Source organism: Anastrepha obliqua, chromosome 2 (assembly GCF_027943255.1).
Source record: "Anastrepha obliqua isolate idAnaObli1 chromosome 2, idAnaObli1_1.0, whole genome shotgun sequence".
In the NCBI taxonomy this organism is placed as follows: domain Eukaryota; kingdom Metazoa; phylum Arthropoda; class Insecta; order Diptera; family Tephritidae; genus Anastrepha; species Anastrepha obliqua.
Window position 1 is genome coordinate 77,958,465 of NC_072893.1, and position 72,089 is coordinate 78,030,553.

Consider the following 72,089-nt stretch of genomic DNA (forward strand, 5'->3'; position numbering starts at 1 on the left):
TAAGACTGTGTTTATTTTGACTTAGCACAGATTCTGTCCGATTAGCATTGAGAATCGGCGACAATTGTCGACCGATTCTGGAGGTGATTTCATTACACTGCTCTTACAATTTTCTCAAAGATAAGTTGCTTGCATGTCTGTAAAGACGTACTCTTGTACTCTTTGTACTCTGTACTAATCAGTCAACTTGGTGCCAAGTCTGGCTAGTTCATCGAAGCTTTTTAACGAAGTTTAAAAGCAATCAAAAGCCTCTGTCAGTGAGGCTTTAGACTTTAAAGCCACTAAAAGCACCTCTAGTCCCACGGGTATCCTATAGGAATACCGTTTTGGTAATTACGCCTGGAGGTCGTCGTGAGCAATAAGCTCAATCGTCAGTTACGTTCGTCTGCTGTTCGTCTTGCTGTATTGTATCAGTCAGTTGTTGTTGCTGCCGCGTTCGTCTCACCTACAATCAATGTTGCGAAGTTCCAAGAAAGCTCGTGTTGCAAAAGCTTTTACCGCCATCCATTTTTCATTCAACTCAAACATTTTTGGAACTGGGTTATTGGGCGTCAGAAGCACACCAGTCTTTCTTGCTAGATCATCGCTTTTCTTAGCGAACCTGCTGCAATAAAAAGCCACCTGTTCGACCGTCTCATCTTCGTCCAAGCATTCTGGACAATAAGGACTACCAGCCAAGCCTAGACGATGCAGATATTATTGGAAGCATACGTGTCCGCTCAGGCCTGTGCGCACGGAGGAATTTGCAGGGTTCAATTAGTCTATTAAAAATTTTTTTTATAAATCTAAGCAGTTTATCGAGGGAAAGAGAATGTAACTTGTACATTCTCTACACACCCGACCCAAAAATATACCATCCACTCTGGTGAAAGCCGAACAGCGGCTAAGAAACTACTCTGTATTATATTCATCCTGCAAAAAAGATGCCCACCGTGGATCGTCGATGATTCCTTTGGTGGGCATGTGTACATAATTAGTATACGTAGCTTCTAACCCTTCCTCTGGCTTAGAAGAAATTTCGCTACCACCGCTAGAACATATCAGGTTAGACTTGATTATTGTGCAAGTGTCAGCACCAAGGGTCCTCATGGGATTTATTACTGAGGGTTTTTATGCACGTGACTGTTTCTGCCATACTTGATATTAAAGTTGGTTTCGGTTAAATTGGCCATTCCCAGGAATCGCAGTTTGCCATTTCTTTAATCAATTTATTGCCTTGAACACCACAGTGTCCCGGCATACAAATATGTTTAAGCTGATTCTGCTTGGCGCTTACACTCTGTTTGAGTGTTTGGGCGAGCTCCTCCTCCTCATTGTGGCGTGTATCTTGAAGTTTTTCTACAAATGGAGGGACCTGCAGTTATAAGCCGACTCCGAACGGCAAATGATTTTTTATGAGGAGCTTTTTCACTGCAGAAATACACTTCTTTAAGTTTCTGAAGTTACTATCCAAATGTTTTTCCGCTGCAGTACCATCTTCAGCCTTGAAGCTATCGGTTAGAGGGTAAAGGGTTAGGTTTAGTTATCCCACAATTACAGGGTGAACGATATGAAGCGTTACCTATTCAAAACACCATAACTTTTTTGTGTGAAATTAGTTTTTATTGATTTCTAAGACAAAATTGTTGAAAAATGATTACAATTTTAACATATATTCACTTTAGCTCGATATGACCACCTTTTGCCTTGGGAATTGGGAATTTTTTTTCATCAGAAAACACAATGTTACGAAATTCGCCACGATCGTGCAAGCCCAACAACTCTTTTGCTCTGTCGCACCGAACTTTTTTTTGCTGGGGTGAAAGATCGTGTGCGTTTTGGAACTTGTAAGCCTTGACCTTGAGCTCATTTTTCAATATGCGCCGTATGCTGCCTTGCGATATTTTCAGTTCTTTGGCCATTTTTCTTTCACTTCGACGTGGATTTCGTTCAAGTCGAGCCTTCACTTTCCGAACCATTTCTGGCTTTGTTGCTGTTTTTTTTGGTCCACCTCCATAGCGTTTTGCAATGCTACCAGTATCATTGTAACGTTTCATAGTGCGATACACAAACATTTTATTCACTGTGAGGTGACTGAGCTCACGAACAATGGCTGTTTGTGATTTTCCAGCCAAATATAACGCAATCACACTATTACGTTTGAGTTCCATTACAGAAAAAAAAATTCAACAAAACTGAGAGGCAAATGCTTTTGATGGCTTATAAACAATATATTGAACTGTCATTAGAACAATTTTGACGTTGATGTCATGAGCTGTTTTACAGATACAAGCAGTGTGAAGTTGGCAACACTTCATATCGTTCACCCTGTATACATAATATAAGAGTGTATATATATATAATAGTTTGGGGAAAATAAATTCAGTTTTTTCCCGGAAAATTTTTACGCAGATGTATTAATACTATTTTATGGTCGATTTGTAGCTCCTGGGCGATACTACGACTACTAAAATGCCGGTCAACTTTATCGGCATTATCGACATTTTCCTAACGACAAAACAAAATTGCAAGTATCGGCACCATTAACAGCATTCAAATTTCAGTGGCCTGGCTTGCATTTTCGCCTTTATCAAAGAGAAACTGTAAAATGTACCGAATTTTCTCTTTATCGGCTTCCATTGTTAACACCCTGCAACACATACCTGAATGCAACAAACAAAAAATAGCAAAACAACTTTTTTGGTGTGAAATGCCACCTTGACAACAAGCATAAACTTTAAATTATTTGATCGATACTTTGCAAGATATCGATCACTACAGCCATCTGCGAAGAAAATAATGGATTTATTTTTCCCTAATATTGGTTCTACTAATAGTAATGTTAAAATATTTCACAGTATTCTAAAAATAAACAATAATAATAATAAAATGTCTCATAGCTTTCAATTAGTGAGAATACTCACCTTTCTGGCAATGTTAGTTTATCCTCGGCAATATATTTTAACCCATGCAAGGTTGTATTTAGTAAATAAGATTTAAGACTTTTCTTTGCGGCCTCCTTGGAGCAGAGATTTTCAAAATCGTTTTCCTCGCTGGAACAGTCGCTGCTTTTATGTTTAGGACGAGCTAAACAAAATATTAAAGAACTGTAGAATGTAAAGAAAATTAGCACTTTCCATTTTTCTGTTACTTACCAAAAGGCTTAGGCTTTTCGGCTGTGAATTTTGGTTTGAGCTGCACTAAACGATCTTCAGAATAAACCTGCATGTTGCGCCAAAAGACACCACTTTCCAACTGTAATTAAGTGTTTTGCTGTTGTTATGTTTTAAGTGCTTTTCGCATGCGGATATGTTGCATTGCGTGAGGCATTGCAAAATTTGAAATATCCGCTAAAGCATCACAAATCATATTGACTAAGGCAAATACTAAATCAGATAAGTACAAAATGTTTACGGGCGTGCTATTGTACTCTTATACGGCTGAAATTCACGAATATATTCGCATACTCTTACATATACATATATAAGTATACAAATACATATTTATAAAAGTGTATGTGCCAATTGCAGTTAAAATTTGATGAAACTCCATTTGTTGGTTTCCCTGCGCGCCTCCGCCACTGCAATGTCAAGTGTAGTTTAAATATTTTTGCTTTGTAAATATTATAGTGTGACAAACAAACACGTTGATATCAATAAGAGGTCGCAGTTGCTGCAAATATCCATATGGGTGCATTTGTCAATTACTATGTGTTCGCTTTTCACTAAGTACATACTCGATATACCCTGTATTTGGCCGGGTACAAGGATACTCGTGCCATGATTAGTGCCGCTAAGTAATTACTGGTGAGTTAGTGCGGTAGTTATTACTCTAGTTAGTACTTAGATACATATCCCACTTTACTTCTACCACCTTTCCTCTTCCTTTCTGGCTGAAGCACCAACGCCCTTGTTGTACCACATCTTTTGTGGCCCCGTGAAATTTTTGTGTGATTTTAATGTGTGTGTTGGATTTTTATAAGGATTCACGAATCGTGCTTTTGATCGGTTGGCTAATCGGAGACATGGTTTCCGCGCAGAATTATCATTCTTCTCACTATAATTTAAGAATGTTGATCGCAAGGGTCGTATGCAGATGTAGTAGATAATTTCGACCAACGAAATAAAACTGAAACCGAAGAAAACGCTAATGAGGCCACCAATACTGGCTAGAAAGACAAAAATAAAACGAAAATTATAAGCATTGTGGCCGTACATTAATATGACGATTAATTGTAACTTCTTATTTTACATTACAACTAAAGATTTTCACCATCGATAAACTATTGATAGTATTGAGAAAAAAAAAGAAAGTGCTTGATGGACCAAAGAGATATATGTAGCGACTCAACCCGCTTTCAATAGTGTGATGATAACGTTAAAGTCTTCTCTCGACGAACAAAATTAACACTCTACAAGGCATGATGAGAGCCTAACGATGACAATATTCGATGAGACGTCAGTTGGAGTATTTAAGAGAAAGATTCTGTGGGAGATTTTTGAACCTTTGCACGCTGGCGACGACGAATATTGCAAGCGATGGAACGATGAACTGTATGAGCTTTACAACGGCATAGACATAGCGCAGCGAATAAAGGTCCAGCGGCTTCGTTGGCTGGGTCATGTCATCCGAATGGATACAAACGCTTCGGCTTTGAAAGTATTCGATTCCGTACCAGCTGGTGGTAGCAGAGGAAGAGGAAGGGCTCCTCCACGTTGAGAAGATCAGGTGGAGAAGAAACTGTTCAGTTGGCGCCGGTTAGCACGAGAAAGAAACGACTGGCGCGCAAATAGCTGTCGCTATGGCCACAAGAATGCGACTCCTCACTTGTTTTATACCCACGTATTAATTATAATTTTGATTGAATAACGGTATGTGACAACATAAGGGAATGAAAATGGCATATCAAGGGTCTTTAAAAAAACGCGCCTTGATGTTGTTTTAAAACAGAAAAATTTAAGTTCTTTCAAGTTTCAGAAATTTTTTAAATACGGCTCTTAATAAATATATGTGGAGAACTATATCATTTAAATGCCCACCATAAGCAGTCTACAGGTAAAATCCGCCAAACAGTCGATTCATGAATGTCTAATTGTTAAGGATGGCCAGATATCGATGTTGAAGTTTGTTCAGCAACACTTTGCACTACAACAGCAATATTCTCAACAGAACGTCAAGTTTTTAGTTTGCCTGCCAGTTCTTTTTCTATGCTCAACAGACCCAGTTTCTTGAAATCTTTTCACCAACCTCTGAATTGTCGACCCATTCGGACGATTATTTCCACAAAAAATCACGAATTTTGCGACACGTTTTTCTTAAAGATCAACCATTTTCATAATAAGTTGCAATAATTTTTCACGCATTGTTTTGGGGGATCATCAGGCCCCTTTTGGCTTATGGAGCTCTCGTGTGGTGGGAGATGGTGCTGACGCTATCCTACCTAAAGAATCTCATAAAAGTCCAACGATTGGCTTGCGTAAGAATAACAGGTGCGCTCCGATCGACGCCTCAGACTGCGCTGGAAGTGATCCTACATATTCCACCTATTGCTATAAAGTCTATGGGAAAGAGATAGCGGCCACATCTGAATTCAAATTTAAAGCAGCAGGTATGCTAAAAGGAAACACACATGGTCATGCACCAGTTCTACTATCTGTGGAACACTTGCGAAACGCATCGAAAACAGACTATCTGCTTCCCAAAGTAGATCTATGAAATACGAATACCCGACAGAAAGGATTGGCAGACCTGAGTCAAATCAGATGGTAGTGGTCACCATATTTATGCTGACGGTCAATGGTGGACAATGGCACTATTATCCTTAAATTGTTCCTTTTGGCTGCCAAATCGGTGTAACAGCAAAAACGATAAGACTAGCCTATGATAAAAAACCTCACCAGTTTTGTTGATTGTCAACCAGCGATCAGGGCATTGACCTCAGCACGCATCAATTGAAGATGTGTTAAAGAATGCAGGAAGTCGCTTTCGTTTATCCAACAACACAACACACACATTGTTGGATCCCGGGCTACTCTGGAGTGGAAGGAAATGAAAGAGCGGATGACTGTGAAAGAAACGGCTCTGAGCTTGACCTTCAGCAAGTGCTAGAGGATATAAGCATTCCTCTAAACAAACTGTATACTGCGATTGACTTGAGCGTAATCGGGAAAACCAATAGGATGTGGTCTTTGACTACTAACTGCGGGGTCTGCAAAGCGTTCTTTTCAAAACTGAACTTTAAAAGAACAAAATGTCTGCTAGGATTCAATACATCAACTACCAGCGTTCTCACAAGTATTATAACGGGTCACTGCATTATTCGCAGTAGAATGGGTGTACCTCACAATGACTTCTGCAGGAATTGTGGAGATGAAGAAGAAATTGAGTCGGTACAACAACAACACCTCTTTTGTGAATGTCCTGAATTTCAAAGAAGCCGTGCCAAATATCTTCCCGATTATTTTTGAAGGCTTGGGAAATTTGCAAAATGTCTCACTGGAGAGACTAGTCACGTTCCTAAAAAGGTCTAAGTGGTTTAAACAACTTAGTTAGGAGTGGAAATCAAATGCAGTTATCACAATGGTCCTTAGGGCTACCGATTGTTTTGCCTTAGACAAGCAACTGGATTAACCTAACGCATTATTCTATCGTGTGAAATTGTACATCTGTGAACTTGACAAGTGTCACAGATGATATATGGTAAAAAAATGTACCGTCCATGAATTTTTAACACTCACATTTTACTGGTATTGGGATTGCTCGACATAAAATAAAACAAACGCTTTCGTGCTGCTTGGGTCTTTTCGTACTCATTTAGAGAAAGCGCGGTTGCGCTGTTTGGGATTCTTCAACACTGTTTTTTTAAAACCCACTGTGACTCAAACGGCTAATTCTGGCTCAATTACTAATTGTAGTGTAATAAACAATAACTGTATTGTGATGAGTCTACTTGGGTCGAGTGAAACAAATTTTGTTAAGTGGAAAAGTGAGCACCCATAGCCTTCCTAGGTAAAATCAAATACTGATGAATACATAATATATATATATATATATATATATATGTTGTTATTGTTATTGATTAGTTGATTTGTGTACCACATATTATATAAAAAAATAATTCTTATAAATTTATTATTAATATATAATAATACAAGTATTAATTTTTGCTCCTCAGTGTGCATGTATTTTTTAATTCCACTTACACAAAGCATCGGTCGACCCGATATACGACGTCCGTAAAGTGCCCATATAGGTGTATTTGTTCAGATAAAACTTCACAATAGCAATATTATTTTCGACATAAGCCTCACTCATGTTACGAAATTTTGGTTTATTCATATCTACTCCTGTGTTGACGAGCTTTGCTGAAAATATATTCACTTTGTAACGTTTTATAAAGCATTCGGGCCAACATTGCTGCGAACAACCACGTTCACTATTTTCTAGTACACATTCTAATTTTTTTAAGCTACATGTTGTTAAATTCGTCCATCGTGAAGCGAGAAAAGCAGTTTCACAGTTACACCTTTTGCGTATCATTGTTGCTCTACAATCGTGCATACAATTAGCAAAGGAATAGTGGGAAAACGTTGTTAGGTTGTACTCATTTTCAAAAACACAATTTCTACTTTTCATATCCATATGTCGCAAACTTCTATCTGTCTCCGTTTTGCTCGGAGTGATGCGTACATAAGACTCATCACCTGGCGAAATGAGTAAACCAGTTTCGTGTACGCTCGGCTCTTCATTTGGATTATGTATTATCATTTTGAACCCAATACTATTTCCTGATGAGCAATAATACTCATCGGTCTCTGCATTTAAAACAAGATTCAAGCCAAGTGATTGTCCTGCACCCACGGCCTTAGCGGGTGAATAATACTTTGGTAAGGGAGACTGATAACCAGTTTCTATACTCCAATCGACTGGTTTTACGTTTGGCGGATATCTGCTACTGGAATTAAACACTGATGGGCTGTAAAAATGAAAACACAAATATTTATCTAGATCTGTTAAACAAAAAACGTAACCATTTATTACTGCAACACAACCATTGTTTTTCAATACTGAAATACGAGGGGTGCCTTTTATAAGTTGGGATTTGGCAACCCTGGTGTTGCAATCTGGCAACTGTCAGCTGTATCGCAAAGTTTGACATTTTTTGGCTTTTACGTACTCAGAACGTTTTGAAATACCAGTGCTATTTGTGTTGTTTACAGTAACTTAAAATATTCATCTCGGCGCAAAAATTGGATTAAATCGTGAACATTTTCGTGCGATTAGTTTTTACAACTTTCGACGTGGATTAACTCAGCAACATTGCATGGATGAACTTAATTCATTTTTTGGCGATGAAGCTCCATCAATGACCAGTGTTTATCGATGGTATGGTGAATTCAATCGTGGTCGTAGGTCACTCCAAGACGAATTTCGTGAAGGTCGTCCAAAATCAGTTGTTGTTCCGAAAACCATTGATACTGTGGGCGAACTTATATTGCAAGATCGTTATGTGACCTATCGTGAGGTTGAGACAATCTTAGGCATTAGTGGGACCAGCATACATTCAATATTGCATAAACATTTGACTGTCAAAAAAATTTGTTCGCGTTGGATCCCACACAATTTGTCAATCGCTCAAAAAAAGGCTCGTGTCGATTGGTCGAAGGAAATGCTAAAAAAATACGATCGAAACAGTCTATGAAATCGTGATAGGTGATGAATCATGGATTTATGCGTATGAGCCCGAAAGTAAACAGCAGTCGACTGTATGGGTGTTTCAAGATGAGCCAAATCCAACAAAAGTTGTTCGCGCACGAAGCACTTCCATGCAAATGGTCGCCTGTTTTTTCGGAAAACCTGGACATGTCGCAACCGTACCACTAGAACAACGCAGAACAGTACAGTACAGAACTGAGTGGTACACAACCATTTGTTTGCCAGTTGTCTTCCAAGAAATTAGGAAAACCAATCTCCAGGACAATGCGAGCTCTCACACATCGGCTCAAACAATTGACATTAACATTTTTGAGCACCCAAAACATCGAATTAATGGGTCAACGTTTTTCGACACCTGAAGAAGCGGTTGCGGCATTCAGAATGCATGTTTTGGAGATACCTCATTCAGAATGGCAAAAGTGCTTCGACAATTGGTTCAAACGCATGCAAAAGTGTATAGATCTTCATGGAGAATATTTTGATAAACAATAAAGTGATTTTCGCTGATTAAAACTTGTTTTTGTTCTCTATCCCGACATATAAAAGGCACCCCTCGTAGTAGAGTGTTATAACCATTAGCTGAACTCACCCGCTAATAAACTTAAAGGCTGGATCCAATGTATTGAATGCACAGCAAAGTCCTTCATCCGTTAGAAGGGGACGAAAAATATCATTACAATTGTGTTGAACGCCACCGAAAGTGCAATGGAGCAACATTCGTTCACATGGTTGAGAGATCTGTAAATATATTGCACTTTTTTGGTGGATAGTTGTAAGAAAATAACAATAGTTTACAGTGATTTTGGCCTGGGGCATTTGACTAACATTTTTGCGAGGACGCAATGATGGGTGATTTTTCTTGATTTCTCATTCAAGAAATAGATAATAAACAAAAAACAGAAAACCCAAAATTTGAGCCATAAGCGATCAAACACATCGTTAAAACAAGGTGGCGTAAAATTAATTATGGAATTATGTTTTTGGATAATTTTTTTACTAAATAAAAAAGAAATGATTTCGAGTGGTGGAACGTGCTTCATTGGTTGTATAGTCAGCTGTCTAGTTCCGACAAAATTAATATTTTTGTGCAAAAACTCAGTGTAAAATTCGGATAAAAGCACCGTAAAAATTGTATTTTGCATAATTTCAAAGCAATTTAAATCAAATTTGTATTTCTACACATTTTGTTTTGGCCTCCAAACAAACGCAAAACAAATAGGTTAGGTTAGTATAAATGGCTACCCTTGCGAGGACTCCACTTGGACAAATAATAAAAATTCGCCTTTGGGATATCATGCAGGGGTGGAAACAGAAGGAAAAGAACCAATCAGGTGGAAAAAGAAAGAAAGAGCTTTCATTTACAGATTGACAACAGTGGCTAATTTTCGTTCTAATTACGTTCGTAAAACCCCTCCAGCTACTGATGAATTTCACCAGATATTTGATATTTAAACCTGCTATATCCACAGCAGTAGCAAAGAAGTGAGAGCTCAGATATCTAAATATTTGCCCGACGAAGAGCAGGGCAGCTGAGAAGAAGTTGCTTCTTCAGAAAGGACTTGACACAATACCAAGTCTCACCACATGGACAGCTAATGAACAATTCCCGGTAAGGATACCTACCAAATTCGAGAGCTGCAGCTTTGATAGTCTTAGAAGTTGCCCTGAGCTCGCTCGATCTACCTGTGATCAGAAGAATCTCGCGACTTTGCAAATGATCTTAATATCGAAGTATTCGGATGCAATCGAGACAGAAGTCAGGCATTTCTCGACTCATTTTGACCTTACAAACAACGAGCTCAAGGCCTTAATTGCCGTTTGGCTGTCGAAGTAAATATTAACGTCCTTTACAGTCATTACAGAAGTAAGCAACTAGCTCACCACTTCCTTAATTGCGGCTACCTCCGGTAGCAAAACACTACAGTGGTCCGGAAGCGTAAATTTGAGTTTGATATGGAGCTTCTCACAGAACATTCTCCCACCAACTCTTCCGTCCAACTTCGAGTCATCCGTAGTCATGCTTCCCATGTCCTGTCTCCAAATGCTGCACCCCGGCCACTCCTCCATTGAGGGAATATAAATGGAAAAAGTACCGTTTGGACCCTGCGAGGCTTACAATGATCCAGCAGCATTGGAATGAACTCAAAGTTTTTAAGGGTTTTTTATTAATAGAGTGTCCGCTTAGCTTAAGTCTAGCTCATAGCCCGAACACTTCAATCTGACAGCGGCGCGAGCAGCAGTACTTTTACCGATGATGTCGACGGGTGCCACATTGAGCATAGCGTCAAGCGCTAAAGTAGGAGTGGTCCGAAGCACACCATGGATTCCAATGAGGGCAGATCTTTGGGCCCTCTCCAGCTTCTTAACTGATATCGTCGTTTACACTGAGTTTTACCAGACAACAAATTTGGCTTTATAATTGTGCTTTATAGCCAAAAGGTTACTTTAACCGAGAGGCTCCATATTTTTCTCAGGCCCCTCAATTGTCTTCTTATTATACTCATCATCATCATCATCATTAGCATTACAGTCTTGTGCAGACCATTGCTTCCCCAACTACGGTTCTCCACTCCGATCGATTCTCTACTACTCCTTTCCAGTTTGTGATACCCATTTTCTGCAGGTCGGCTGTGACCTCATCTACCCAGCGTTTGTTTGGTCTCCCTCGACATCTCCGTCCAATTGGTTGTCTATGGAACGCTATATTGGCAGCTCTCCATTTGGGCATTCGGTACATGTGCCCCAGCCATCTGATTCGTTGACTTTTTATAAAGCGTATTGCGTTTCCATTACGTATCAATGTGTCTAGCTCATGATTGTATCTTATCCGATACGTTCCGTCATCTCGCCGGGAAGGACCATATATTGTTCGCAGTATCTTTCTTTCAAACCTTAGTATTTGGTCCATGTCTTTTGTTTTAAGTACCCATACCTCACCTCTTATTATACTCAAGCCATCCAATTTTTAGAAGAATTGACGACCATGTCCAAAATACTTGACACACTTGTCATCGAATCACTTACGACTTGTAAACTTTACGTAAAAAATGATAGTCAAATGATGTAGGTTTAACTTTGTTTTATGCATTTGTTAATTTTTGTACCAGGTAATCGAGAAAGTACCCAATGCTCAAGTTTGAATTTCCATATTCTTAATGTCAAATAAGTTATGTTCTCTATGTTGGCCGCCACGCTGATGTACGGACAATGAAATGCAGACATCAGAAAGGAAAGCTTAGCATCCTCAGCGAGTAGTACCGTAAGTACTGGCAATTATAAAAACCGCTGAAACTTTCTCGGTTACCTGATACATTTTGGTTTAGCAGCTTACATTAAAAAAAAAGGTTTCGAAAATATTCCAATCCTCAATAGAATCAATTACTGTGCTATTAGCCTCTTGTTTGCAGAGTATCTGTAGCATTGCGTACTCTTTCGAATATCTGTCACAAAAAGTAAGAAAAGATATATATGTATATAGGTATGTACTTACAAATATTACTAATAGCCAACGAAGAAATTTTGTTCGAAAATGTCTTCAATGAAAATTATAGTCACCAAGTTTCTCAGTGTAATTTGGTGCACGCTAAAGCAGATTTTGTGTATTGTTTAAGAATAAGAGATGTGACTAGTAATCGCGATAATAAACTGAAGCAAGAGCCTTACAGTGGACTAAAGCAGGTTGTTCAACCCCAAAACAAATGAAGTCCAAACGATCTGCCAAAAAGGTTATGGCATCAGTTTTTTTGGGATGCAAAAGACATTTTGTGAAATAATTAATTGAGGTAGCTAAAACGATTAACTCTGAGTTCGATTCCAACTTTTTAGATTAGCTGAATGAAAAAATTCGTGAGAGAGGAAAGAATTTAAATTTATGTATCTTCAGTACAATGCAAGTGCTTTTAAGGTGCCTAAATTAATAGAATTACAGTACAGTTGCTTGATCAGCAGAGTGAAACTTGAACAATTTCTTTACGGGAACCGTTTTTCGTTGAATACAGCTTTTGCTGAGCTTCCGGAAAATAAAAAATGTCCCCTATTATATTTTTAATTTTAATACTTTTTAATTTTCGACTTATCGCACTAGACCTATGAAACTTGCTCCGCTAGCCAGTACCTACTCGACAGACGAGTCAATCAAGCTAAAGATTTCGGCGAAATGCGTGACCACAAAACATTTTTCGCTGAGAAGGCTACTAATTTTACTTAAAAAGGTTTAGTATTCTTATATCCTACAACTCATTCACAATACATACCAATAAGCATTTTTCAGGTTATAAACTTACTTAGAAAAGTGTGTCACTCTGCTCTTGAGCGCCTGGTTCATATTGCAAATAGTTAAGGCAGGAAATGGGTCATCGGTGATGGTGTGGGATCTGGGATTGATGCTTACCAAAGTCGGTGAACTCAACCATTTTTGAGTTACCAGTGTTACGAAATATATACTCGATACCACTACAATCACAAAAGCTACAATAAAGTACAACCTGAAAGTATTTAAATATTTATATAGTATATATATGTAGGTATATATGAAAGTATTGCAATTATTAAAATTGTTATATCAGTAGTAGTAGTAGTATAACAAAAGCTGAAAAGGAAGTACTGCAAACATTAAGTCTTATGCTGAATTGAAGTTTGTGAGCTAAAAAACTGTGTCTGGCTGTTTATCTGTTTAAACGCATTAATCCTCTGAACTAATGTACGAAATTTCACTGATAAGTGAATAAACCTTTTAGACAGGATATAGAATAACATTTTGCTTAAAGATTTACTCTCTGACATCCAAATATTTCTTAAGTTCCTTTTTATGGTCCGATTCAATTTATATTCAAAATATTGTATTGATTAAGGGAAGAAAACATCACCCATGAAACGACTTTTCGCCATTTTTGTCGTTCTCTTCTTACTCTGTCATTGGCCTCGACTGTTTTGCGTTTCGCACTCGTTTCTTTATACATACATTCTCCTTCTTTAGACAAATAGCCAACGTACCTATCATCTCCAAGTAAACTACGCTGAGTGATATACCATTATATTCTGAACCTGAACTAAAACATCATTTTCCGACCTGAAAGATCAACTATTGTCCAACTATTCAGCCTAAAAAAAGCAATAAAAAAATCGTATGGGTACAATATGGGTCTACACTTGCTATTTATTAATTTTAAATCTCCTACTTTTTTACCTCCTATTAAGTGATGGTGTTCCAGAAGAAATAACTAGACTGGTGATGATGATGTTGAAGAGATGTTGTGCTGAATTAATATCCAATATGAGACATCCGAAGAATTTGCAGTCAAGACGGTAGTGAAACAATGATATTTGCTGTCATTGAAACTGTTTGACCTAATATTGTGCAGTGTAGTAAGCGAGCTAGATATAAATTTTGTCTGCAGAAATCTACGACTACTGGAAGAGTGTCGTAATATTATTTACGCGGCTGCAACAAGATTAGTCCAAGAATTAATCAGCGGAAGACGAAATTCAGGGTACTATCAAGATCCGACAGCAGAAAACAAATAACCCGTTTTGACGACAACGACTTCGAGGTTGGTTGGTTGGTTGGTTGGTTGGTTAAAGTGGAGATTCTTCCAGAATCCAACTAGCGCTTCCGCACCATTTTGTTGCCACATCCTCGTTACCAACTTGTTTAACGGTTATTTACAGCATAACTATATCCAGTCTGTGCGGTTAAGGAACCTTATTAGATTGTTAACGTCTAAGCCAGATAGTTGTTCGAGATTACCGAACAGCGGTTGGCCCAGGGTTAACATTCTGTCCTTCCATAGGGCAGGGCATTCACAGAGGATATGGAAGATTGTCTCGTTTTTCTCCGGTTGTTTGCAACTGTGACAGTATGTATTGTGAGGGATACCCATTTTGGCTGCTTATTCTCCGATAGACCACAAGCCAGTTATGACTGCCGTTAGTCTCCGGGCGTCCCGTCGTTTCATTCTTATTAATGCTGACGATTACTTGAGGTTGTAGGTGGGCCATAACGTTCTGACTTCGAGGGAGTTGTGACTTTTATTATCTGAGAGTAACTTTATGTAAAGGGCGGTCACCGAATGAGTGGGTGTGTGACTATCATTGGAAAGTGCACAGATTCGAGACCTCGGGTACGAAACACCAATTGATTTAGAAAGATTTTCGGATAGCGGTCGTTCCTCGGCGGACAATGGCAAACCTCCAAGGGTAGTTCTCCAATGAAAAAGCTCCTCATAAAAAGAAAACCATCTGCGACGTAAAACTGTAGATCCCTCCATTTGGGGAAAACATCAAATTAGTTTTGCTTTCCACTCATTTTTTGCCTATGATTATTAAGCTCGTTAAGATGAGTCCGTTGCGTAAAAAAATAACGGAAGTTATTTAGCCTTAAAAACATCTATAACAAAACTTCCAAAATTTGCTTAAATTGTTTTCAAAATTTTTTCTCTTACTTCTTATATTCACCAAGTTCAAGCCAAGCCAAGTTTAAGTCAAATTAATTTTTCAAAGAACAGACGACAATGTTCAAATCTAAGAAAAATGGGATGAACGAGTTTGTGTTTATTAAGCATATCGTGAGTAACAGGAATATATCAAAAATCCATTCAATATGATAACGTCCTTTAAATACTCGGAGAGATCGCACATGAATAAGATTAAGGTCCGGTTCAGCGGAAGGGAACTCATGTTAGATTAAGTTAGTTTGACCTGGCTGAAAGGCATCATATGGACCTATTGGTCCTTAGTTGTACCAGATGGAGCTAGAGCTTTACGTTTATCTGTAGCAGATATTTTTTAATAGGTATGTGTCTTTTGCGAATCTAAGTAAACTCTGAAGCTCTAACCCCGAGCTCGAACCCCGAGAACTAGAAAAACGTTCATTTTAATTCACATATGAGTGATTTCTTCCGCATTGGATCAAGCTCTTTCCACACGGTTTTCTTTTCAAAAATGACAATGAAACGTTAAATTTTTTTAGAAAGAAAATATTTTGTCCAAAAAATTTAAAAATGTTAATAAACACTGGACACCAGCAGCTCCATCCGAATTGAGAAGGACCTCTCCGAACCGTTTGATACTAAACGAGATTTTAGACATTGTGACTCGCTGTCGTGTGTCTTCTTTAACATGATGTTGGAGAGGATCGTACGAGCCGCAGAATTTTCATCTCTCAGGCATAATTTTGTATAAGGGCGTCCAATTGTTGCCGTATGCTGGTGATATGACATCATCGGCCTTAACATCTTCTGTTATCAAACAAACAGTCGGCGCACTTGTGTATCGGCACCCACGTTATAATTTCGAGATTGTAGAAGAATTCGTGTATTTAGGAACCAGGATTAACACCGATAACAATGTCAGCCTTGAAATCCAACGAAGAATCTCTCTTGCCAACAAGTGCTACTTTGAACTAAGTAGGCCACTGAGTAAAAATGTTCTCTCTCTCGACGAACAAACCTAGCACTCTACAAGACTCTCATCATGCCCGTCCTAACGTAAGGCTCAGAAGCGTGGGCGATGACAACATCCGACGAAGCGATGCTTGGAGTGTTTGAGAGAAAGATTCTGTGGAAGATGTTTGGACTTTGCACGTTAGCGACGGCGAATATCGCAGACGATGGGACGATGAAATGTATAAGCTCTACGACGACATAGACATAGCGCAACTATTATATTAAAGATCCTGCGGTTACGTTAACTGGGTCATGTTGTCCGAATGGATAAAAACGCTCCGGCTCTGAAAGTATTGGATGCGGTACCAGCTAGTGATAGCAGAGGAAGAAAAAGGTCTCCTCTACGTTGGAAAGATTAGGGGAAGAATGACTTGGCTTGGAGTCGGTGTGTCGAACTGTCGCCGGTTAGCACGACAGAGAAACAACTGGCTCGCTTTGTTAAGTAAAAGCACTAAAAACATCACAGTATAAAAATTTTCAACATTGACTAAATCTCAAAGTTATTAAATTTTTTCAATTTTTATTTTTCAGTTTAATTTAATAATTGAATCACTTGACCAAAAATGATCACATTTATACAAAATGCTATCAAATGATCTTAAATTAAAGTTGATTAGTACGATTATTTTATAACTATAACAAAGACTTTTCACTAAAATATGCACCGGTTATATAAATACGGCTTTGTCCTTTGCCACTTTTCATTTGTCTCCACAGAATTTATTTTACTATTTTATTTTTATTGCCTTACCTTTCGCCCAAATTCAAATGCTGTTGATTGAAGTAGCGTAATCCATGAATCTCCGAATTTTCTAGAAATGCATTAATATTTTGCTTATAAGCTGCTTTTAATTTTTGAAAATATTTGTAAAACACCGCTAAAGAGTACTTCCGTTCCCTCAAAGCCATTTTAATAGTCTGCACGTTTTTGGTAATTCTCAGGAAATATTTTCTTGTATTAATGATGGAAGTTTAATAATACTCACTTACTGACTTTGTAGCGCTATTACTGTTGTTGTTGTAATAATACCGTTACAAACATACTTTGGACGGCGAAATTGCACTTTAATTGCTTAATATGAAATCAAGGCCGTGTGCTAATACGAGCACAAATAAGCACACCTACCCTTTATTGTTAAAAAGCAAATTACTTACTTATGGGCCTAAGCTGCCTCCAAAAAACAACTTTAGGTGCATAAGAAAATTAAACTTGAATCAATCCGGCAGTAAAAAGTTATGTAGATGTCACATGCTTGTACTTATATATAATAATACGTTTATGTGGTAGTTGATAATATTGGTCAAGTAAAAATTCTGAGTATTTTCGATTGTAGAAAGTTTTTGTTTCTACCGGTAAAAAAACTTCACCGTCTTATTTTCACAAGGCTCTATTGGGCCAGTGCAGTACCGTCAAGAAAGTTGGAAGAAACTTCAAAGGGTGATAATCGCTTTATGTGAAAAACGTTGGATTAAGGCGGTAAACTTAGTTGTGTTGATAATATTTTCTTCGATTTTCGGGATCCCGTTATTTCGTAAAGTTAAAGTCGAATTTAAAAATAATGCTCTATAAAAAGAGTTTTTTGCCTCCATTCCATATGGTTCGGGATTATTTTTCTACAATCGCCCGATCTTCTAATTCGAAGCCTACAAGCTGTTGCTGCGTACTCGATTAGTTATTTCACAAACCTATTGAATATTGAAGCCATTGTAAGTGGAAAACAAGGCTCGCTTAATATTAATTTTTTCTCAATTCTTGCCAGAATTATGGTATTAGAAAGATCCTTGGTAGATCAAACTATTTTCAATGAAATTAGTGTCCTAAGACTGTGTTTATTTTGACTTAGCAGAGATTCTGTATGTTTAGCTTTGAGAGATTGAGAGTCGTGTTATTCTGCAGGTGATTACATTACGCCATCTTTTATTCGTTGCTCTTACAATTTTCTCAAAGATAAGTAGCCTACACTTCTGTAAAGGTATGCCGTTATTGTCTCTGTATTCATCAATCAACTTGGTGACAAGTCTCGCTAGTTCATCGGCCCTGCAGTTACCCTCAAAGTCACAATAGTTACCCATGTTACCTTTAGGTGAAATGACTCAGCCATCTCGTTAAGAGATGTGCGGCAATTCATGGCTACCTTAAAGGTTGACGACTGTTCCCAACTGCCTGTCAGTGAAAATATAGATATCATCTCCCGGTATCGAATTACGCTGTACCAGTGTCACGGCTTTTATTTTACCATTAGACAAGACTGAAAAGTACTACGATAGTCGGGAAGCTGAAAACTAAAGGAGATCTCCAAATGTTTGGAATATACACCTCTGCTCACCGTGCCCTCGAACTTTGAGCAGTTTGTGTTTACATAAATGGGCTCGCCCTGTCTTGCATCGTCCCGTTCCCACTCTTTCCTTGTAGGTAAGTTAGGGTAGGTTATAATGGTTGCCCAGAAAGTTGACCCATTAGTTGTGGATTACGAACGGTGCCTAATTTTCGATTGCGTTATCCGCTTCATGCTGCTAATGAAGTTCACCAGATTTTTGATATTAAGGCGTGCTTTATCAGCAGGCGTAAGAAAGAAGTGAGAACCGCGAGAGATTCTCAGAATATCCCTTGAACGCTTCCGACCCACTCGTGGTCAGAGGGATTTTGCGACCTTACAAGTTTGTGTACTTGCACAGCACTCGCTGTGTTGACGCAAAGCCCATCTTTCCAGGAGTAGAGTGCAGGTTGTCAAAGGGATACCGATCCTCTCCTTTCGTGGCGACACTACCTCTCAGGTCCCTTGTCTGGCCAACTCGTCCGCTTCGCAGTTTCCCCCAATGTTACTATGACCAAGTAGCCTTATGTCAAAGAATTCGGATGCAATCGAAAGTGAAGCCAAGCATTCCCTGACCAGTTTCGAGTGCACCATAATATAGCCCGTGAACGTCATAACGGTAATTGTAAGCAGGAGCGCATAGTCCACCAGTCTGGGAAGCGCCATTTACTTAAGGTGTTCAACCTTATTGTCGCAATGCGCGTGATATATAAGTACATATCTTGCCTGTAGATCTACCGGGAGGAGGTTTAAAGTCGCATATATAATGCCTTTATATAGTGTGGTTGACATTGCAACGGCTATGATACCATAGTAGATACTACAATACCATAATAGAGAATTCGCCTAACTACCGCTGTGCAGAGCCAATGTATTATTCTGGGTTCCAACTACTATTTTTCGAATTAGCCTTCCGCAGGAGTACAACGCCGTCATTGCTCTGCGTACTCTATCTGCGACTGTAAGCCCCCAATTTAGCTTCCAACCCAGTACAAGACTTAGATACTTAGTCTTTTCAGTTACCCAAGTGGGTTTAGATATTTTTTTACCTCTAGTCTTCGACTTTTACACCAAAGTGATAGCCTGTTGAGAAATCATCATTGAAGGCCGCGCAATGTTGGAAGGTGTGTACCCGATATTGATATATCATCGGCGAGTGAAATTATCTTACCGCTCATTTTTTTTAATTTCTGAAGAAGATTATTGACAGTTAGGTACCACGAAAGTGGAGAGATTACCTCACCCTGAGTTGTGCCCCTGACCGGGATTTTCTTGATGAATGTTTCTATAAACGAGACTGGCGCATATTTGCTCTCTTCTCCGTGTTCTGGAGTTACACCAATCGGAATAGCATTGATTATCTTCGAGAAGCTTAATTGCTTGGGATATGTTAAGTTCTGGAGCTAATGATAAATGAGTTTACATCTTTGCATTAAAACAACGAAATGTGTTAACTTTATTTCTACATAAATTACCATGCATGTGCACATTCTATAATATACGAGTACGTATAATTTTCGCTTCTCCAATTTATTTATTTATTTTTTATTAAGGCGTGTACTCCATACCTGGCTGCCATGCGAGCTTTGAACTTTTAATTCCATTCCATGGTGTATCTTGCTTTACAGCCATGGCTTCCCAGGCTTTGCTTCTTTGAGGGAAATTTTGGTTGTAAGAATTTCTTTGTTGCAAAGTATCATTGTTATGAATGGATTGTTTTGTAAATAAAAGCCTTATTGATTTTGATTTGCGTAATTTTGCCGATCTAGCATTTCCTGATTTCCGAGTAGCAACAAGCATACGAACGGGTCTCCAAATACAGTAGAAAATCAGTTCAGCTAATGAAATGAAACTGACGCCAAAGAAGAGTCCGATTATGCCTCCAATATTTGCTGAAATAAATATTAAAATGTATATACTAATTTGTGCCCACATTTGTATGTATGTACATATGTTGGAGAAATTGCATTTTAACATTTATATATAGATATTTATATATATAATTGACGCTTACACCCTTTTTGGATGTTTGGCTTCCTATTTATGGCGTGGGTCTTGATGTTGTTCCACAAATTGAGAGAACTAAGCCGACTCCAAACGGCAGCTTTTTTTTGATAGAAATACACTCGGAAGTTTGCTATTGCCTGGCGAGGGGGGCCGCTATTAGAAACAACTTTTTCTTAATTTTCGTGTTACACCGAGATTCGAACTAACGTTCTCCGAATGATAGCCACGCACCAACCCATTCGGCTATGGCGGCCGCTTTGCATTTTAATATATTTTCGTATTATTTTCTTTTTGCATGTCCAAAAATTTTTTTGTAACCAACAATACTGAATAAAACACATAAAATATTTCAAATAGCTTCTTTTTATCTCATCCTAAGTGGTATATTTCTTCACCAAAAATAATAATCCGGAGGGGGAAGCTGATAAGGTACAGTGGCTTTTATCGTCTTCGAAAAATACCAATTTTTGAATTTTCCAACTTTTCTTTAGAAAATAAGTAAAATCACTTTTCCTTACTTATCTAACGGTATTCAATCATTATAAATATTATTCAAAAACTTCAGAAGGTTTAAAGTTTTTTGGAGGTATTACTATTTTTTTAAAGCATCATACTTAAGTTTTCTGAATATTTAAAGTGTTTAACCTGTGAAGGAATAAATATTAGTCAAAAATTAAATTAAATTTAACATTATTTTCAAAATCAGTAAAATATTAATATTTTCCCAAAAATTTCTGTAGTTGTCTTCTTGGAAGAAAATTTCTTCTTCTACCATTCCAGCATCCAGTTACAATGTATAGAAAATGTACAAAAACACCAGCAAAAATAAAAAATTACGAGTAAAATTGAGCCACTTGACAGTTACACTTTATTATACTAAAATGTTCTAAAAGTTTCGGTTAAAAAATTTAAAATTTTAAAAAATTGTGATTAAAAATTGGTGATGGATGATTTGTAATTACTTTTCTGAAACTTGCATAAAGTTTAAAACTTGGATTTACATGGTTTCTGTGAGAAAATAAACCATATTTTCTTACATGAATTAGCAAAATTATATAAGAAACAAATAAAATGTCAAAACATGTCAATAAATGCTTGCGCTGCAGTATGGATCTGTATCATCTATCATCTTGATTCTAATGGTGAAAACCTGAGCCTTTTTTGTGTTGTTGCATAAACCTGGCTTCGAGTGGCTTAAAATTTCTCTGCCACTAACACGGAAACTTGACCAACATCAAGTGACTACGCATCTCCTTATTTGGGTCACAACACGCAAGTTTTCACGCTTTATTTTGTGGACAAAACATTTTTTTCTATTTGAAATAAATTTTTAAATCTTTCATTTTGTGAAAAAAATACTCGAAAATTGAAAAAATAAAAAAAATTATGTAACAACTGTAATTAACAGTATGGCGCTATGGAAGACCCGGCGGTTCGGCCACGCTTCTACACTACATAATATGAGTAGTTAAAACCAAAAAATCGACTACTCTTTCCCAAAACTAACCTTCAACGGGCTCTTCAACATACCGTAAAAAATAGTGTGGCAAACTCAAAGACCATGAACAAGAGGGGAAATAAATTTATACACAGATGGATCCAAGCTAGAAAATAAAGTAGGCTACGGAGTTTTTTCAAAAATTTAGGATTAGAAGTATCGGTCCGACTTCCGGACTACTGTAGCGCTTATCAGGCAGAAGTCTTAGACATAAAGAAAGTAACTATGTACTTAACACATACGCCGTAACAAGAATTACGATAAATAACTTCTCAGACAGCCAGGCGGCCTTCAAATCAATGGAGGCAGTTGTACGAGCCACTTTTGGCTCAGTATGTTCCTCTACGAACGACATGGTGTTAATCAAGCCGTTGTAAAGTGGATATATTCCATACTCTCTGAGAAGCTGTAAACCGCTGGTGAGAACACTGACGAATCACCAAAGTCTTGTTCCCGAGAAAACGGAAATTGGATGCACTTAGTCTTCCAACACTGAAAGGTTAAAGTAATCTAGGAGTAATCTTGGATAAGAAGCTGGCTTGGGAGACACACGTTTCACTGAAGGTGAATCCCACATTAAGGATTTTTTAGTAATGCCGCAGAGACTTTGGGGTCTGAAACCTGATGTGGTCCTATGTATATACCCAGCACTTATCAGAGCAATCATCACTTACGCCTCTGTGGTCTGGTGGCGACGGATCTTGGTTAAGTCCACACTCCAGGAACTATACAGGCTGCAAAGAAGTTTGTGCATTACGGGTGCCATGAGTACAACATCCGGCGATGCTATGCTTGATTTCATTCCCTTGAAACTTAAGACACAACAATAAGCAATAAAAGCAATGTGTAGACTCCATAAATATGGTTTCCAGCACGAAAGCGGAACTTCGGGGCACAGAGAAATCTTTAAGATGCTATCTGAGTAGTGCCCACTGCTTTTGGCACCTAAGATGACCTGATACTCATAGTTTAATTTGGAAGGAAATTTGATGCTCACGCAATGGAGCAATCCTGAATGCATTAAGGGAGGTTTAACGGATGGGTCTGGAGCCAAATGGTACTTAAACGATAGTAATAAGTATCACTATGCTATGAGGAAAATGGCAACTGTTTTCCAAACGGAAATTTTTGCCATCCTGAAAGTAGCCGAATAGATAATCGAGAGGAGATGGAGCGGAAAACAGATTAGAGTTTTCAGTGACAGTCTGGCTGCACTGAAGGCCCTGGATAGCACGAAGCAAACTCGAAGATTGCTCAAGAATGTAAGAAGAAGCTTAATTCTGTCGCAAGAGAGAACAGGCTTGTACTTGCATATTAGAGTTCCAAGACACTCCGGTGTTCAAGAAAACGAAATTGACGATGAATTGGCCAACCGTGAATCAGCGGTTCCCCCAAAGATTCCAGAATCAATAATCGGAATCAGTTCCGCAGGAATCATGAATTGGATCAGCGATTATGTATGCAATTTATATAAAGAGCGATGGTCCGGTCTAGAACGCTGCAGAACTGCAAAGTGCTTTGTGACAAGTCTGAACAGAATACTGTCAAACTATCTACTAAAACTTGGAAGGAAAGACTTTCGGTGAATGGTCGGTATTAGTACAGGACACAACCCATGGGGTCAGCATATTTGGGAATCATTGAGAACCTGATGGACATGTCTTGCTTGGAGGACGCGGATAGCACTGTGCACTTTCTCTGTGAGTGAACAAGGCCACGAATTTTTAGTTCCAATGTCGTGAGAATGAGTAATATTCGTTCTCTTAGACTGTCTCTGCTTCTATTCTTTCCTATCTTTTTCTGTGATACTTCTCTCCTTTCTTTCTTGACTATCTACCCTCTTTCCAGAGCTCTAAATACAAAAGGATTTTTTAGCCTGAGTGTTTTAGGAACCAAATGTCTTGGTGCTCCTTGGTTCGACCTATTCAAATTTCAATTTGAATATCAAAAGTTTCTCTTGCACCTCTAAATGATATTAGCACCCTCTTCAAGGTCAGTCTTATATGAGTTCCGGGACATAGAGATATTAAAAGAAATTGCAAGGCCGATGAGCTAGCCAGAAAGGGTACTAATCTTCCACATCTTGAAAACAGAGGCAATATTGGAATCCGTGTGGCTATTTGCAAATTAAGGATACAAAATAATATTATCCAGGAGTCTATGACCATGAGAGAAGAAAATACATGTGTTACAACCAGGCTAATTTGGCCACAAATAGATAAGAGAAGGTCAGGAGAGTTGCTTAACTCTCAAGAGAGAACATCTCGAAGGTCGTGCCTTGTAACTGTTAGGTAGGCACTATTCTAGGCTAGGAATATTTGAGTACTGCAGAAGTTGTAAAGACGAGAAAGAGAAAGAAACAGTAGGACACTTGCTCTGTAGTTGTCCAGCCTTAGCTAGGAGTAGAGCAAGCCGGAACTATACGGAACTATCTGGTATTAGCATACAACGTATCATACGCTTCATAAAAGAATCTAACTGCTTCCAAGTTCCCGTGTTACACAGTGGTACCACAACTGTCACAAAAACCTAGCCTAACCCTAGGCTACGTCTAGATTAAAAACTTCAAAATTTCGCTAAGGTATTTTAAATAAACGAAGAGGGGCCATTAAATAGCTGATGATGTCATAAAAAGAGGCAGCTGTTTAGTGCAAAACCTTATATTTCAAATGTAATACCACTCGCTTTTGCAAATAAATCAATATAGCTCAATTCGGTTTTCTTCTTCATTCAAAAAGAACCGACATTTTTGAGCGGTATAAGTTCGCCAAAAGACACCGCTACATTCCGCATTGTGTCTTAAGAGCAGTTACCCGATGTTAGACCATTCGCTCCGAGAGGCAATGGCAAAATAACCGAGTGTTTTTCTGTGAAGAAAAATCACCTAAAAAAAAGCCATCTGTCGTTAGGAGGTACAACTGTAGATGCGGCCATTTGTGGAAAAGACGTATATCACAAATACGAGGAATAGGAGCTCGACCAAACCCCCAACAAGGGGTGTATACTTTGGGGGAAAAGTAATCCATTATTTTCTTGGAAGATGGCAGTTGTGAGTTGCAGAGTGTTAACAATGGAAATCAACAAAGAAAAAATTCGGTACATTTTACAGTTTTTCTTTGGTAAAGCCGAAAATACAAGCCAGGCCGCTGAAATGGTAAATGGTGTTCGGTTTCGTCGATTTCGTTCAGACATTTTTGATGAAAAAATGCAAAAATGACGATAAAATGACAGAAATAATTCAAGTTGACTGGCAAGTTTGTAATCGTAGCATCGCCCAGGAGCTAAAGATCGACCATAAAACCATTTAAACCGTTTGCGCAAAAATTTTTCGCAAAAATACTGGATATCTTTTTCGCCAAATTAATACATATCGCACTCTAAATACAAAAGGGTCACAACTCAAAATTTTCCAAAACTGAGTTTTTTGCATAAATTGTACACAGAGTACACATTTCTAACTGCTGCAAATATTTCGTTCACATAAGGGGGGAAGCTGGTCTAGAATTTTGAAAAAATCGAAAATTTTTTTTTTTCTTAAAAGGTGCTTTAGGGTCTTAGAAATAATATACCAAATGAGGGATGCCAGCAAAAATGTCTAAATGCCCAAATTTTTCATTCGACGGCAGTGCCTCGCTGGTATGCCCCGAACGCTATTTACAACTTTAAACGCGTTTTTCTCGAAATCACTTTTTTTAAACTGGCCGAAGACATAACTCGAACAAATCTTTACCGATTCTTACGAAATTTTGACAATACATTCGAAATACCTTTCTCCGGAGACGTACGTAGGATTTTTTATTTATATTACATAGTTTTTTTTTAATCAACAATTTTATGTCGTTCTTTATAGTGAAAATTGTAACTTTTTGTTCAAACGTGCACCATTTCGCGAAAAAACAAAATATCGAAAAAATCCCACGTACGTCTCTTTCTGTTATTATATAGAAACTAAAAAAATTTTATTTTTTGATCCAGGACAAAAATTAAGGAGTTTACGTCTTCGGCAATGGACCCACTAGAAAAAAAGGCGCCTTAGGAGAACTGCTGGACAGCGGCCATTTTGAAATTAATTCAGACGAAAAATTTTGTATTTGTACCATGAAAGCTATATTATTAAACCTATTTCACAGATTTTCGATTGATTCCTTTGTTGAGTCAAAATAAATTCATAAAATATGCCCATTTTTTGCGCTCTAGACCAGCTTCTCCCCATAACTATCTTCTTTAACTGGAAGAATACAGTTATGTCTATTTTTATGTCAAGTGTGTTGCTTTTGCACGATCAACTAAAGAGAATTATTTTTAGTTACGTTAATGGGCTCAAGAACAGCTGATTACTTTTATTACACATAAAGAGTTTTATTTTGAGTTCTGCCTCTATAACTGTAAAAAGTGATAAATTTCGTGGTATATTATTTTGCATTGTGCCTCTTTAGTTGTGAAAAGTGAGTTCAAATAGGTTAGGAAACTTATAAAATTAAAACATTTTATTAGTTAAAAAGGCACAACTTAAGATAATATCACTAGTTAATGGAAAAAATTTCAGTTAAAGAGTCATAAATCAAAATTTTGTTTTATTTTTGCAAATAAAATATAAAATTGAAAAAAAAGTAGAACCTTCTTCAATGTTGTATATTTTCATGATGGAACAATATTTTCTTTAAATATTACAATTATTTTTACATAAAACGTTTTTCGTCTCTCCTGAAAATCTTAGTATTTTGAGTTGTGACCCTTTTGTATTTAGGGTGCGATATGTTCATACTTTATATATTATATATAGATGCTTAATTTATACCACATTATCCTTTTTTAATTAATAAAAATTCTGAAAATAATATATTTCCAAGTTCTTCATTTGCTAGTAGCAATTCTTAAATATTACACTAAAAATGCGAAAAAAACTTAACGTTTTTTTATGCCATATAATAGAATAAAAGTATGAGATGTGACCAAAATTAAAAAAAACAGCTTTTGGTTAAGTAAAAAGACACCCAGAGATACATTTAAGTAAATATTGATAACAAGTAAAGTACAATTTTTTACCACGGCGGTCTCGTTAAATGTAAATTTCATAAACGATAAATTCAAACTCTATCACACATAAGTACTTACATAAAAAATCTGGTGCACGGATAAAATCAGAATTTTTCGCACCTCCATAGGTGCTGTCTTTAAAATAAATTTTCACCACAGCAATATTTTTCTTCAAATAGCCGTTACTAATATTTTTGGCAACTTCGCTCTGAGTTGGAAATTCCGTTTGTATAAGTGGTGCAGAGGTAAACGATGGCGAATAGTTAATATCGTTGCAGCCTGGTATACAAATATTAGCACAACTTTTTCCCGCCTTGTCATATAGCATCGTCCGTATACGGATACGTTCAACACATGTGGAATCAAGCATGTCACAAATAGTTTCATTACCATAAGGCATTGGTTTAAAATAAGGCAAGCAACCACAAATACCCAACCAAGCGAAAACACTGCATTCCTCAATACAATTTCGTTGCGTATACTTTTTATATATTTTTAAAATTTGTTCATCTTCGAACAAGCATTTTCGTGAAGCCTTGCTTACAGAACGCACATATTGTTCAGATTCTACTTTCTCAGCGTATATGTTAATTTGCGTTTCACGTCCAGGCGCAAGTAAAAGTCCAATTTCACGCATATTCGGCGCTTCTAATGGATTGTGGAGTAGAATTTTAAAACCGATACCATCCGAGGAAGAACAGTAATATTCATCTCGCTCAACATCCAGTATAAGGCTCAGTCCCTGACTCTCACCAGTACCTAGTGCTTTCATCGGTGTGAATTTTTTAGGTAAATCGGCTGGAAAACCATTTTCAGTACTCCAATCAATAGCTTCATAGCCAATTGGGTAGTTATAGTTTTGAGCAGATGATGTTTTAATTACTATTCTATAAGGAAAGTAAAAGATATAATATAATATATGTATGTACATAAGAAACCTAATTGCATATATTTACTCTCGGTACATAAACTTTGGATGTACCATATTGAAAGTGCAGCACAGTCCATTGTCCGTAATGATTGGGCGAAAAATTTCGCTGCAATTAAAAAATGTGCTACCATACTTGCACTGCAGCAACATATTAAAGCAGGGTTGCGAAATCTACATAAATAAAAATTCAAGGTTACTTTGAACAACAGTAAATTTTATTAGAATACAAATGCAGAAATACAAATAAGGGAACTTTTTAGCAATACAAGCGTTTTTACGAGTATGTGGAAGAAAACACCAAACATCGTAAGCAAAAAAAAGTATTCAACATCATATTTGAGGTGCTTGAAATTTTTAAACTTTATCATATCAAAATTCAATGGGCTATCAAACTACATACTCAAAAGTTGTAGTGAAATATTTTGCATTTTCTCTTTAAATTTGGACTTCTCTCTCTTGGACTTAGATTTAGATGGTCATTGAAGTAGAATGAAAAATTGTATTTATATATACAAATATAATTTGCGCGTACACTCTTTTTGAGTGTATGACCGAGCTCCTCTTCCTATTTGTTGTTGTTCCACAAATCGAGGGACCTAAAGTTTCAAGCCGACTCCGAACGAATAAGTGCCGATGCCAAAAGATAGAAAAGGTTTTTTCAAAAATCGCTCGCCCTTCGGCAGGCACTGACAAAACTCAGTGTGTATTTCGGACTGGCATGTAAGCACTTATGTATGTATTTCATTGTCCTGAAACTGAAGACCATCAAAAACACCATTTGCATAAGGCTAGTCTTAGAAAATGCTCAATGTATGGGTGCTACATGAACTGATGCGTGCAATTCTTTGCTGAAACATAATGAAGTCGATCAATCCATTTTTGAAACCTGAAACTGTCCTAGAAAAATGAATCACATATGAAACTATCAGCAGAAGAAGATCGTAATTAAATGACAGCTAATAGGCCCAAATGATCATCAAGCACGGCTAATAAAATTGTTCAATGTGTTTGGTGGTATTGGAAAGCAATCAGTTTCCATCAGCTCAAATACTCTACAACAACTCCGGTCAGCAATAGACTAGATTGAGGCATGCGATGAATTAGAAGTGATAAAATAAATTGTTTTGAAAAAGTTCCCTGTTATTACACAAAAATAAATAAATACTCGTATGAATATGGTTATGATATACCCCATAAATAAAATTTCTCAAATTATTCCAGTCTGTGACCGTAATGGCCTCGGCAATGGTAACATTGACATCAAGCTTACAAATCATTTGTAAAATCGTATGCTCCAACGAATAGCTGTAAATGAAAGAAAAACAAAAATTTAACACTACTCACTATGCAAATACATATGTGTGTATGTACATTAGGGTGCATCACCAAAAAATGGTTGCGGTTCCACTCCCGGAAGTGTAGCATTTATTATACTTTCAGGCTTTTACCGAAATATTTCAGAAAAATATTTATATTTACCAATTACCTATTTTAAACCGAAATATTTTTTCCAAAAAATCTCTCAAAAAATTTATCAACAGAATCCACTGATTAGAAGTGTACTGATTTTAGTAAAAATATATTTGGACCTTGATAGCTAAGTTTTGAAAGGTTAGAAATGCCGTTCTGTCTTAGAAGCTTAAATTGGTCAAGATTTAGCGGAGTTATTCAAAGTTTCCTAAAAAAAGTCAAATACATTTTTTTTAATATGTACAGTCTGTGTCAGAAAAAAGGAACCGCAATTATTCATGAAGTATAAAAGATATATATTTAAATTTTTTTTTACTAACCTTAGTTAGCATGGGCGGCGCAGCCCTTCAGTGGGGTTATTATGCAGCAAAGAGCAGAACGAAATATATCTTGAAATTGCAAGGGAAAAAACCGGTTCTTCTGACACAGACTGTACTAAAAGAGTAAAAAATAGTAAAGAGTAGAAAATAAGTTTCCTAGACTCGTGTAAATACTTTTGATAAGTTTTGACTTTAAAACTTTAACAATATATTTATATATAATTGGCGAGGGTGTACGCGAGTGTTTGGCCGAGCTCCTCCTCCTATTTGTGGTGTGCGTCTTGATGTTGTTCCACAAATGGAGGGACCTACAATTTCAAGCCGACTCCGAGGGACAGATATTTTTATGAGGAGCTTTTTCGTGGCAGAAATACACTCGAAGGCTTGCCCTGTCCCTGAAGTCACTATATATAATTTATGAGACTTAAAATGAAAACTTGGGGCTCATGTAAACTCGGATAAACATGAACGCGAACGTGGTATAGAATCAAACATCTAAATTTTCTCAATATTTTTTATACTCTTTATATAAACTCTTCTATCATTTAAGATGATTTTTTGAAAAAACATTTTGATATATTAAAAAACTCCATTTTTGGAAGTAGTATCAAATCAAACCTGCTCAAATAAATCTCAATCATTTTCTGAAATATTTTGACAGAAGTTTTAGTATGTAATCTATTTTATAAATCCAATAAAAAACAGTACTGAATTTTTATGAAAGGAGAGTGATGCACCCTTATGCATATAAATGAGAGAGTCCATGTCGAGTAATCCAAAAATTTTGTATTTGTTCTCCAATCTAAGAAGTAAACTGAAAAAATGTTGAAAAAAATAATAGTTTTGAAATTCATTGACTGTTGAAAATTTTGGAAAGGAGTTTTTTAAATCCAACTGAAAAAATGTTGAAAAAAATAATAGTTTTGAAATTCATTGACTGTTGAAAATTTTGGAAAGGAGTTTTTTAAATCCAAAAATCTTTCGTTCTTTTTAAAAAAATTTTAATGGTTTTAAACTTTTTTTTTAATATTTTTTTTTTTCAAAATAATGAGAAAAATAAAACAAAAATCTGAGAAGGGGTCTTTTTCCCAAGTTACAAAAAACGTTTAACCAAAAGTTTTGAACAAAAAATATTATAAAAAAAAAGTTTTGTAAAATAATATATTTTCTCCCAAAAAAAAAAAAATAAAAATATGAGAAAGTGTTGAAAATAACGGCAGATTTTTTTATTTACTGCATAATAAAACTTTCAACATAAAAATCTAAAAATTAATAAATTTTTCTAAACTTTGTAAGTTTACTACTTATTACGCTCAAGCCCAATAAACCAATTTAAAAAAAAACTAAAAACTGTGCCCAAAATTCTCGATTCCCTTTCCATGCAATCACTAACATAAAATATTACATTTATTTAACTCTGTCATATCAACACTTACACCGAAAACTGTTCCGCCTTTGCTTTATATGCTTGATTGAGATTGCAAATAGTAACTGCCGGAAACGGTTCTTCTGTAATACGCCACAACTTTGGATTAATGCTCACCAACATGGGGGTATAATTCCACTTTTCATATATTTTAGCAACAAAATATACAGTACCAATCACGACGCATATGAAAGATATTGCGAAAAATAACCTATGCGCAACGAATAGAAATAAATTGAAATGATTAAAATTTTATTTATTTATTTATTCATTCACTCATCAATTAAAGTACAACTCAAATTGATTACAAATACTAAGGCTTAAATATATATGTAAGTAATATATGGTAAGCAATACGCTGAGATACAGTAGGCACAATTCCAACAGTGTATCTCTAGATTAAGTTTTGATTTAAAAGTTACTCGTGAGTTAGAGAATATGTCCAATTTTTACAAAACGGGGTCGCCGCGAAATTCGTACCAAACCTGCTCAATTTCGACCAAAAGCAACATCGCATGAACATTGCGAATGACATGTTGGACTCTGCCCGCAACGACCCAAATTTGCTCCAGAGGGTCATAATTGGTGACGAATATGCCGTGGAAACCAAAGCTCAATTATCTCAATGGAAACTGTCTCACGAACCAAGACCGGAAAAAGCGCGCCAATTTCGGTCGAATGTAAAAGTTTTGCGGCCGTTTTCTTCGATTGCAGGGACGTCGTGCGTCATGAGTTCTTGCCACAGGGTAAAACGGTCAATAAGGAATATTGCCTGCAAGTAATGCTCAATTTGCGCTAAGCAGTCCGCCAGAAACGCCCGGATTTGTGAAAGAACAAAAATTGGCTCTCCGAAGATTGGAAATAAACGTTGGCACAAATGCATAATATCTCATGAGGATTACTTTGAAGGGGACAAAATAGATATTAATAAATAAATAAATAAATAATTTTTGAAAAAAAAACACACAATTCGCGATAACTTTTGAACACACCTCGTATACATACAACGTGTAAGCGGTTCTTACGACTAAAATTGGTCTTGTGAATGGAGAGGTAAATGGAACATATAGCTGAGTCTAATGCTACGAGTGGGACAATAGAAAAGTATTCGCTCCAGTAAGAGTTGGCATTTGATATGATTCGCTACTATGTCCTTTATAAACATTACCGATGAAACTTTTTTTTGCATTTCTTATGTTGGCAGTGTTAACAAAAGGCATCAACTTTTATATGCAGGCGCACTACAAGGCCGGCGAAGGGAATTAATAGTGAAATCTAGTGAAACGTTTCTGAACGTTCTCAATTCTTGAAGTAAACCCCATATAGAGGGGACCCCAGATGATGTTACAGCATTCTAGGTTTGTTCTAAGAAGAACAAAAATACAAATTCTTCAGCGTAGAAAGATTCTGGAACTCCTTTAAATTCCTTATAACAAAGGATAGAACTAGACTTCGCAATCTTAAGTCAATGTGTTTTTGTATTATTTAGTGTTGTTTAAAGTGGATTGAGGAATGGGGTGTCAAATTAAAACTACCTGCTTCGAAATTTGAAACAAAATCATTAAATAGAAATGGATATTATATCTGATAAATAAATTCACTAAGGGTTCTCTATTCAGTTTTTTGGTTTTTTTTTTCATATCCAAAATAGACTGTTTCACTCACGATGTTGAAGCGATTCAATAAAGCACCATAATAAAACGAAATATGTACAAAATCAAAGTATGAAGTAGCCGACAAACAGCTCTAGACAAACAGATGGCGTAGACCAGCTTCTAGAACTAAATACTTACGGACCTTCCCCTTCCACTAGACACCGGTCCCAGTTCGCTGGCAACAGCGGTGCAGTTAAAATCTCTCCGCGCGTGAAAGCTGTTTTAAAAGTGTGTTAGGATTTTGCAGTGGCGAAAATGCAGCGATCGTTGGAGCAACGTTACTCGATCATATTTTTGCGTAAAGCTAAAAAAAACGAGTACCGAAACCATTGGGCTACTCAACGAGGCTTACGGGGACCAATTTCTGTCCAGTGTCAAGGTAAAAGGGTGGCACAAGTCATTCAAGGAAGGCCGGGAGGACGTCGAAGACGAACAGCGATCTGGAAGGCCTTCGACGACGCAAACAGACGAAGATGTGAACCGGGGGGAAGATGGGGGTTCGACGATGACGATACTTTCTTGCCATCTAGACGAATGGCCAAAATACAGGTAACACATGCACTCGGGACGTAAATTGACGAAGAAGCCTCGTGGTGAACTGTCGTTTGAGCTCCTTGGTCTAGGAATACCGTGGTATCATCCCTAGCAATCATGTTGGAGAGTTGGTATTTCGAAAAATCGATGCCATGAACAAAAAGCTTAAGCGCAAGTCTTCAGGCTTAAACAATGTTGTTGATCTGCTTAGAGACAGTTCATATCGTTTAAAGTTGTTGGAAGTTGTCCAACCAGTGTGACGATGCTTTAAATTCTTCTGTGGATATATCAAATTAAATTACTGTTTCAAGGGCAAATTTTTGAATATCAGCCCTGCGCACAACCAAAGCCATTGCTCTCCTGCCTGCAATCCATTCCCAGATGTAATCTACTAACTCAGAAAATAACAGCTGCCGACCTGATCCAACTCTGCGTTTCTTCTCATTTCCTTGGTCCACCAGATGACCAGATCGTAGTCTGCACGCCATTTACGAACCATACGGAGATGCAGCATCTTCTCTTTACAGAATGCTACAAGATTTACCCCCATGCAGTCTTCCACGATTCTCTTTTTGTACTCGACGGAATAGCATTTTCGTTTTGCACTCATTTTAACTGGGGTTAAAAATTATTCCCTGTATTTTTAAATAAAATTACGTATGAGGAAATAATCAGACTTACAAGACTGAAATGAATGAACGTTGTATACTTGCACTGTCGCTCCATGTAGACTGCTGTCTTATGTTGTATTTTTGAGATAAATTGCAAGAATTAATTTGAAACAAACTGTAGAGGTAAACAATTCATTTCTCGGAATATTTTGTTTCAAAGATTTCTCTGAAATACGAGTATTAGGAAAACTTAACATACTATTGCTTATACTTAATAAATCAACACATTATTTTAACTAGGGCTTATTTTCGGAAGATATCTTATTTTGCAAAAAGTTCCGAAAATCACGATAGGGCTTATTATCTTCGGAAAAAGATGGTATGTAACCATCTATGTACTTATATATATGCCTGCCTCTGAAAAAGTCCGCATATTGAAATATTTTCGACTTAACCTCTTCTTAGTATTCCAGACATTCACATATTTACATACCTCTCGAATGGATATAGATTTTTATTTACTACGTATTTTAGACCATGCACCGAAGTATTTTCACAATAATCTCTAACATTTTTACTTAAAACAATTTTGAGTTTTTTCAATTTTTGTTGCGTTGAAATTGGCTTAGCTACATCAGAACGATTTGTAGTGTTAAACTTCTTCGCTCTGAGGCGTTGTACTTTCATCGAAGTCTCCATTGCGAATGCTAAACGCTCGGATGATCAAGCGCATGTTTCCATCGATACACTCGTATAACACAAATGTATGTGTATTGAACTGTGTGTGTGTATTGCATTACGTATATGTATGTATAAATAAGCTGAAGTGAATTAAAGAAAATATTGCTCAAGAAAATATGAAACACTTTCATTGAAGCAGAAATTCGTATCAATTAGTAAAAAGTTCCCAATAAAATAACTAACTTAGGATTAGTTGACACAAGTAATTATAAATATATATATAAACAATAAAGTTAAAAGCTTAAGTGGTGATACTATTGGTCGTAGTTAATTGAATAAATATGCAGTTATGGACAAATAAATGGAAAAAATTTAGATTACGAATAAATTCGAAAAATATTCAACTCCGAATTATGTGTTATTCCAAAGTGTTGACTATTTACTTATTTTTTACTTCATTCGTTTTATTTTTCATAGAAATACAGTTCATCCCACAACGAAAACCATGCAACTCAAAGTTGCAAACTTAATACAAAATTCAAAAAAATTCCAAAAAAATTTCATCAAAGTTTTAAATTTTTTAAGAGGAATTTTTTAGATCAATTTAGTTTAAACTTTGGTTATGCAGTTTTGTAGCCCATACCATGTAGAATATTGTGCCAGCTTAATGCTATACTCCTGCGTCACGTAATTCGCTCTCCCATTTATAATGCACTCTCTCATTCGTAATACATTTCCGAATTACCTTTCACGCTATGTAATTCGTCATGCGAAATTTTTATCTAATTTGTAAGTAATTTGATTTCTATTGTCTTGCGAATTACAAACAAATCGTTGCCTATCCTCATTTTTATGGAAAACTAGCGGACCCGACAGACTTCGTTCTGTCAAATAGATTTTGAATGTGGCAGTTTATATTTCGACCTTAAGACGTTTTTACTCTGCTGACCCTCACACACCGCCCTATCATCTTGGTGATGGTTCTGTTCAGGAGAATTAAAGAAAAGGGTCAGCTCGGGTGACCTAAGTATCTTCGCCTCCACGAACTTTGGCCACCCTATTGGGACCCACTAAAATCCCCTACTGAGATGTTTGCTAGAGGGCTTCAAACTAAGAGGGGAACTTAAGGCTCAAACCTGATTGAAAAATAATTTAAAGGGATAGTGGGTTTATAATGTGTGTCTTTTGTTATACTTAACATATGTTTATCTTTTGTTCTTCTTAAAATATGTTTGGATTTGTTCAGCACTGCATGATTATTCTTAGAATTTACTTAACTATTTTTATTTATTATATGTGGACGAAATCATTCCTCAACTCGTTCTGAAACTAGAACAAAAGAAAGAATAATATCACTTTAGTGTGAACGCATTAGATCCTCCAACGCGGACACTCACACAAACGCGCAATATTTGTATGGGAAAAATAAAAAGGCTGTTTTAGGAGTTTCCCGAAATTATTCGAATTTTTCTCGCCATATAAACCATCCTTGGATTTCAAGTAACATTTAAAAAAAAGAATTGTTAAGATTGGTCCATGCGTTGTTGAGTTATGCGCTTGCTAACACATTTTGCGATTCACTTTTATATTATAGAAGATGTATCGAAATCAGCTGTCAAACCAAAACGGAGAAGTGAACAAAAACACTGAAATAAACTAAAGGAATGTTGAATACTAACCAGAAAATGTTATTTCTTAATAATGGACAAAAATTATAGTGTCGAAGAAGTTGCTGAACACCTTAAGAATGGTGGAAGAAAGCAAAATGTCTTCAGAGGTACTCAGAGCGCACTCAAATGTCGTTTCACCTCCACCACCGAGTACACAAATATTTGGTTCTGCAATCCCTGCACTATTTCGAATGGTACCATATGTGGTTATATTCAGAGCAGGCACGATACTCGTTAATTTTTTAGCCCCTTATCTCTATCAGCGCTCTTTCGCCGGCCTGCAGCCATTTGCTGACAGTTTTTCTTATTGCTGGAAAATGGAAGGAGTAAATTAAATAAAAACTTTAAATTTCTTTTTTCTCCATCTGCCATATTATATAATAAAAAAAAGCAAATAACAAGGACAAGAAAGAAGGAAGCAATGTAATTCGCAAATTGCTTAACGAATTACGTGTCGTAGGAAAATAGCATAAGGTGGTTGAAAATTCGAGTTCATTTCAGGTATTTTTTTTTTGTTGATGGTAGTATCCATTTAATTCCATACAACGAATGCTCGAAATGTTTTATGTTAAATGGCAAGAATTCAGCTTCAAATCATAATAATAAAATATAATAATTTATTTATATAGCGCCGTCCGGCGGGCGCATAGTGCCTTCCAGAATAAATTTAATATCTCACATCATTGTTGCTTTTTAGATTTCTTTTCTTTCGTTCTTCACTTGCTACCTAATACGCAGTGCAAAAATTTAATGTTTAGATAGTTACTATATATTAGTTTAATACAAAAAATATTATATAGATGGTAGCAGAAATATCCAGCGGGCTTGTCAGAATCTTTTCCGACGAAAAAATTATTGATATATTAAAAAAATATATAACTTCAGGAACTCCCTTGAAGGTACTCCCATACATTTTTAGAAAAACATTTGGAAACAATGGAGTGACGCAGTGAAGGTCAATAAGGTAGTACTAGATAGTACAATTTTTATTCATCGTCCCAACCACCAAGAATATAATCCTAATTTCACCCAGAAGACGCACTCATAGGATGCACAGAAAAATTAAAGGCAACTTCAGTTTAATATTTGGGCATTTTGAAAAACCAATTAAGTGAAAATTGTATATACTAAGATAATAACTCCAAACTCGTTACGAATTTGCTCTGTACTTAAATCCTATGGGTCTTCTTTGGTCTGCTGTACTTGATATGCCATAACCAAAAACCAAAACCCAATTGTCCAAAAGTCGTGTTGGTATGCGGCAGTCATCATAACAAAGTCCACATCCTGAAATATAATGAATACAATATTTGTACAGATCAAAAGGCATGCAAGTGCAATTTTCAAAAAAATGTATCCCCTTTTTCAGGCAATGGCATTTCTGGGCTTAACTGGTTAACTGATTTTATACATTTTGATCGATTTTCTTCCTTAATAGATACCCTAATACCTTAAAAACTACATGGATGTGTATGCTGGGAATTTCGCCGCAGCCCATCTCAGTTTAATCAATCTGCAATCGGCGGCCGCCATAGCCGAATGGGTTGGTGCGAGACTACCGTTCGGAATTCAGAGAGAACGTAGGTTCGAGTCTCGGTGAAAGACAAAAATGAAGAAAAAGTGTTTTCTAATAGTGGTCGCTCCACGGCAGACAATGGCAAACCACCGAATGTATGCATTTCTGCCATGAAAAAGCTCCTCATAAAAAATATATGCCGTTCGGAGTCAGCTTACAACTGTAGGAAAAACATCAAGACGCACGCCACAAATAGGCGGAGGAGCTCGGCCAAATACCCAAAGAAGGTGTACGCCTTGAAAATTTTGTAATAATAATGGTTTTTGGTTCCTGCTTTTTAAAATTTTGAATAATTTCATCGTCCCGTCCAAAAGAGTCCCTAAATATGCTTATTATTTCTGTCACTACAATTGGCTAGCTCCTTGAATTTCTACAATATATTTAAAATGGGGAATAAATCTTGGGAAAGCATTATTCAATTATTATTTGTTAAAAATATTTACACTCGTATCGTAAAGTGTAAAAGTGTCCCATTTATATGGCTATAGCTGTTTATACATAAAAATATTCATGTAATTAGTATATTTGAAAAAACTTGTGTAGTACTTACTTATTAAATACACTGTACCAGGAAATGATTTAATTTAACATTTTTGTCTCCCTCCCACGAAATCGAATTACTTATTTTTCTACATTTAGACATACTCGTATTTGCTTAATTTCAGTGCATTTCTAGGCCTTTCCGATACCATAATTTGCCTATGGAAATTTTATTGTTAAAGTAGAACAGAAATAAAGTTTTAATCATAAAAGTCTTTAGAAAATAATAGCGCAGTCGTATTTGCCTGTAGGTATTATTTCATTTAAAAGGGCAAAATATGCTGATGGAAGCTTCTGATAGATAATTTAATACAATTTATTGCCGATAATGACATGAGTCCTTATAAGCAAACCAAAAAATATTTTCACACACCCAAAATTTATTTTCTGAATTTGAGAAGTTACTACATTTCCTGCAATTATTATTTGATTGGTGTAATTACGTAATTAGTAAAATATGCCCTTGAAGCTTATGGATTCCAAAGCCACAACAAATACATTGGTGTCCTTGGCAGTCAAAGCATAGTTTCATAGTCAGGCTTTAGTATCAAAAATTCGTAAAATTCAGTCATTTAGAAAAATGTTTGAGGCAAACGGAAGCTGAACTGAGTCTCCTAAAATATATTCATGACTGGCGTAAGTCTTTTGGCTGGACTCTTCGCGAGATTTCCACCTGCGCAATGGAATTCTAAATTCTTTCTGGCTGCCATCTTGACTACGAGTGGGTGGTAGTCCAGATCCTCAAATCCAACAATAACTTCACAACACGGGATATTGTGCGATTGCCTAGAATATTAAACCCCCAAATTTGCTCGGCTACTATTACAATGGCAAAATCCACACATCGCGATATCCGGTGGAAAATGGTCGGATGGGTAGGGAATAATAGAACTGCCTCACAGTATAGAAGGGTGATTACAATGTAGCTCTATTCCAATAAACTTAATTGTCTACCGTTTACATGATCCCTGATCTAAAATTTTAAAACTTCGTGCATGAGTATTACATACCTGCGACAGAAAAAGATGACCCCAAACTCTTCACTTCGGAAAAAGCCGTATACCTAGTGCTAGGAGCCGTGGTAGCTGTGGACGTGATGATAAGGGCGTGAATAAAAGAAGCGAGCGCCTTTTTAACTAAGTCTTGTATCAAAATATTTAGAAGTATATATATGAGGGGAGGTCTTTCCTCGGCAGGGATATTGAGCATAATTCTTTGGTATTTTACAGACACAAAGGCTACATCTACTACTCTCTTATCACACTTATGTAAATTCAGAGGGGCCATCAAAGATTTTTGAAAATACATAATACAAAATGTAATCCCTTTTGGAAGCTTTTACGAAACTATTTAGGTGACGACTCTCATTTTACTTACCGTCAGAATATTGAGTCAGTATATAAAGGGTGGTTAAATTTTAAGGCCGATGCTGAATGTGAATCACACCTAAACTCCAAGTTTTTTTCTGCACTTCATTTGACATTTTTCAATTTCAGACTAATTCAATTTGAACCATGGAGCCATCAGCCTTATTATGAAAACGGGCGTTCAAATCAAAATGCATATCGTGCACTTCGTGATTTTTTCGGTCAATTTAATCGTCCAAAAGTGCGTACAATCGGAAAAATTGTGCAAAAGTTTGCGCAAATCGGCTCTGTAGGTACAGCTCGTACTGCAGAAAATATTGCTGCTGTTCGCGATAGTGTGGTTGAAGAGCCGTCCGCCTCAACTCGTCCTCGTGTCCAACAATTGCACCTCTCACGCTCGTCGTTGATGAACATTATGCATAAAGACTTACATTTACACACTTACATGGTGCAATTGACTCAAAAACTAAAGCCTCTTGACCATTTCAAGCGTCGTCAATGGTCAGAATGGTGGCAGGAAATGGCAACAGTGAATGACCAATTTTCGAAAAAAATCATCTTCAGTGATGAGGCACATTTTCACCTCAGTGCATTCGTCAATAAGCAGAATTGCGGCATTTGGGCGAATGATAATCAAAGAGTGATTGCCGAAAAATCAATGCACCCACAAAGAGTGACCGTTTGGTACGGTTTATGAACCGGCGGCATCATTCGGCCGTATTTTTTTCAAAATGAGGCCGGTCAGACAGTTACTGTGAAGAGTGTTCGCTATCGTGAGATGATAACGAGCTTTTTATGGCCCGAATTGGAAGATATTTGGTTTCAATAGGACGGTGCCATTTGTCACACCGCTAATGAAACAATGGCTCTTTTGAGCGAAAAATTTGATGGCCGAATAATCTCACGTCGCGGCGATGTCAATTGGCCACCAAGATCATGTGATTTGACACCGTTAGACTTCTTTCGTTGGGGTTACTTGAAATAAAAGATGTACGTCGATAAGCCAGCAGACAAGAGCTAAAGTATGAGATAATTCGGCACATTAACGACATAGAACCTCAATTATGCCTCAGCGTCATCGAAAATTTGGACCACGCCAATATTATCATAATAAAGAGAAATGACAATAATTTCCTTAAAAAATTGTATTTTATTCAAAATCAACACCGGTTCTTGAAACTTAACCACCCTTTATACATATATATATATATATATATATGTATATAATTGGCGCGAACACCCTGATTGGAAGTTTGGCCGAGCTCCTCCTCCTATTTGTGGTGTGCGTCTTGATGGTGTTCCACAAATGGAGGGACCTATAGTTTCAAGACGACTTCGAACGACAGATATTTTTATAAGGAGCAACATATAAATTATAATTCCTTTTGGAAGCTTTTAAGAAACTATTTATGCAACAAGTCTCGTTTTAATTACAATCAGAATATTGAATCATTAACTCAATTATATCTAAAATCCTTCAGCTTATTATAAATAGATCACACAAAACCAGAATAGTGTGGAAAGGTCAAACTTCTGAAAAGTTGAGAGTCGAAATATCATCTTTAACGTTTAAATACAACTCGAACTCTCGCAAGTCTCACCAGCATCATTCGTTTATTTTATCTATTTTATCAACAATTTAACGATATAGATGGGTGGGAAATGTGTTTTCAGCAGAATGGTGCTACGTTTCCCACAACGAACGTCAGACATTCTGCATGAAAAAGTTGCAAGTAAGCGACATGCAAGGACGATAGACTTGCAAGGTATACTCTTTAACTATACTCTTAGTGAAATAGAAAATTGTGAGGGGAACTTCGGCTGCCACGTCACTTGGGAGATTCGGTGGACGAATTCTGCGATCATATATTCACACACTCGTCCAATCAGTCGTTGTTCATATACCAACGAGGCAACAAGAGGGAAGACTGAGTTGATTTTTTTTCGAATACCACTAGCCAGCCGAAATTTGCACAATCATTTCACACATATTCACTCACTCGCGAGTTTGGTTCGCGCATGGCACCCTGATTCTATGCCAATCATTTGAGTCATCACTCGAGTGTTGAACCCACCCCGTCAGAGAAGGCCACTCGTGTGGTGTCAGGGCTTCCCTATCCACCACCTGGGACGCGCCCGATGGGAGATCAGGCAACTCCTCACGGGCCAAACACATATCACACACTCGTCTAATCAGTCGTTTTTCGGATGGCAACGAAGTGTCATTGGTTGATTTTTTTTTTATATCACCAATAGAATATCACTTTTTTAGTAAACCCCTCCATTCTCACGCCAGCTCATCAGCTGATTCTGTCAAATTCTCTGAGAGCCGGTTAACGGTCTGATAGTGGCCACACGTGCAGATTATTTTACCATAGGTTTTTCAAGAAGCAGATCTATACCAATACACCCCTATGCTCTCAAAATCAGTATAACTCAGACCATTGCTCAAATTCAGCCGCATCTATGCAGTACAGTCATTAAACACAGATCGTCTTCGATCCATACCGTCTCGCAAAACCACAGCAGAGATTTCAAAGACGCCTTATTTCATACATAATGGAAAACATAGACCTCTTAAATTAACTAAAAAGTGAAATACCCGACCCACAGCTTGTTTTGTTGCATTTCAACATCCGCAAGGGTTTGCATTAAGAACTCTGACTTTGCCCAGCACTAAAAAGTCTTGAGAGTAAGAAAGTGCAAAACCAACCTTTGTTAAAAAAGTCGAGGTTTTCTGCATGAAGATTTATTTTTCCGTGCTTCTCCAAACAACATTGTTTAGCACCGAAGTAGACCAAGCGTTTCCTTCTCTCATGGGATGTTACTGACCTAGATTTTTTACTGGGAATACAGCTGGAAATCATCTCTAAAGATATACGTTTCTTCCTTGAAGGAACTCAAGCACTAGTGAACCGTGTCTCCTTTACGACGTCCGTTACGACTTCAAGACGGCATTCAACGCCTGAACCAAGGGTCCATAAAATATTTTTGTACAATCTTACTTTGTTCTCATAACTATAGTCTTAGTCTTTGTTCAGTTGAGCCCACAACAAGTACCCTTGTGCCATCAACTCTGCTCGTGCTCCGGCTTTTGGAAAGACGAACAAATATTGTTTAAGTACATTTAATGCACTCTACGTAATGATTTTTTCAAAGATCCGTTTTTACTCCAACAAATAGCTAACAACAATTTCAAAATTATAAATTCAAAAACCTTTTTCTCGTGCTCAGCAATTTATTTATTGTGCTTCATATTTAGTTCCATAAATACAACATTCAGATTGATTTGTATATAACTATGTACTTATATGTGATTCAAAAACCTGTGCGTTTGAAAAAGGAACAGTTATTTATACAGTAATATTAGACCTGTTATATACTGATTATTACTTCTAATGACTATTTATTGTATTATCTTTTTCTGTGTGCTGATACATGATTCATCACTATGATCAGTAATTAATACAATTACAAATAATCAAAAAATAATTATGATTCATTAAACAGTCCAACAATTTTATGGAAGGTCCGAAAATTGCATTCCATTCAAATCGATCCGCCTTAATACTCATAAGTGTAAGTGTTAGCGATGTATTCTAGACATCTAAGCGGAACTTTAGCTTGAACTTTGCCTTCTTAAGAGTTGTTCTTCATGGACGACCCCCAGTAAAATTGTCAGCTTCAAATTTTCGTGGAAGATTTTAATCCTCCGATTGCGTTTTTTTTCTCGACTTTTTATAATAGCTATTTTGCGAACGGGTCAAAAATACCCATTTAAGTAGGAGGTAGAGAATTAAAATACCAAAATATTCCTTGCTAAATTCTTTAGTAGAAGTTTGGTGGCAAAAATTTAATTTGGAGCCGTTTCATATATGATATTTTACACTTTTATTAATTGCTGTAAGACTAGTTTGGATGAAATGGAGTTGGAGTCTAAGGCCTTTATAGCTGCTTGGCTGTCTGAGAAGATAGCTGCTCTTGCACCAACTTCCTTGTAGAGTTTTAGTGATTTGCATGCTTCTCTGATCGCTAAAAGTTCTGCCTGGAAGTCAGGAAGACGAATTAACTGAGATAGGTTGAGTGGTTTGCTTTCGATAATACTTAATCTTTTATTAAAATGAAACGTTTTGAAGAAGTTTACAAAGTTAAAAAAAAAATATTTTTTTTTCCAAAACTACGAAAATTGTCGATATATACTGAAAAAAATGTATAAGAAAACAAAAGGACAAAAGTTAATTTGATAAAAATCAAAAAATCAAATTTAAACAACAAATAACCGGAAAAGTAAGAGTAAATACAGAAATATAGAAAAGAATTCAAAATACATTGAAAAAAAAATCAAAACAAAAAACATATTCATTGTGCTTCACGTTTTTCACTTAAAATGAAGCGATAGTGCAGTCAAATTGGTACAAAGGACCGATGCGTCTAGACTCTAGAAAAATTTTAGATATAAATGAAAAAAAAACTATGCCCATATTCTGTGACCGGCTTTAAATTTTTGTTATTCTTCGATCATTTTTAATTATTTTGGACAAAGAATCCGAAATTGAATAATCGCAAATTATGGACTTGACGTCAGAAATATTCAAGAATGATCGAAAAATAACAAAAATTTAAATTAATTGTGGAAAAAAGTTCAGATATAAATGAAAAAAAAACAACTACATTTGTAAATTTTCATACTCAGCGACCGTCTTTAAATTTGTGTTATTTTTCGTTTATAGATTGTGTTTCACATGTTTTTTTTTTATTATTTGTGATTATTTATTTTATAGCTAATAATTATGCATGTTTTTTAATGATCTCTAATTACAAGAGATTATCAATTTTCATACCAGGCTATGAAACAAAATTAATCTGTCATAATGTTCAATTGCTTTGATTAGAATTCATAATCAAAATTTAACAGTTCTGATTAACATACATAAATACATAAACCACGAAATAATTACACTTGATTTCTTTGTAAAGGGTGGTTAAATTTCAAAGGCCGATGTTGAATGTAAACTACACCTAAACGTCTTTCGAGTTATTTGAGAAAAGGTGTACGTCGATAAGCCAGCAACAATTCAAGAGCTAAAGGATGAGATAATTCGGCATTTTAACGGCATAGAACCTCAATTATGCCTCAGCGTCATCGAAAATTTGAATCATGGGATGGAGGTGTGCCGTCGAGGCCGTGGCGGCTATTTGGCCGATATTTTGCTCTATACATAATTGAGCCATACTAGTATTATCATAGTAAAGATAAATGACAATAATTTCCTAAAAAAATTGTATTTAATTCAAAATCAACACCGGCCCTTTAAACTTAACCACCCTTTATTTTACATCCACTATTCAATTTCTGTTTACGGTGTGTAGTCCATGCCAGGTTTCCATAAAGTATTCGTATTTTGGTAAAATCTCTTTGTTGGTACCTTAATAATAACCCGATCGGCTTTATTCCTTTTATTCTCATAATCACCACGTAAAATATGTTTTCGATCGCTTAAGCTCAAACTATGCGATGATTGCCTCTTAAATGACTTCGAATTGTGTAGTTTTTGTATCTTGGCAGACTTTCTGCGCCTCTGTGCCCAAAGCACAACAATCAACATGCGAATAGGCTTTAATAGCAAATAGAAAATGAATTCGGCCAAGGATATAAAGCTGAATCCAAAGAACAGTCCAATGATGCCACCAAGATTTGCTACGAATAATAAGAAAAAATTTGCTCAAGTTTTTGACTTACTTAATATTTCATATTTTTAAATTTACACATGAATTCCGTTATTCCAACATACTCCGCCTTTTTGCTGCTTCTATACCAAATCTCTTTAAAGTAAACATTCAACACAGCAATATTTTGCTCTGCATAAGAGCTATTTATTTTCTTAATCACCTGATTACTGATTTGAAATCCCGAGTGCGATAGTGGCGTACTGAAGAAATCCGGTTGAAATGAGAGATCAAAGCAGTTAGGCCAGCAAATATCTGAACAACCTTTGCCATTATTCGACAACGAATACTGCAGTAGTATACGTTTAACGCACTTTGATTCATAAATGCTGCATATGCTTTCATTTCTAAAAGCCATTGTCATATAAAACATAATACACCCACAAAAATTCATCAACATTCCCCCTAAACATTCCACCATACAATTACGTTGCGAATACGTCCTGTAAATCAGCAATGATAATTCATCCTGGAACAGGCATGCACGTGAATTTTTTTTAATCGCACGCAAATGTCGTTCGGATTCGGTTTTGAATGTTTGAACACGAAGTTGAGTCTCATGGCCGGGTGACAGTAATAAACCAAATTCCCGCATATTAGGAAATTCCAGTGGATTGTGCAGTAGCACCTTGAAACCGACGCTATTTGAAGAAGAACAATAATAGAAATTCCTTTCAACATCCAGAGTTATGGATAAACCTAAAGACTCTCCTGTACCGGCAGCAGGCATTGGTATATACGATTGAGGCAATTCGGAGGGATAGCCATGCTCTGGAGTCCAGTCAACGAAAATGGTGCCATTTGGCGCATTGTAGTGTTGGCCAACAGATTCACTGGAACGAGTGTAGAAAGGATATTTGATAAAAGAGAAAGAAAATATGTTATATGTATATGATTTGGACTCAACTTTTTATGAACGAATTTTGCATCTACCAAATTGAAAGCACAGCACAGTCCCTCGTCGGTTACTATTGGGGAGAAAATCTCGGAACATTTATAATTTACTCCACCAAATCGGCAGGTTAGCAACATCTCACTGCAGGGTTGAGCGATCTGTTTGAATAAGTATTAATTTATTATTATTTTTGCTTCCAAATTAAATGTACATAAAACTAAGTGGCCAGCGGCTACGTTGGCTGAGTCATGTCATACGAATGGATACAAACGCTCCGGCTCTGAAAGTATTCGATGCGGTCCCAGCTGGTGGTAACAGAGGAAAAAAAAGGTCTCCTCTACGTTGGAAAGATTAGGTGGAGAAGGACTTGGGTTCACTTGGTGTGTCCAATTGGCACCTGTTAGCACGACAAAGAAACGACTGGCGCGCTTTGTTAAACTCGGCCAAAATGGCGTAAGCGGTTTCGCGCCAATTAAGAAGAAGAAAAAATGTAAATGGCCAATCCAACTTCAATCTTTTATATAATAATACCATGCAACAAAAATCAACTTTTTCTTGTTGTTTTTTGTTACTCAGGAAAAATTGGATATGTACGTGAAACTATAATTTTTTTTATAACTTTTTTAAGAAGTAAAAAAAATAGTTTGTGTCTGCCGCTGTCTCATTCACAAGTTTCAAATATGACTGACGTACGCTGCTATTTGCAAAAATTGTAAATATTTCGATAGGGTGACCAATTTTGCGCCATATTGCTGTAAAGCTGCATACATTTTTTCATTTTCTTATCAATTCAGTGTTTTCTTTAGAGGACTTTAAAGTTTCAAAGGACCAAATTTTCATATAATATAATATATTACATATGAACGAAAAATGTTATATTCAGCTGAGAAAAATAAAAACATTTTTTTAGTATCCCCAGCTTATACTTTATTTCATAGGTAGGTACGTGGATGAAATGGTTGAAGTACCACTCTGGCCGTCCCCAAGTAGCACTAAAGCACCGTTTTGATACCATTATGGGACCTCCAAAATACTTCCTAGGAAGAAAGTTCACCTTTTTCAACGTTTTTATAAAACAGCAAAAAGAAATGAAGCTGAAACAAATTCTTGTTAATTATATTAAGCCATCCTATATCATTTGATATCCATATTAATGTCATAAAATGAGTTTAAGTATTTAAAACTAATTATTGAAAATGTAGGCCTTTAAAAATTAAATTGATTATTACGTGAAAAATTAATTATGCAGCATTACTACATTGTAAAATCTACATGTACATGAAAATTTTCGTGGATAACTTTCGCTCGCGCACGGTGTAATACGAACATTTCTCAAAAAGAAAAGAAATTTAACCAAATTTGATACATCAATCATATAATAAAGGGACGCAATAGAGGTATTTTCGATCTACTGCATGGAAGAAAGCATACAACAATAGCCAGCTTGTAATACCAAAAAGTGCACCTAGTCGAGAGCTATATTGCTAAACAAAGCTGTACTACTATTAAAGCTAAAAAACAAAATTATTTTCCAGTCATGCTCTTTACTCTATCCATGCACTATGCTAGACCTTATGCAATCGATCGAGAATACCCCTAATATAATAAATATTTCGTTCACACATACTTTGGTAATAAAATTTCTCAAGTTGCTCCAATCCGTGATTGAACTCGCAATGGTGGCATTGGCCTCACGCTCGCAGATCAATTGTAACATAGCATATTCGGGCGAATAGCTGCAATATTATATGAAGTATAAAATAATATTTAAGAAGATATAATATTTAACGAATATTTAATTGAAATAGTTACATATACACATACATATGCACCCTATGATCAGAAAGTGCCGGGAATGTTTAAATAAAATAAAACAGAGTTAAATTTCAAGCAAATTTATTTTATCTCCTTCAAAATATCACCCGTCTGAAGCAACACACATGTGCCAACTTTTAACCCAGTCCTCCATGCACCCCTGGCAGGCCGATGAAGGGATGGCTTTCAGCTCCTTCGTCGCATAATTCCACGAATTGGTAACTTCAACTTGGGAAACAAAAAGAAGTCGCACAAGGCCATATCAGGTGAACCCGACGCTTGCACGATGGTATTTACTTGGTGTTTGGTCAAATAATCCAGCACAATTTCGGCTCGGTGGGATGGCGCGTTATCATCTTGCAAAATGCAAGAATTGTTTGCCCACATTTTCGGCCGTTTGCGACGTACAGCATCTCTCAAATGATCTGATGGCGCTAAAAAGTGACAGATGTGTGTCTTACAGTCCTACCAACATAAGAAAAAAATATGGACCGCTTCCCACGTGCGCGGTTCGTCTAAATTAAACATTCCCGGTACCTTTTGATCATAGGGTATATACCACAGCTGAAAATGTTGACTACATATTCATTTGCTTACTTGTTGATTATTTCAAGTCTAATTTATGCAACAGACATTTAAGACGCTAGGTGAAAGATAAATCTTAATCCAAAAAAACAATGAGAGTTATATTTATCGAAACATTAACGTCGAAAAACTTCATAATTACAAATATTTTTGCATGGAACATTAAAATTTATTCGCTAAGAAAGAAAAGGACTAAAACTCTTTGGAAACCACTTCAAAAATGAACAAACTGACAAGAGTGTTCTCCTATCTGGTAATGATATTTTAGGTTAGAATGGTTGCTACTCTTCATAAACGTATAGAGGGGACGCCTGGAGGTCCATTGTAATACCATCTCTCTTAATGGTAACAAAATAGTTAATAGCTATCGTGATTGGTGTGACGAAATCGGGTAAGAAAAGGGAGAAAGTTCTTCTAGATCGGTTGATGTGGATTGCATGATAGGACCTCCTTTTAAAAGCTGGGTGTTAAAATTTGAAACCAACAAATGCAGAGTACAATATTTTATAAGTAAATGGATCAGAAAAATTAAAAGAGTGGCGTCTAACAAATGCAAGCATGGCCAATGAATTGATAACGAAATTTAAATGCGTAGTAAAACTCAACTATTATTAAACTATTGAAAATTCCATGCAACATTAAAAACTACTTAATTGTTTGGAATACATTTTTTTTTTTTTCCACATAGTCTCTTTTTAAGCTCACTCACTTCGTCCAATGCTGCTCTAGTTTGGCGACCCCTTCCGAACACTAGTCCAAGTCTGAAAAATAGCCATTCGTTTCTGGAATCACCTCCTCGCATGAGTAAAATCTCTTTCCCACCAGTCATTTGTTCAAATTGGGTAACAAATAGTAGTCTGGGGGAACCAGAGGATTTGAGAGAGCCAAGTCCGTAGGTGGAACCCTATTTCCATTAATTTTGCGACCACAACAGCTGAGGCGTGAAATTCCACGCATCAAATTCTTTTTCGTCCATTTTTTTTAAATCAATCAACTTCCTCGACTCAAACGAATGCCAAACACAAAGAAATAGACCGATTTGGCTGAAACTTGATGTGCGCTTTTCCAAGAAATGCTACTAACGAAACATAATCTCAATAGGTGCCACTGGTGCCATCTCTCTGACTCAAATTTTTTTTCTGTACCATTTTTCTTCTGGCATATGTTTTGTTTAAAAACTCTAAAAATATGCGCGATTCATCCCGCACTTCCATGCATTTTTTTATTGTTGTTGTTATTATAATCAACCATTTCCAGCTGAGTAAACAGCAAAAAAAAACTAAAAATACTTACACGGAAAATTTTTCGGCTATCTGCTTATAAGCCTGATTTAAGTTACAAATAGTTACAGCGGGAAACGGATCTTGAGTTATCGAAGTAGGATTTGGATTTATGCTGACAATCAATGGCGTATGATTCCATTTATCATAGATATTGTTCACAAAGAAAGCTGAACCCAAAACAATGCTTATAAACGATATTGCGAAAAAAAATCTGAAAACAAATAGATGCCATTTAAATATTTCGAGTTAGGACACTAAAACAGGTGGGAGTGTGCTTAGCACTCATGGAACTTTCATGTAAAACATACCGCTCATTCTTGGCAAGAGAGTCATGCCATAAAAACAAACAAAATAATGATTTAAATAAATTGCAGAAACAGTCTTTTAGACTGTGCACAAATCCATGGCGATGTCTATTAACGGTAACACATTAAATTAAAATTTGACTTTACTTTTACTTAGTTAATGAATTGAAAACACTGAAGCCGTTTTCATCGGCATTTTGACGCTCTCGGATCAAATGATCGATATGTATTTCTTTGCTTTCATCATTTTGGTTTCTATACAGTAGGACTCCGGTCCCAAACAGTTCGTTATAGAGAAGTTGTCATTATGCAAGAATTAAGAAAGATGTGCTTTTGGCACACCGTTGCTTGATGTGAAATTTGATTTTTATTTTGTATAATCGTTGAAAGGCTACTAGACAGTATTCCATATTTATTGGCAGTATCTTCTTCTTTAGTGCGCTTGCCGAAGTCAATAATTAAATACTACGGATACTTGTTGCCTCTTTACCTAAGCGATAATCTCAAGGGCACCTATAAAAACCTGTGTAATGTAAATAATTTACTATTACTTTGTTTGAAATTCTCTACTTCGGTTGGAATTTCAATAAATTTCAAGGATGATAGATTTAAGGTTTGGCCAATGACTATGGTGAAAAACAAAATTTCGAGAAGAACTTTGGCTGCCATGTCGCGAAACTGTAATTTAAACAACAACTGGATTATTGAATAAAATAAGGTTAAAAAAAGTCACTCTGAGAAGATTTTAGTGCTAATAAAAATTTGTTGATTCTTATAAAATTTGATGTTGTGAAAGTGCAAATTTAATTTTTTGCTCCTTTTAAGGTTACGCAAGAATACTAAATCTTCTTCTCTCAACTCTTTTTAAAATTGAAAACCTTTTTGCACATTTTAAAAAACGTTCGAATTTACTAAGTGCGAATTAAAATCATAGAAGTGCAATTGTTTCTTCCATCAAAAGATGCATTCATAGTAAAAATAAACAAATAAACAAAAAGAGAACCGTATCTTGTTACATAACGTCAAATATAGCAAAAATATCACTCTCTTAACAAAAGAGATTCTCTTAACAAAAAACTCATAAATTAAATTGTGCATAACCATAACACATTTCTTTAAAAAAACGCACATTTTAAAAACAATTTGTCACGCATACAAAGTTCTTTAAATAATTCAATAAAAATTTGGTATTTTATTTTCTTTAAATGGGAATTTTAGTGCGTTTTTATATCCAAATCTAGGAAGCACCGCAGTTGCGCGAGAGAGATTTGACTGCTGGAAGGGGAAAAACATCAACAATAACCGCAATCGGGGGCAATGTGACCAGATGTAAAAATAAGGTAAAGGTTAATAAAACTGAGTGAATTATTGAACTAATTGCTTAAAAATGTATATCGGGTATAAAAAAGCACTAAATTTATTGCGGAGAGCAAATGGTTGGCAACACTGCACAACTCAGCTAATGTGACGTCACGCTCTCTCTGATGGGCGCAATCTTGTTTCTACCATACTTGGGCCACACCATTAAACCTTTTCACCATGGTCATGTCACCCATACTAAAAATAAACAGAAGGTGTGGCCATTATCAGGCCGTTAACTGGCTCTCAGCAAATTTGAAAGAATTAGCTGATTGGCTGATGTGATCTGGTCATTCATCCTCTTTACACTTTATCAGGAGTTGAGCAACAGAACTCTGCCCGCTCATTTCACACTTAATTACACACTCGTCTAATTTGTCGTTGTTCAGACGGAAGCATGAGCGAAGACTGTGTTGATTTTTTTCGTATATCACCAACGCAATCTCAGTTTTTTCATAAATAAACCGTTGTTATGACCACTGTTACATGAACCAGTCAGCTAATTCTTTCGAATTCGATGAGAGCCGGTTGAGGGCCACGCCTCTAAAAATCGTTCCATCTTGAGAAAATTTGACGGGCGCATTATATTTAAATCAATACATTTGAAAAACTTAATACCTATTCCCAAAAACAAAACTGTATTTTAGATAAAACAAAAAAAACACTGTGACCTACAAAACGAGGAGATTTTTTAGAAAATTAAAGTTTTTTAATGTTTTAAATATAAATAACAGTAAAAAAATAATTCAAATAAAATAAACAAAATAAACAATTTCAGTTAAATATATATTAATAATATTATAAAAAATCATATTTAAATGAAGAACATTTAAATGAATTTATTTATAGTTTCATTATTTTGCATAAGTTTTTTTTGTTAATGCTCTGTTGCATAGATTTGATTCGATTCCTCAAAGTCAATGCAATCGCAAGCAGTTTTTAATTTTGTTAAATACCTAAGAGTACTGCAATTTCAATTTTTTAACAAGGTTTTTTAACGGCTTAGGGGGCGTCCATAACCCTTTCCGACCGTGTACGCACAATTGTGCGTGTGAGTTTAAATCCTAATATTTCCGAAAATATCTGCGCTAGTGCAATTTAACCTGATATACACAGTTCTGCGAGCTATTTTCTTAATTAAAACACAACGAATAGTTATTGGTGTCCGTTATTTTTCGCGAATTTCGCTATTTTGATGTTGCATTTCAATCATTTGCAAAAATGAATCGAAAGAGTAAGTTAGAAAAATTATTTAAATTGTGTAAACCGAGAAATTTATATTTAAAAAATGTGTTGTCAAAAACAAAAGAAGTTTTAATTAAAAAGTGAAATTAAGTGTATTTTTGTGACGTTAATTAATGTACAGCCAGTTTAGTTTGAAGTGACACAATTGTGCGTGTTAGGACTTGTTTAACGAAATATTTGTTTTTTTTTTTTCAATCAGAGCAATTGACTGAAGACGAAATATTGGGTGTACTATTAGACTCGGATTTGGAGGACTTTAGTAGCGATGATGATCTTCGAGATGCTACTTGGGAGTTACCTGGCACCCACAGTGAATCTGCAAATGATGAAAGTGATGACAATGACGAAGGGAATGGCGAAGGTACTGAGGAACTACCATATGAAAACAGCAATCGCCGCGAATTTGGAGGAAAAGACCATTTCAAATAAATCTGGAAGAGAGTGCTTCCATTTCTGTATAAGTTAACATAGATGTGGAGTCCCATAAATACTATTTTTATAAATATTTTAATGACGACTTTTTCAAACGCGTTGCGGAATACACAAACAGATACCATATGTTTTCGAAAGGAAAACCACTGGGGACTACAATTGGTGAAATAAAGAATTTCTTTGGCATAAATATTGCGATGGGCTGCATACGTTATCCAAGATTGCGCATGTACTGGGAGACCAAAACGAGGCTTCCAATTGTTGCTGATACAATGTCCCGTGATCGCTTTTTTCTTTTGCGAATGTGCCTCCATGTTATGGACGAAAATGAAGTGACAGAAGCAGGGAAACAATCAAATGTTTTTTGGAGGATTAATCCATTAATTGAAGCTGTAAGATCGGCATGTCGGAGCATTCCTAGAAAGCCAAGAGATAATTATTCCATAGATGAGCAAATGATCGCATTTACTGGTCGTTGCCCCGTGAGACAACGTTTTCCTAAGAAACCTAGAGGAGTGGGATTAAAGAACGAAGTATTAACGACATCTGAAGGGCTGGTACTCGATTTTGAAATCTACCAAGGAAAGACGACACCATTTTCCAATACGAACTTAGGCGTAGGTCCAGCCTTTGTTTTACGTTTGGTTGAAACCCTTCCAGAAGGTTCAAAAGTGTTTTTTGACCTATACTTTACGACAATACCACTCCTTCAGGCTTTACTAAACCGTGGTATTTATGCTACAGCGACTATAATGAGGAACAGAATAAAAAACATCCACCTTACCAATGAAAGGCAAATGAAAAGGGATGATATGGAGGAATTTTGTCATAGCGAGGATAATATTGTCGTGGTCCAGTGGAAGGATTCCAAAGCGGTAATTTTGGCATCATCAGCTTATGGTTGCGGGCCCGTTTCCAATGTAAAACGGTGGGAAAAAAAGGAAAAGAGGTATGCTGAAGTACCGGCTCCAAGGATAGTGCGAGAATACAACAAGTCTATGGGAGGGGTAGATATATGTGATCAATTAATGGAGGCATACCGATCGTTTTTCAAAACTCGTAAGTGGACGTTGAAAGTTTTAATTCATTTTATTGATCTCGCATGCTGCAACTCTTGGGTACAGTACAGAGAACCTTGCAAAATAAATTCGAAATCTCGAGCGGATTCTCATGACTTACTAAATTTTAGATTAGCATTAGCTGAGCAACTGATAACTGTTGCGAAAAGGCCACGTGAAGAGTATATCTCCGATACCGAAGAAGAAGAAACTCCAAGTGTATCTAAAAAATATCGACCATCTGAACAGCTATGCATTGCAAAGAGGCTTGATAGGGACAATCATATACCAGAGAAGCATGATTTGTCATCAGCAAGATGTTGCAGGCGTGTTGGTTGTAAATCCCGCACACGTTTATTTTGTACCAAATGTAAAGCTTATTTGTGTTTAAATAAAAGACAAAATTGTTTTGCGAAATATCATACAGAAAAATAATAAAAGTGCCTAATAAAAATAAAATAAATTAATATTTCTAGCAACGTGCATTTGTATTTATTTATAGATTTTTTTTTTATACTCAGGCCGAAACGCCACAATTGTGCGTATCCTGGAAATAAAGGATACACATAAGATTCGGCGAAATAAACTGTTTAGCTATTTTCTACACTGACCGAAGTGATAGGGAACAAAAATGCATACCAATTGGTTGGCTAGATTTGCCATAGGTCGGAAAGGGATAAATTACGTGAGGTGTTTTTTTTAATTTTCTGACCCTCCCTCCCCCCTGGTGAGATGTCGTGAGATTTTATTCAACCCCCTCCCCCATCCCCCAATCTCACGTGAGATTTTTCAAAATGTGGGTTTCTTATGTAAACGCGTTGGATTGCTATTGTAAAAAGAAAAAAAATGCTTCGTGCTTTTATTTACGACTAGTTACGACTAGTAATCAATATTGCTGAGAGTTATAAGTGTAATAAAAATTTAACAATCGTAACTACTGCGATTAAAAAAAGGATATCTACTCTAATTCAGTCCATGGAGAATCATGTGCGGTTTCAAGAGAGACTATTGGGACCAACATGTCCATAAGATTTTAAGCAAAATCATCTGCTCCTTCAACTTCGTTCTGATCTAGCCACTCTAAGGCGTTGACGCTTGCGCACAGTAACTCATTAGCTCGTCTTGTGACAATCCGTGAGGGTCGCACTTTGCGGAACATACGCGCTTGCTTAGCTGGTGCAATGTGAGCTGCTCGCCTGTGCTCTGCAACTCTTGTGATAGATGCGAAGTAAATACCGCGTGTACTGCAGCATCTTTTCTCTAAATCATCACGTATACTTGGGCAATAGAGATCATAAGGCGTGCTGATGAAGGCATTCAGCGGTTGAATCGGTAGGCGTGTTAGAAATGGAACAAATGATTTTGCGTCATGCTCTTTAAAGTCCGGAATTGTCAAACGTCCATCAACCTGAGTGAGGAGGAGGCAGAAAACGGTCGTGAAGAATCATATGCAGATCCGTGTGCCCGTGTGTCGCTGCCACTCAGCTCGTACTCTCTTGTTCATCGAGTCGCGCGTTCGGCTGATAGTGGCGCGAAAACAAATGACGGGCTACACTGTACAGTAAATTCAGATTAAATTGAGCTATTTGGTATAAAACAAATATGGTGGTTTGACAGTAGTAATGTATAACGTCGAAGTATGAATGAAATTATTTTCTTTCGAACGAAATAGTATAATTTTTTTTTGTTTCAATCAGAAAAAAATTGCGTGATATTTGCCGAGACCCCCCCTCTCTCCAACGTAAGATTAGATGAGATTTGACTCGACCCCCCTTCCCCCTTAAACATCTCACGTAATTTATGGACGCCCCCTTATAATAAATACCATTTTCGTTAAATCTATTTTCGTGTTAATTTATTTCAAAGAAAACGTTTGACATTTTTTTATAAGTTAAATTAAAAAAAAACTTGAACTTAAAACTTTTACTTATAAAAACTTAAATTAAAAAAAAATTCAACTTAAAACTTTATACAAAAAACGTATATATTTACTTATGAACTCCAACAAATAAATTCAAATAACTTCAGGTTCGAATCTCGGTGGAGCACCAACCTGAAGGAAAACATTTTTCTAATAGTGGTCGCTGCTCGGCAGGCAATGGCAAACCTCTGAGTGTATTTCTATCATGAAAAAGCTCCTCATAAAAAATATCTGCCGTTGGGAGTTGGCTTGAAACTGTAAGTCTCTCCATTTGTGGAGCAACATCAAGACGCACGCCACAAATAAGAGGAGGAGCTCATCCAAATACCCAAAAAAGGGCGCTGATTATACATATATATATATATATATATATATATATATATATATACATAACTTCAATTTAAGAAGAATATTTACAACAAAAACAAAATGCATCGCAAAACATCTTCACAGCTTATTTCATGTGTTTAGGTAAAAAAATTCGAAAATTATAAAAATTTGAGGAAGATTTCTAGAGTAGCTCTTGTAGAGTAGCTCTTTTGTTTAAAAACTGATTTTAGTGAAGACTGCAGAGTTTTTAAGTTCCTTGGTATGTAACTTTCTTCCACTCCTCTTGTAGCGTCCTTTTTAAGTCCTGCCGTTTGCTTTTGTATGTTATATTTTCTTATATTTCGCTTAAAAATGCTCCATAAATTCAACTAACTCCAAATTTCAACTACATGAGGACAGTTCATGTTTTACAGTTCCTCGCAGTTTCTTTGCTTTCAGCTCTAGATTAGGTTGGCGCCAGGTAAACGTCTTCCCATAGGAACCACAACAAAGATAAAATTGGCTTTCATCAGCAAAAATAACGTTATTCTAAAAGGACTTTAAACAAACTGCATCCTGAGCTTTATATTTCGTACAAACAAATGATTTATTACGAGCTGTTCTTGCATGAAAATGGGCATTACGGAGAAGTATTCTTATAATTTCAAGATTACAATATTTTCCGACCATCAGCCGATCTTCCTTTATCAACATTGGTCCATTATGATAAGGTCTTTTTTGATTTTCCTCAGTATCCATCTTTCGCCATCCTCTGTAAAATTTTTATTTGGGGCCTCAAGACCTTACCCAACCACTCTGTTTTCACGAGCAAATCGTTATATTTTGTTAATCATTCTCTAATTTTTTCTTATTATGCAATCTAAACCGTCGTAAAACTAAGATTAAATGTCCATTAACAGGGCCGGAAAGAAAAAAAGTTGGCTCCTGTGGTAAAAACATATGGATTCCCTCTCCACTACAATTTCGTACGTCATCCAATCTCTATAGCTACTCGCCCGTTTTTTTTAAGGACTAAGTAAAATCAGATATTCCTTTTTGATCCCTGGTCAAGAAACAGCATCAGTAGTATGATTTTTTTTTTTCAAAATTTCATTTAAAACTTAGTCCACACCACTCAATAAAGACTTTACATTATTCCATAGCTGTTAAAATTTCTTGCGAAATTATAAAACATGCATATACTTTTTGACAAATTAGACTTTCCTTATTAATTATTCTTTATACAAGCTTAAAAAAATGATAACAAATAGAAGAGGGATTTTATTCTGTGATTTCGTATTTAAAATATTTTTGGCAATTTTTCTTTTTACAATTAATGGAAAAATCCGCACCTTTCCGAGAACACCGTGGACAGGCGAAAGCAAATCAGCAGTTTCTATTATCGCACCTACCTATAGACCCTAAGTTTTAGTTGGGGGAGCAGCTATAAGAAGCTTTATTTTGGGTTATTCGTTTTTTTTTATTATTAATATTAGACGAAGTATACATAAAATTCTCGAAATTTGCCTGTTTTATTTCGATGATGAATTTATTTAATGTTATAAAAGTTATAATTATGCTTTTGAAAATTATTTAAAACATTTTCTAACCAACATTCAATTCTTCCTTAAAGGAATAAGTATTCACGATTAACAACGATTCGACGAGTTCATGATTTTATCAACATTTTCGATGATTGATTTACCTGAATGGAAACATTTGAACCACCGCTTTGCTAGTGCATTCGGCACAGGACACATTTTTTTTACCCCTTCACCTGTTAAGCACCCAAATTGTTTTGGTTTTGAAGAATGTATCGAATTTTCTCTTTCTTATCTTTATTTTGAGACTCTGTGCGGCTTTGCCAATGAAAGAAATATTTTTTAAATGTAATATCACCTTTAAACTGACGCACAGCATGGGCCGAGATATGACTGAGTAAAGATATCCACCGAAATATGCTCCGAACTTTTCATTTCACCTAATATACTTAGATATATTTTAATATATAAATACTAACCTTAAATGAATTCACGACGGCCACCGATTCGAAGCCACGGGCAAGAAATATCGAATGATGGAAAACGTGTTTTCTAAGAGGTCGCCACTTGGCAGGCAATGACATGCCTCCGAGGGCATTTTCGACTTGAAAAAGCTCCTCCTAAAAAACTATCTGCGTAGGCGGCATAAAACTGTGTCTCCATTTGTGGAACAACATCAAATAGCAGAAGGAGCTCGGCCAAACACCCAAAAAAGGGCGTAAGCGCCAATTACACATTTAAATGTATAAATAAACTCAAAAGTTTATATGTTTTGATAAAACTAAATTACTTATAGCATTTTTATTTTTACATATAACCTCACCTTTCAAGCGGAAAAAAATCACTATTCGCTAAATACTTCAGCCCATGTATTGTCGTATTATCGCAATAGTCCTTTATATTTCTCTTGGCGAACAATTTAATTTTCCACCATTTAGTTTCAGATAATATTTGTGAAAATCGCGAACATTTTCTCTTCTTTGAAGGCTCCATTGTCAATAATAACGTCTGCACAAAACTGTTGACTTCTTTCAAGCAACTGCTGCTAGTTTCGTGATCAGTCAGCTCATACACCTTAGTGAGTAAATAATTGCCGAAAAATTGCAGGATTGGTATTACGCTTAGAGAACCAATTTTTATTCGATTATAAGTTTGAAAAGTGTACTAAGTGAGAGTTAGTTTAAGTGCAATACAAATACTTTTAGTGCTAATTAAATAATTTCAGGTATATGGAGCTACTACGAGAACGAATAGTTTAGCCATGTATTTGTTGTTTTGTGCATTAAATATAATATGTAGATTTATTCATGTAGTGTAATTGAATACGAAATTAAATATTTTTGAAAGCATTGTACAAGGTGAGGTGAAAAAGTTCGAGGAACGAAGAGGAAGAAGTGTGTTATTCAATATGGAATTGCTCTCCGTTTCCGTTTAGTACTCTTTAAACTACAATAATATTTCATGAATTTTCTTTAATAACATGAACAAAGTGGTGTGGGATATTAGTCGGAAAAATACATATAATATTTCGACATCTTATAAAATAAAATCGCGAAATATACACGAGTTTGTATGCTGATAACTATTATACACAGAGCGATTGCATTTGCACAGCGCTTTTGGTATTTTGAGCCTAGTCTCTTCCGGAAGGATTTTTCCCGTATACATTGCAAAATACTTTAAATTATTACAAAATAGATTAAAAAACCGTAAAATAAATTTTCCAATTGCAACAAATCAAATATTACTCAACCGATGGGTATACTTTTTGATTGCTATAAAACTTTGGAAATTTTACTATGACTCTGCATAAATGAAACGTATCAAATATAATATATCATAAAAGGAAATTTTGTTTCGAAAAAATTGAAGTTTGTGTGTATGCGTGTATAGACACCATATACACTCGAGTTCAACGTGGTGCACCCAGACTTCGGCTGCAGTGAGATGCGAGTATTTGCGGTTGACATTCATAGTTAGACTTAGACTAGTGAATATGACGGATATTCAAGATGGTTGTGTAGATAAAGCTCCTACCATTTCTGCGTTCTTTCATCATCAAACGTGCGTCTTATTGAACAATGCTTGAGGACATCATTCCACTCAGCCGGATTGTGCGCTTATCGTCTTCCATTGAATCTGAATCTTGCTTGGTAACTCTAATGCCCTCTAATGGGTCCACTTTTTCTAAAACATTCCTTTCTATGTGCTGAATAGAGACGGGTTCCTCATTAAGTGCGCTCTAACTTTAAAAGAGTATAGCGGCCATCTCGATAAAGCTGCAGCTGAAAATTTGACGGAAATACACCCATGTTCGCAATAATAACAGCCCAACATATTTGTCAATTTTTTAGTTACTTTTTTTTATAAAAATGTAGTTCCTGATGTAACAAAAACCGTAATAACTAAAGACTAAAATATTGTAAAAAATTTTAAAAAATATTCATAAAAATTTCAAATTTGTCAGTCAGAATTTTTAAAAAAATTTCGAGTTGTTGTCTTAAAAAAATTGCCAAAAATCAACACGATTTAAACTTTGCTCGACTAAAACTCAATTCGAATTTTTGACAAAGTTAAGAAGGATTGAAGTCCTGATGAAAATTAAAATTTTTTTTTAATTTGACACAAAGTTTGAAACTTTATGCTATGTGGCTTTTGTTGTATTAAAAACTATATTTTTATAAAACAAAAACTATCAAAAAATTGATAAAAAATAAATAAATAGTAAAGACATTGCAATATGTTACGCTGCTATTTTTGTAAACACAAGTGTACGTATAGCAATTCAACAAATTCTGAAAATTAATTATCACACTCATTTCGCGAATTAAATCAAATTCAATATTAAGGCTCATTTCTGGTTAAGTGGTTTCATAAACAAGAAAATTGCCGAACTTGGGGCATCAAAATCGAGAGGAGATTCACCAGTTGCATCTAAACTCCGAAAAAGTCTCCGTTTGGCATAGATTTTAATTCATTGGTGTCGATGAAACTTATTTCTTCGAAGGTGCGCAAAGTGCTGCGTTCACTATCAATGGCTGTTATCCAACAGTAGTGCACTAGGATACGACACCTACAGCAGATCCTCGCTGGTGGTCATTTCAACAAAAATATATTGTAATGAAAACTCGTATTGTATTAATGCGAGTATGAACTAAATCGTGCTATAAATACAAATTCCATTGATATCTTGAGCACAACGCCCTCTAGCGGATCTGAACAATTAAGTAAACTTATCCAAACATGCTTACAATAACTAACCAAAGTTTTATAGTATTCGAATATATGGTTAGGGCGGGTATAAATTATAAGAAAAGAAAATTGTTCATTTAAATACATATATACACACATATAAGAGATTGGGTCGCCGAGTAGCGTTAATTAAAAAAACTACTTTTCTTTTCGATCTGTCTATTCCATGAACTTTTAGACCTCCCCTCGTACATTATTAAATATAATTTTAATTTTTCCCGCCATCTCCAAAAGCTACTTTCTTATTTCCTGCTCCTGTTTCACTGCCTCCGTTATATTCCTAACGGCATTATTGTTCAAGCGTGTATAAACTAACTTGTGTTTCATTGCTTTATTCGCTTTGCTGTAAATTCCACGTAGCCGCAAGTACTTTCGCAATCGCTTATATCGCTGAACTGACGACCAACGTCGGGGTATCGCTGTTTTATTACACGAAATCAGCTTGTCCGCAACCACAGCCGGCTTCTTGGTGCATTCGAACTGCAGCAAGGTGCGTATCGGATGTATGATGGCAAAGTAAACCAGTTCAACTATTGAGATGAAGCTGAAGCCCAGAAATAAACCCATAAGTCCACCAACGGCGGCTGTTATTGAGAATGGAAAAGCAAAAAGTTTTTTAAATTCAATATTACTTCTACTTATTTACATATATACTATATACGTAAATATGTTAATAAGCAGTTATCTCTCATATGTGCTCTTACACAAAAAGTCAGTCGTGCCTATGAACTCTGTTTGTATGCTGCTCCGAAAAGAGTACTCTTTAAAGTACATATTGACCACAGCGATATTCTTCTTAGCATAACTCCTATTATACCGTTGTACACGTTTGTTTTCAATAAAAAATCCATCACTCGATAACGGTATGGCAAAAACATCCACCAGAAATGTCAAGTCGTAACAACTCGGCCAGCAGGCATCCAGACAAGAACCAATCGAGGGATCTTTCCGCAAACGCACTTTCTCCACACAATGCAGCGCATCGATATTACAAATCGTCGCATTCTTATAGATTTTCGGCATATAGAAGCTAATGCAGCCACAATGTTGCAACAACATTTCTGCTATGCACTCCATTTCGCAATTACGCTGTGTATAGTGTGCAAAATAAAGTAATTTTCGTTCGTCATGAAATAGGCAGCGCCTGTATTTGGTGGCCACCGAGCGCAACTTTTGAGTGGTCTCCGTTTTATCGGGACGTACACGCACTTTAGTCTCCTTGCCAGGCGCAATTAACACACCAGTTTCGTGCACGTTTGGTGACTCGTTCGGGCTGTGCAGTGAAATTTTGAAGCCAACACTACTCGTCGACGAGCAATAATACTTGTCAGCCTCCACGTCTAGTGTGATGGAGAGACCCAGTGATTCGCCCGTACCCGCTATGCGACGTGGATAGTATTTTTCTGGTAAATCGGCGGGGTAACCGCTCTCTGCGTACCAGTCAATCGGCTGATATTCACTACCGGGAATATTGTGCATGCTAAGCGGTATGCTGCGTGGATTACGGATGGATATTAACTGTAGAAGACATTCGCTGAAATTAAATGTATGTAAATGTCCAAACTTACTGTGAAATAAACATAAATTTAGGATGCACCATATTGAATACACAACACAGGCCTTCATCGGTGATTATCGTTATAAAGTATTTTGTGCAATCGTATTCATTGGCGGCAAATCGACAAGCCACCATCATATCTTCACATGGCTGCGAAATCTGTAGAACATAATTTAGGTAAAAATTTCCAAAGTAAAAGTTTCCATTTCAAATTACAGAGAGACTCTTTTTAAAGGTACCTACATTCATAATGATATTTTCCAAATTACTCCAATTAGAGCTAATCGTCGTTTGCTCGTCAATGGACTCATTTTTACAGAGCAAATTTAGCATGGCTCGTCATTTGGGAATTCTAGGGAAAATGTAATACGATTATTGCATATTAGGAATTAGCACAATGAATATAATTATAAGGGGTATTTCAAAAATGATGCCGAGATGTCAGTAGTGAAGATATTTTTTTTTATGTCATCTTTGACATTTGTCAAGTAAACGTATGTATTGCGTTATTTTGCGGATTTTTTTGCTGGCGACCTTATACATTTCCATGTAATGATTGGTCAACATTTTTTTTATATGGAGGAATACACCCAACACCGTCTGCAAAAAATTGTCAAAAATCAACGCGAATCTTGGACTACTTAAAGTTTACATTTTATTATGGAAAAATTCAGTGGGCTATAAAGCAGTTCTGAAGCACTGGGGATCCTTAAGTCGCGCATGAGCAAACCTCTGTATGATGTTTGGAGTAGTGTATGCGTTTCGAGCATTATGGGTCAATTATTTTCGAGGATGGCAAAGGCCGTATCGTAACTGTTAATGGCGGCCGATTAGATGGCGGACTATTGGCTGCAACAGGACAGCGCAAAACATGCCATATGCGGCGACAGACGATGAATTTACTCAAGACACTGTTCTCTTGGCGAGTTATCTCCAAAAACGGCGATTTCAACTGGCCTCCTGGCTCGCCAGATTTGCAAGCGCCGGACTTCTGGCTGTGGGGCTGCATAATGGGAAAATTGTACACTAATATGTGCTAAACACCCGACTCTCTGAATGTCAATATTCGTAAGGAATATTCGATGCCATAACGCCAAGAATGATCAAAAATATTTGAAAAATACAGAAAAAAGAGCCCAAATGTACGTCAAAGAAATGTTGTCCATCTTCTTGATGTTGTTTATGTCAATTGACTCAATAAATTGCATTATATCAAATAAAATCTTAAAATGCAACAAGAAGAAAGTTTCTGGCTCGAACTTTTAAAAATGTTAATATAATTGACGCTTACATCCTTTATGGGGCAAACTTATGGGGAGGAACTCCTCGTCCTCGACAGTTTTATTATAGTTTTACGCTTCAAATGAATTTACTATGAAAATATGGATTGTTTGAAGACAAAAATTACTCTTAGTATTTTCGCCCAAACTTTACAAGACACTTTAAATGAGTTTATCTCAAAAAGTTGACTTTGGTCGTTAACCACCTTTTTCTCGACGCGGTCTTACTTGTATATACTCCCCGACATTATTATAAAAGAATGCACGAAATTTTTTGTTAGACGAAAAAACATCATCGTGATGAAAAATCAGTTGTTGCACTTAGTTATACTAAAAATTTGTGGGCTACAAAACTGCATTTCCAAATTTTTATAAAAAAAAATGCTGATTAAAAATGTTGAAGTTTTGACGAAAATTTCTAGAATTTTTATGAACTTTGTACAAAATTTGTGGCTTGGGTTATGATGGTATTTGTTATAGAACGAACTACATTTTATCCTAAAAAAAATTGAAATTGAAATATAAATAAGTAAATAGTCTAAACTTATCAAAATGTGGCGCCTTTATAATAGTTTCAGGGTATTTAACATATGTAGTGTAAACACAGACACATAAAAAATAATAATTTCTCCATGGTAGACCATCCTTTCAAAATTGCCAAGGCTATATGAGGTTGGATTGGACGAGCTGTTCTTCGATCTCTAGTTTGGACTTCCTGCCAAACAACTAATGCCGCAACAAGCTAGAAACGTATGTGACCTGTATGTACCACTGGCCTGTCCTATCGAAGATACGATAGCTCTATTTAAACCAAAATTTTGGGATCGTCTGCTGGACCTAAGTATTTATGACCTTCTTTGCTTTGTTACACAAATAAACTGTTTATACTTCTAGGAAAGCGGTACGGTGAACTGGTTATGGATCAAGGCAGCAACTACAATATTTTACACTCATTTCGTAATTTACATGAAATAAAAGAACACAACGTCTCTTTGAGAAGCGATATATGGGATGAAATAATTCGCCTTCACATAAATCGGAAGAGTTATTACAGAGTCAATGAAAAATGTCAAGTATTGAATTAAAAATTAAAACTTTGTTGATTACCCGTGATTAGGGCAAGGAAAGTGGGGGACCGAAGATAGTGGGAGTTCTAAACTTCAGAATAAGCCCATTTGTTGTTTTATTTTATTTCAGCTTGAAGCTTGTTGCGTCTGTTAGTTCTCATCAATTTTCTGGGTACTCGTGAATAAGGTTTGCTACTTGTCATTTCGTTTTTTTATAGATGTACGAGTATGTATATTGAAAATCTACTGTAGCGCAAGAGTAAGAAAGTTTGAATTTGGGGTAGTTTTGTCAAATTGGTATTGAAAACCTCATTAAAATCATATTTTTTATTTAACTGAAACAAACATCACGGTAAGGCTCCCTCAGGTGTCAACAACACTATTTAGTAATACAACTTGACCAATAATTAAGTAAATAGTTCCTCTAGTGTTTTGACAGACTTACTTGTTCGCCTCGATCGCCTTCGATTTTAATGCCTGATTCAAATTACAAATAGTCACAGCTGGAAACGGAATATTTGTAACGAAGTTTGGTTCTGGATTTATACCCACAATGACGGGGGTTGTAGCCCACTTGTCGTAAACCTTCATTATATAGAAAATCGAAATGATGCAAACAGCAACGACGGATACGATGAAGAATGCGCTAAAGCGAAAAAAGAAAGTACAAATATGTCAAATTAGTTCTGAAAAGTTCAGGACAGTAAAAAACAAAGCATAATAGATTCAGTTATCGTATAAGTGCGGGTGTGAATGGTAGTCATAGTGTTGAAGCGAGTTGAACTGAGTAGCAGTTATTCTATTTAAAGCTCCCGATATTTTATGTTTTATAATATTATGAGCCTTAAAGTATATATTACAGTTCTTTATTCCTTGTTCACTCCAATCGGGAGCGAAGGGTCTCGACAAGACTCAGTTTTGCGGTGGTTTCGTTAATCTATTTTGATTTCTGACACCTACATTAGCCTGCCGCTACCAGTCCTAAATAATGGGAATGCCCACCTGCCCTTGCTTAGGAACAACGCCTTTTTACTGCTTGGTGCACCATCTGTGTTTTCCATTTTTCTGCCAGAAAGATCGCATATATGGTGGAGGACTTTGCTTCCTCTTGCTGGTGGTACAGATGTAATTTTTTGCTTGATTTAGCAGCCACAATGCAAATAATGCGCTGACTATTGTGTGAGTGTAAGGATGGAAAGGATAAGGTTTTTGGGGTTGAGGAATGAGACTTTTTTTTTTTTTTTTTTGTTTGTTTTAGAAAATGGGAAAGTAGGTAAATTTGGAAAAGTGCGAGGACCGTGGGATTCGAACCCACAACCTCTGCCTACCATCTCAGAGTATGAAAGTAAAATACATTGTTAAAAGCTCCGTTAGAGTATGAAAGGTACAATTTTTTGTTGTAAAACGCCTGCACGTTACCGCTGCTAGGTGACATAGAAAAACATTTTCACTCTATGGCTTCTACTTGACAGAAGGTTTTTAAAGGTAGTGTTATATTTTAAGCTTAAGGGGACCCGGTGGTCTAGAAATTTCAAAAAATCGATTTTTTGTTTTTTTCGATATTTTGAAAGTATCGTAAGAATATATTGTGCAATTTTCATGCAGAAATTCCCAATGTTATAGCTTTTATAGCTCATTAACTAGGTAGGCTGTACCTCAAACTTTAAACTCATTTATCTCGAAACGACTTTTTTCGGCCTGGTGTTGTAAAAAAAAAACTATTCAACCGAATCGTCTGAAATTTTAACATGTTGATCACCACATCAATGGCTATCGCCCGTACTAGTATCATATTGTTATTTAAATTATTTCGTATTTTTTTTTTACTAAAAAACTATTTTTAATTTTTGGAGTGTCAAATTCAAAACTGCGTCATTTTGTCAAACTTTTTTTTTGGTCCTAGTACGGGACATAGCTAGAGTCATACTGATTAAAAATTTTTTTTGTGTTTCAGATAAATATGGACAATACTGTGCAGGTTCAATTTTTCGGGAGAGTCAACTTCAATTTATTTTCCAGAATTTCAAAAATGAAACGCCGTACAATTTTGTTTAAAGCTATTGTGTTTGCAATATCAACTTCGAGCAAGTTTTCCTTATGATTACTGATTTACAACATTATTTACGACTATAAAAATAAAAATACTGTTGGATGGATTAATTAAAAATTCTCTTGCGCGGGAGGTGGAGTAGTTCTGTACAATTTCGTTGCTCTTCTAATCATACTAACACAACTCCTGTATGAAGTTTGAGGCAGTATATTCCGAAAGTCTTGCATATACTTAACAGTGGGTGGTGCCACGCCCATTTTTTTTAATTTTTATAAAAGTAATACTGTATTCAATAACCTACATATCTGTACATTTTTGTTGAAGTATTTTTTCATATTTTTTTACCTTTTGAAAATTACCGTTATAAGAAATATGAACGAGAGTGGATCCAATTTAATATAAATAATGAATAAGTATGGAATATAGTCATTGCTTTGCCACTTTAATAACGCTCTAAACGCCAAATGATATTTCTTTACTTCTTCTTAAAAATGTCATCTTAAAGCAAATATTATCAAGTAACACAAAAAACATTTTCAAGCTAAACTGGGACGAAAAACAAATTTTTTTTTAAATTAATAAAATAAATAAATAAGAAATTAAAAAAGAAAATTAAACTTATTCTTTAAGAAAATTTTGTTAGCGCATAAACACTTACAGACAATTTTCTTTCTTGCTTTAAAATTAGTTTGGAAAAAATAAATATTTTTTTTAGCTATCGCCACCTATAGGTGACACTGGGAACTAAACTTATTTCATAGAAATGAGTTGATACCTAGTGTTACGAGTTCCAATCTCTAAAAATTGCATTTTGAAAACTGAAATAAGCCCTGAAGTACTGCAACTTTTATATGAACCTGAAATTGAAGAGTGATATAGTGAAATTTGCTATCACATGACGTTTTTCAAGTACTTGAGTCCCCATTCCTCAACTTATTATGTTTCAAATGTAACTCTTGTCTCATTTACAGAAATTCATGATTTTGGCGTTATTTTTAACCCATCTCTTACGTTCGTTATCCACATTAACTCTATTATTCTGAAAGCATATGTTAACTTAGGTTTTTTGCGGCACTACGTTAGTAATATTTAGATTTCTAGAAAAATGTTTTTCAATTCTTTAGTCCGTTCGAATTTGGAGTATGCCTCCGTTTGCAAATTTTGCCTCCAACCACTTCATTTTGATAGTCACTTGCTACCCTACAGTGCAAGTTGAATGCTTGTGAATGTTTTATCACTTGATAGCAGAAGATTAATTCAAGGTTTAATATTTATATAGGATAATATGCGGGGCCATTGACTGTTCAGATCTACTCACCCAATTAAATATTAATGTTCTTAATAGAGTACTGCTCTCTTATAATACATTTTATATTGTAATTCTTAAATCTAATTACATAAATTTCGACCCTTTTAAGAGGCCTTGAAGAGTTTAATCGGCTTTCTAAAACTTTTAATCTTGATTTTTGATGTCAAGGTCTCTATTTAAGTCACTCATTGAGTCTTATTATTTATCAAAGAAACTATCTATGTAATTTAGTTCTTAAATTATTGTTATGGTTGTTATCATTGAATTAAATAAAGAAGTAAAGAAAATAAGGAAAAAATAAATTAAAGTTCTAAGTTGATCGGCTGACCTTAGCGTACATTGAAAACATACATTGTTTCTTACACTGCTTATATTTGTAAGACAACACTGCGTATGCGCAATCATACGCTTACAGCAGCAGCATTCAAATTAGTGCGTAAAAAATCCATGTAACGAGAATGTAACGTTAAGGAAAGTTTTAGATACAGATTCGTGGTCAGCATACACCAATATTAGGATAGTGACAGCAAGGCATTATAAAAAATCCACGGGGCTTTTAAGCAACTTCAAGCTTGAACTTTATTGTACCAAAATTTATTCACTATAAAACTGCATACCAAAAATCTTTCTTGAATCTCTAATCTACAAATTTTGTCTAAATTGATATATGTATATATTTAATAATGAAAATTTCAAAGGCGCAAAAAAACAAAAAATAGTCGTAACTGGTCAAAATGCTGCTGTAATATCGCTTTGTCGCGAAGTGATACTCGTATATAAGGCGTTTTTCAATAGGTGCGCTTCAACTTTTTTCCGATAGGGAGGGCGAAAGACGCAATATTTTTTATTTTTCGCTTGTCATTTGAAAACTTCATTAGTATACATTTCATCATGGAACGCTACACACTATGGCAACGCTTGCAAATCATTGAATTTTATTATAAAAATGCGTGTTCTGTTAAGAAAGTTTAAAGTCGAAAAATCATCTTCAGTGATGAAGCTCAATGGCTTTGTCAACAAGCAAAATATGCGTTACTGGGCAGAAAGCAATCCACACGTGATTCATGAGGCACCGTTGCATCCCGAAAAAATCACTGTTTGGTGCGGTTTACATGCCGGCGGCGTAATTGACCCATATTTTTTCGTTGACGAGAACGATCGCCACGTTACTGTGAATGGAAATCGATACCGCGACATGATAAACGATTATTTTTGGCCGCAATTGAATGGTATGGACATAGACGACATGTGGTTTCAACAGGACGGGGCCACAAGCCACACAGCACACGCTACAATTCATTTGTCGAAGAGTAAGTTCGATGAGCGCATTATTTCCAGAAATGGACCGGTCGAATGGCCGCCGCGCTCGTGTGATTTGACGCCTCTAGACTATTTTCTTTGGGGTTATGGGAAGTCATTGGTCTACAGTAACAAGCCGGCGACGATTTGTGAGCTCAGAGCCAATATTGAACGCGAAATTGCTGGAATTTCGGCCGATTTATGCAAAAGAGTGGTCGAAAATTGGGTTCAACGATTGGACTTCGTAAAACGTGCACGCGGTGGTCTTGCAAAAGAAATCGAATTTCATTCTTAAATGTATATGTTCAAACTCGATAATAAAAAAAAATTAGTTAAAAAAGTCAAACCGTTTGTGTTTTATTCAAAAAAAAAGTTGAAGCGCTCTTACTGAAAAACCCTTTACTATATATAATATGTTAGTATATCATATTTTGCAAGATATAGTGGTTGTAAAGTCCCTATATTAATTTCGCGCAAATTTTCTAGGCTTCTTAGGACAAAGTCCCATTTTTCATTCGATTTTAAAATTGATTTTTCTGCAACATGTAAAGCCACCGTGGTTCTTTCCCGATTTTATCTATTTTCCATGCAAATCTAAGCCAAAATGTGCCCCTGATTTCCTTGATATATCTCACAAATATTTTACATTAGTTGTCATGCCACACGGAGACGAGCGGGCGAATTGGTTATTTTTATGATTATTCACTGTGTGCTACATACATCAGCAACCGTATCTCGACCGTTATATGAAAAAAGTTCTAGTATCCCAAATAGAAAGTAAAATACCAACCGCTCAGCCGGATGAAGGGAGCGATTATTCACATATTTCAAGCCATGTAATGTTGTATTTTTACAAAATTCATCTGTATTTTCAGCCAAAACATGACGCAAAGTATTATATTTTTTGTGTGCACTTTTTTTATTTTCTCTAGATTTGAAAGCCCATTTCTTGGGGCTCACTCTGCGAACGCAACTCCTCAAACAACTCTCCATTATGATGGCTAACCGTTAACTAACTCTTTTAGCTGGATCAAAAAGTTGTAATTCCATTTAATGATGCTATGGCAGATGGATGCATTTGAATACACAAACACGTACATACACACATGCACATTTATTTTATAACATTTCTCACATTTAGCTCTTTCATATTAGCATTCGCAAATGTCCGATAGCGAAATATTGTCAATTACGTTAATGTGTTGTTATACTTGTACCTTCAAACGGTATCCAAATGTGTGCATGTGTGGTGTGCGTGTATGTATATGTATGTGTGCCAATTTTTACTTCAAAATATTTACATATTACTAACGCATTAAATCCATCAATGTTGTACAATAAACAATAAATAATCGAATAATCGAAGAACTGTAACAGGAAAGGATAGGACAAAAGCATAAACTGAAACAAGTCAAAAGTATTACTCGTTTGCAAGTATTGTTGCTGGCCATGGTTTTCTTTCTTTCAGTATAGTATCACAATACAGGTATTCAGACAGAGCTCGATACGATTATGGGAAGGCCAGTCCATTACTGGGACGCAATTTTCTTGTTTTGTTGTTCCTAAATATGTTCTTCTGAGAGTAGTGGTTTTGATGATGTGGGACGTCGTTCGGTGGCGTTGATACTCATACCTATTCTCTTTTTAGCAAGAATTGTGCGTGCTTGGCGTAGTCGCAAAGAAGGGTCCCGCTTAAAAAGTTGGACGATCACTTTATCCTGCTTTTTTGTCGTCACTCGCTTCAAGCCGCGCTAGGAAAACTCATCAAATTTTTGTACACCTTATACCGCTGATTCTACATCACAACAAACTTTTTTGATTTTTTAATCACTTTTGCAGCCGCGGCGTATGATAATTTTGGCTTTTTCGAATGCGCCCATAAAAATACCGCCTCGAAGCGCTTCGTGTACTGCTCACTCATTTTTGTTTGGTCGCGTTTATGGGAAAGTTTCGAACGACACTAACCTGAGTTAGCACTGGCGTCGTAGCCTTTGAATTGGACTATTACGCAGCAAAAAGCAGGAC

General features: G+C 36.1%; 3 protein-coding genes across 3 annotated transcripts; all 3 read right to left on the reverse strand.

The window, feature by feature from the left end:
• Window positions 1-7,167: 7,167 nt before the first annotated feature.
• Window positions 7,168-34,639, reverse strand: LOC129238222 (pickpocket protein 28-like). The gene is made up of 8 exons (XM_054873263.1): window positions 34,434-34,639; window positions 31,151-31,351; window positions 29,115-29,229; window positions 27,950-28,095; window positions 27,072-27,880; window positions 20,254-20,343; window positions 16,888-16,948; window positions 7,168-7,954 (listed from the first exon to the last, which is right to left on the reverse strand). The coding sequence occupies exons 1-8, from the start codon at window positions 34,637-34,639 to the stop codon at window positions 7,168-7,170; spliced, it is 2,415 nt and encodes an 804-aa protein (XP_054729238.1).
• A 10,492-nt stretch (window positions 34,640-45,131) lies between these two features.
• On the reverse strand, window positions 45,132-50,394 carry LOC129238223 (pickpocket protein 28-like). The gene is made up of 7 exons (XM_054873264.1): window positions 50,388-50,394; window positions 50,090-50,246; window positions 48,024-48,132; window positions 46,409-46,554; window positions 45,942-46,334; window positions 45,541-45,848; window positions 45,132-45,472 (listed from the first exon to the last, which is right to left on the reverse strand). Exons 1-7 carry the CDS (start codon window positions 50,392-50,394, stop codon window positions 45,132-45,134), a joined length of 1,461 nt encoding a protein of 486 aa, XP_054729239.1.
• Window positions 50,395-61,735: 11,341 nt separating this feature from the next.
• LOC129238224 (pickpocket protein 28-like) lies at window positions 61,736-63,392 on the reverse strand. The gene is made up of 4 exons (XM_054873265.1): window positions 63,303-63,392; window positions 63,070-63,218; window positions 62,206-62,993; window positions 61,736-62,085 (listed from the first exon to the last, which is right to left on the reverse strand). The coding sequence occupies exons 1-4, from the start codon at window positions 63,390-63,392 to the stop codon at window positions 61,736-61,738; spliced, it is 1,377 nt and encodes a 458-aa protein (XP_054729240.1).
• Between the last annotated feature and the right edge of the window lie 8,697 nt (window positions 63,393-72,089).

Coding starts and splice junctions, on each gene's coding strand:
- LOC129238222 (XM_054873263.1), bottom strand. CDS start 34,639: ATGGAGACTTCGATGAAAGTACAACGCCTCAGAGCGAAGAAGTTTAAC. Junction 31,352..34,433: donor AATCTATATCCATTCGAGAG/GTATGTAAATAT, acceptor CGTTGCGCATAG/GTTATTTTTCGCAATATCTT. Junction 7,955..16,887: donor CATTTGAATTTGGGCGAAAG/GTAAGGCAATAA, acceptor TCATTTTTACAG/CCCATCAGTGTTTAATTCCA.
- LOC129238223 (XM_054873264.1), bottom strand. Junction 48,133..50,089: donor ATAGCCGAAAAATTTTCCGT/GTAAGTATTTTT, acceptor ATAATATTGCAG/CTATTCGCCCGAATATGCTA. Junction 45,849..45,941: donor TCATTGCTGATTTACAGGAC/GTATTCGCAACG, acceptor AATGGCTTTTAG/AAATGAAAGCATATGCAGCA.
- LOC129238224 (XM_054873265.1), bottom strand. CDS start 63,392: ATGCTAAATTTGCTCTGTAAAAATGAGTCCATTGACGAGCAAACGACG. Junction 63,219..63,302: donor TGGAAAATATCATTATGAAT/GTAGGTACCTTT, acceptor TATGTTCTACAG/ATTTCGCAGCCATGTGAAGA. Junction 62,086..62,205: donor AGGCACGACTGACTTTTTGT/GTAAGAGCACAT, acceptor TCTCAATAACAG/CCGCCGTTGGTGGACTTATG.